The 58,662-nt window shown below is 42.6% G+C and overlaps 1 protein-coding gene across 1 annotated transcript; it reads right to left on the bottom strand.

Moving 5' to 3' along the window:
- Positions 1-10,858: 10,858 nt before the first annotated feature.
- On the bottom strand, positions 10,859-44,338 carry LOC109427305 (protein pygopus). Its single transcript, XM_019702823.3, has 3 exons — positions 43,384-44,338; positions 26,047-28,792; positions 10,859-11,757 (listed from the first exon to the last, which is right to left on the bottom strand). Exons 2-3 carry the CDS (start codon positions 28,320-28,322, stop codon positions 11,637-11,639), a joined length of 2,397 nt encoding a protein of 798 aa, XP_019558368.2. The 5' UTR covers positions 28,323-28,792; positions 43,384-44,338; the 3' UTR covers positions 10,859-11,636.
- Between the last annotated feature and the right edge of the window lie 14,324 nt (positions 44,339-58,662).

Raw genomic sequence — 58,662 nt, 5'->3', positions numbered from 1 at the left:
CAACATCCGATAGATTGATTAAAATTTATTGGTTATATTAAAAAATAACAAATAATGCTCACTAAAAATCTATATGTACAGGAAAATTAAACACATTAAGATTATAAGAATTAACTAAAAATCATTTTTCTCTTACAACGTAGCATTCGTTAATGGTTGGACACCCATTCCCCGGTGTGTCCTCACTCTTGAATTTCTCTTCGGATTTCCGCGGCTCAACCATCTTGCACCTGTGAATAGTAGGTTCTAGCTGTTTCATTAGTTTTGTCAATTTTATGAAAAAGAAAAAAAAATCGTTCAGAATTCAATGTTCTCCTGATGTTCAACGCCACTGGGTTTCAATTTCAACAGCTCGTTTCCCTTTCATTTTTTTGTTTTCGTTTCGAGAGATGCTTCAATTAATTGGCGCGCTAGGCTAGGCTGTTGCGAACACAAATCGAAAAAAAAATCCTAAATTATACAACACTAACTACCTAACTAAATCGAAGAGGACGAGGAGCAAAAGTAAAGTAACGCGGAAGGCAATAAGCGTGTCGCTTGCTTGTATTAGTTGAATAATCTCTTTTTTCTTGCATGGTTGTTGTAACGCTTTCTATACTTGTGTTTTTTTGTGGTTTGTTTGTGTTGATGCTCTTTTACATCGTGACGAGCCGCGCATTACGAATTACTTGGTGTAAACTAGGTATGTATATTCGACTCAACTCAACTTAACGGTGAACTCAAGTCTCTCTAAGCGTTGCGTTGTGGTGGTGAGCGCCAAGTTGTGGGGCTTTTTAGTCGTGATTTGTGGTTGTGTGTGTGTTTTGTGTCCTTTGGCGCGGACACGGAACATCATCCTGACTATGTAACATGCTTGTGACTTTTTTGTTTTGTTTTGTAGGAATCGCACCAATAACAAATTTCGCAATAAACCATTCTGCAGTTGCAAATATCTACCTACTCGGAGTTCAGCACTTTTTTGTCAATATAAACTTTGTACTATCTTCTTCTTCTTACAAATTTTAGAAAACAATAGCGTTATACCATCTCGCGAGATTGATATCAAAAACATACAAGTTCGAGAGAAGCAAATTTCACGCCGAGAGTCTGGGATCAAATCCGCACTTCCGACTAACTCCAAAAATGAAAAATTCCGGACATATCATCTATTAATGGAATTCAAACATGATCTTCCGACGAAACTAAATAAGCTGATTACAGAAATGGTAGATATTTCGAAATCAAAGGTACAGATTACGTGTTTCTGCTAACACCAGCTTTAAAGGATTGTTTTCCTGCATTGTCACAACATGTCCAGCCCATCGTATCCTTCCAGCTTTTGCCACCTTCCGGATGGCAGGTTTATTGTAGAGTGTAACGACCTCGTGGTTCATTCATCGCTGCCACTCATCGTTTTCCTGCAAATCGTCAAAGTCGGATCCCAAGATCTCCATGCTCGAACACTTCAAGAGCTTGCATGTCCTCCTCGAGCATAGTCCAGGTCTCGTGCCCGTAGAGAACCATACCGGACTTATCAACGTTTTGTACATTTAGTTCGAGGATGGAACTTTTTCGACCGCAGGTTCTGGTGGAGCCCATAGTAGGCCCGACTTTCACAGATGATGCGCCCTCGCATTTTACAGCTAACGTTATTAATTGCCGTTAATGAGAATCCGAGGTAGATAAAGTCTTCCACCACTTCGAAATTGTGCCCTTCTATCGTTACACTGCTGCCTAGGCTTGCCCTATCGTTCGTGGTTCCACCTTCCAGTAAGTACTTCGTTTTTTACGCGTTCACCATCAGTCCGACCTTAGCTGCTTCAGACTGCTGCGCTTCAGATGTGTATACAGTTCCTCTACCTTCTCGCATACAGGGCGATGTTGAACAGCAGGCATGAGAGTCCAAGCACTCGACCTTTTCGTAGTCCCCGACGAAATTCTAACGAACTAGACAGATCGCTCGAAACCCTTACGGAGTTTTTTTTCCACCGCTCATCGTCGCTTTAATCAGTGTAAACTTCGCAGAGAATCCGTTTTTGTCCATGACTTTCCATAGCTCTGGGCAGTCGATAAACAGGTGGTACGTTGGGACCTGGTATTCACGGCATTTATGGAGGATTCGCCGCACGGTGAAAATCTGGCCCGTTGTCGAGCGACCGTCGACGAAGCCGGCTGAGTTCAGCTGCGATTATATATTCACTAGCTGACTTACTGCTCTTGAGCTTAGCGTAGTGAATTTCTCCATAAGTTTCCCAAAAATTTCTCTAGGAGTTACTCGGGAACTGCTCTAGAAGATTGTCGAAAATTCCTTCAGGAATTGTTTAGGAATTCCTTTACGGGTTACTCGGCCATTCTTCCAGGAGCTCCTTGCGAATGCTTACAGGAGTTCTATGGAAATTCCTCAAGGAGTTCCTCAAGAATTCCTTCACGAGTTCCTCGAGATTTCTTCCAGGGGATTTGCGAGTATGCCTAAAGGAGATCCTTAGAAATTTATCTAGGAGCTGCTTGGTAATTTCTCCAGGAGATCACCGAGAATCCCTCTAGCATTTTCTCGGAAGGAATCTTTCAGGAGTTTATCAGAAGTTCAACTGGATGTTCCTATGGACACCTTCAGGAACTCCTTGAGAAATTCCTGAGGAACACCTGGATGAATTTATGGGAAATTTATGGAGGAATTCCTTAGAAATTTGTGATGGAGTTCTCGAGGAATTTCTGAGGAACTCCTGGAAAAACTCCCGACGATCTTCAGGAGGAATTCCCAAGGATCTTCTGGAGGAAATGCCGAGGAGTTTCTGAAGGAATTCTCGATAAACTCCTGGAGGAATTCCCGATAAACCCCAGGATCTTCTGGAGGAATTTACGGATACCTTTGTGAAGCTTGTGAAAATAAATGCGAGGAAGTTCTTTAGGAATTTTCGGGAAAAACCATGAAAAATATTAGGGAAAACCTGGAGAGACAATGCACTATTGCTGGAGGAGTTCTTGGTGAACTTTTGAAGTAAACTTCATGGAAGTTTTGGATGGAATTTCTCGGAAAATCCCTGGAAAAAATTTCGAGGACTTGTGGAGAAATTTCCTGGTTGCTCCAAGATAAACTCTCGGTGTCTTCTATAGAAATTGCCTGGAAACTCCTGCTGGAATTTCTGAAGAAGTGATGGAGGAATTTCCGAGGATCTCTTAGAGGAATTCTCAAGGGTCCCAGAGGAATTCCCGAGCAACTCCAGGAGGAATTTCCGTGGATCTCCTGGAGGATTTTTCGAAGAACTCATGTATTCCCTGATGGAATTCCCGAAGAACTTCTAAAGGAATGTCCGAGGAGCTCCTGTAGGAATTCCTGAGGATATTTTGGAGGAATTCCTAAGAACTCCTGGAGGAATTGTCGAGGAACTGCTAGAGAAATCTCCGAGGATCTCCTGTAGGAATTCCCGAAGAACTTCTGAAAGAATTCCCGAGGATCTCCTGGAGAATTCCCGAGATACTTCTGGAGGAATTCTTGAGGAACTTCTGGAAGAATTCTCGATGAACTCTTTGAGGTTGCTTTGAGGAGTTTCCAGGATGAATTCCCGATGGTCTTCTGGAGGAATTCCCGGATTTTTTGTGGAACTGAAATAAATCCGATGAACCTTGCATGTGAAGCAACAAGACAAATACGGGCAAGGTAACCTTCAAACTTGATTCTGGTGTGAATGACCATATGGTTAACCGTGGTCAAAACGTGTTCTCGGCCTTAAAGAGGTTTTCCATGGATGATCCGAAAAAGTTTTAGATGCCGGCCAGAGTGGACGGATAACGCCGCGCGACGCGGAAATATGCACGCAAAGGAATCACAATCAACAATAGGGAGCTGTCAAATCGTATGGGAAAACCGCGTCGCGTCGCGTGACGCGTCCATTCAGGCCGTACCCTTAGAGAATATGCTACAAATGCGGAAAGCGTGGACATTTCAAACGAGATTGCAGGTCGAAGCGAGACAACGAAGCAAACAGCGAACGAAGAACGCGGTAGTTTTCATGGCAGATCGGCCAAGCAAGAGGGCCTTCGAGAGACTGAGGCAATCGGTTCTTATCGATGTGATTAAGGACCGAAAAACGTTGGAAACGAAGATTTCCGGAACAATCACCGGATGTACCAACCGAGGTGTTACGCATAGTCGCGTATCTTAAATTTTAAGATTACATTAATAACCCTTGAGAACCCCTGTGGTTGAATGCTATACAGCTAGACGAAAAAGAATACTTTCTAAATAGGGATTCTCAGTATAGCGAGGAGGTGTTCCCGTGACAGGTCACCGAAATTGTAAGATAATTATAAGGTAAATGTATTTATTTAGTATAATAAACTTTTTTTTTTAGCTTTTTAGCTAACTGAGACGTTACATGCCGTGTTTGCTGTAAGAGTCGGTTTAGTCCCAAGAAACACCTCCCGCAACACGAGGAATACCACTTCGCATGGTCATGGGCATTTTTATTAACGTCACTTTGATTATTAAGTTCATTCGTGACGGCAGAAAGTGTGAACCACCTGATGAGAGACAGCTTATCCCTTAATCGGCAAATCGTTTTGACGTCACATTGCACTAGAGGTCCTCCTACCTCTAGTCTCTTTCACTCGTTCATTTGATTTCTTAAATACCTCAGGCTGGTGTTCTTCACTTCCGAGAACTAGAGTTATGTGCGAGTCATTTCCTCTCGTTGAACTTTCCGCTCATGATGACGAACACCATCGTCATTTTTTTCAGGCTCAACTTCAATGCTTAGAGAGCCAACCTCTAAGTCGTGGTATTGTCTTACCCAGTACTTTATTGAAGTACGATATCTCGCGTATCGTAGCTAACGACAATCCCTCTTAACCCGTTTCGGTCCTAGTTGGGATTTTAATTTTAAAAAATCACTATGACTTCATTTTCCAACCGATTTTTACGAAATTTTGTACGAAGATCGCGCTACATCTCTAGTTGTATGGAAAAAATTTAAATTGGTATTTTGGTCCTTGGGGTCTGAGTTATTGTAGGGGTTATATGGGTCAAATCAGGTCAAAAATGGACCAACTTCCTTTTAATCACTGATTACTTGTAAAAAACACATGCAATATGATTGCAAACATGTTCAATTATCTTTTTATTATTACAGACGCATAGTTTGAGTAAATAGGGATTGTCTGGTTTTGGTTCCGGATGTTCCGGGTCGCGTTTGGGGTGCGTTCGGAGGACACTTCTCAAACGTTCCCTACACATGACATTTTTTCTTGCATAATTCTAAAAACAGGCTTGTCCTGATTCATTCTTCATAATTTTGTATACTAAGTATATTGAAGGAATATTTAAAGGTTTTTTTGACATATTGCCCGCCATCCCGGATGTTCCGGGAACCTGGGACCATCCGGGGAAGTGACTATTTTCCAAACAGTTATGAAACATAGCTTGCGACATATCAATCTTCATGTTTTTGCCAAACAAGTTTGTTAAAGTAGAATGCAGAGGTTTTAAGACATAGTGGCCGCTATCCCGGATGTTCCGGGAACCTGGAACCACCCAGGAAGTGGCCATTTTCCAAAATGTTATAAAACATGGATTGCGACATATCAATCTTCATAATTTTGCAAAACAAGTGTGATAGAGTAGAATTCAGAGGTTTTTGGAGATATTGGCTACCATCCCGGATGTTCCGGGAACCTGGGACCACCTGGGGAAGTGGCCATTATCCAAACAATTATGAAACATGGCTTGCGATATATCAATCTTCATGATTTTGCAAATTAAGTATGTTAGAGGAGAATTCAGAGGTTTTTGGACATATTGGTCACAATTCCGGATGTTCCGGGAACCTGGAGCCACCCGGGAAAGTGGCCATTTCCCAAACAGTTATGAAACATGGCTTGCGACATATCAATCTTCATGTTTTTGCCAAACAAGATTGTTAAAGTAGAATGCAGAGGTTTTTAGACATAGTGGCCGCTATCCCGGATGTTCCGGGAACCTGGAACCACCCAGGAAGTGGCCATTTTCCAAATTGTTATGAAACATCGCTTGCGACATATCAATCTTCATTATTTTTCAAAACAAGTATGTTAGAGGAGAATTCAGAGGTTTTTGGACATATTGGCCACAATTCCGGATGTTCCGGGCACCTGGAACCACCCGGCGTGGCCATTTTCCAAACAATTATGAAACATGGCCTGCGATATATCAATCTTCATGATTTTGCAAAACAAGTAAGTTGGAGTAGATCTCAGAGATTGTTGAACATATTGGCCGCCATTCTGGATGTTCCGGGAACCTGGAACCACCCGGGGAAGTGGCCATTTTCCAAATTGTTATGAAACATGGCTTGCGACATATCAATCTTCATGATTTTGCAAATGAAGTATGTTAGAGTAGAATTCAGCGGGTTTTGGACATATTGGCTACCATCTTGAATATTCTGGTAACCGGGGACCACCCGGGAAAGTGACCATACCCCAATAAATTATGCAACATGGCTTGCGACATATCAATCTTCATGATTTAACAAATTAGGTAGAGCGTGACGACTCATACGAAAAATTATAAGGTCCAATACAAAAAGTGTGACATAGGTGGGGAGGGGGGGGGGGGTTGAAAATGGTGAATTTTTGCGTGACATAATTTGTGTATCACCCCATATTGGATAATACTCCGGATGATCTGGGAACTTGCAGCTATCCAAGGAAGTGGCCATTTTCCCGGAACATCCAGATATGGTTGCCAATATGTCCAAAAACCTCTGAACTCCACTCTTACATACTTGTTTTGCAAAATCATGAAGATTGATATGTTGCAAGCCATGTATTATAATTGTTTGGAAAATGGCCACTTCCCCAGGTGGTTCCAGGTTCCCGGAACATCCGAAATTGTGGCCAATATGTCCAAAAATCTTCGAATTCTAATCTAATATACTTGTTCTGTAAAATCATGAAGACTGATATGTCGCAAGCCGTGTTGCATAACTGTTTGGGGAAATGGCCACTTCCCTGGGTAGTTCCAGATTCCCGGAACATCCAAGATGGTGGCCAATATGCCCAAAACCCTCTGAATTCTAATCCAACATATTTGTTTTGCAAAATCATGAAGATTGATATGTCGCAAGCCTTGTTTCATAACTGTTTGAGCAATGGCCACTTCCTCGGGTGGTTCAAGGTTCCCGTAACATACGGAATTGTGGCCAATATGTCCAAAAACCTCTAAATTCTCCTCTAACATACTTAATTTGCAAAATCATGAAGATTGATATGTCGCAAGCCATGTTTTCATAACTGTTTGGAAAATGGCCGCTTCCCCGGGTGGTTCCACGTTCCCGGAACATCCGGAATTGTGACCAATATGACCAAGAACCTCTAAATTCTCCTCTAACATACTTAATTTGCAAAATCATGAAGATTGATATGTCGCAAGCCATGTTTTCATAACTGTTTGGAAAATGGCCACTTCCCCGGGTGGTTCCAGGATCCCGGAACATCCGGAATTGTGACCAATATGACCAAGAACCTCTGAATTCTCCTCTAACATACTTGTTTTGCAAAATCATGAAGATTGATGTGTCACAAGCCATGTTTCATAATTGTTTGGAAAATGGCCACTTCCCCGGGTGGTTCCAGGTTCCCGGAACATCCGTGATGGTGGCCAATATCTCCAAAAACCTCTGAATTCTACTCTATCCCACTTGTTTTGCAAAATTATGAAGATTGATATGTCGCAATCCATGTTTCATAACAATTTGGAAAATGGCCACTTCCCGGGTGGTTCCAGGTTCCCGGAACATACGGAATGGTGGCCAATATGTCCAAAAACCTCTAAATTCTCCTCTAACATACTTCATTTGCAAAATCATGAAGATTGATATGTCGCAAGCCATGTTTCATAACTGTTTGGAAAATGGCCACTTTCCCGGATGGTCCCAGGTTCCCGGAACATCCGGGATGGCGGCCAATATGTAAAAAAAACCTTTGAATATTCCTTCAATATACTTAGTATACAAAATTATGAAGAATGAATCATGACAAGCCTGTTTTTAGAATTATGCGAGAAAAAATGTCATGTGTAGGGATCGTTTGAGAAGTGTCCTCCGAACGCACCCCAAACGCGACCCGGAACATCCGGAACCAAAACCAGACAATCCCTATTTACTCAAACTATGCGTCTGTAATAATAAAAAGATAATTGAACATGTTTGCAATCATATTGCATGTGTTTTTTACAAGTTATCAGTGGTTAAAAGGAAGTTGGTCCATTTTTGACCTGATTTGACCCATATAACCCCTTCAATAACTCAGACCCCAAGGACCAAAATACCAATTTAAAATTTTTCCATACAACTAGAGATGTAGCGCGATCTTCGTACAAAATTTCGTAAAAATCGGTTGGAATATGAAGTCACAGTGATTTATTGAAATTAAATTCCCAGCTAGGACCGAAACGGGTTAAACACGCCCTCCAACTCTCATCTTTATCTCTAGCGTCATAGAGCACCAGAGCCCTAATACACTAGATGGCGTCACAACGTTACAGTCATCCGCCAATACTTCGTATTGAACCGCTTACACCGCGATCCACCTTCGATTCTTCACGTGCTGAATACTACTAGTATATGCGTTACGTCTAATATTAGTCCGCATTGCCACCGAAACTTGACCCATGAGTGAACCGAGTGTGTCCGATTCTCAGCCGAGTCAGAATCTTCTAATCAATCTTGAGAAATAGACACATCTTTCCACACTTGCGTATCGTTCTTAATCCTTCGGAGGAACGCATGCCAGGTCGAGTTCCACGTTTCACTCGAGGTCCGCCTGATCTAGCGGGTTACGTCACAGAGGGACACCGAAGTAACCTCCTGCGGAGCATGACGACCATGGTTTGCTAGAACATCAGCCAGCAGCCTCATTGCCTGGGATACCTACGTGTCCAGGCACCCAAAGGTTATGTTCGTGTACTTTTGCACCTCAATCAGCTACGGATGTCCGTCTTTCCCATATTCTAGGGCGAGAAGACAACTCGTGGAGGCAGCGAAAACAGCAGCCTTAGTCCCGTTTGCATGCCTGCTTGCATTTGTGCATAGGCCTCAGTTGAGAAGATACCACAGAGACCGGGTAGCCTAAAACCTTGGACAGACTTGGGGTGTACGTACCATGGTACAATTATCTTGAAATGAGTTTCATACTAATTATTGTCTTCAATCAAGATAGGCGTGAAATAATTTTCTTGACAACTTGTACCATGGTACGAATACCACCAGTCTGTCCCTGATATAAGCTACCGTTCAGACATTTTTTCAGATTCAGACATCCCATCGAGAGACGACCGTGAGCAGTGGTTACGAGCTGTGGAGGAGGAATTGTGCGATGCATCCTCCTGGAGTCCGGTGCTTGAAATCTCAGTGGGTGTTTCGAATCAAAGAGGACGAAAACCGGAGGGACTTCGCGGATTAATAAGGCCGCTCAAGGATTTAAATAATTAACACTAAAGCGGTTCGAATTTGCGGTGTATTCTGGTTTTCTGCTTCACTGCACGTACCTTCTTTGGCTCCTGGAAACCTGCGAGCGCTCGCGACGGGGCTGCTGTTCCAGCGATGGCTAACAAGGCTCGTTGTAGTCCACCGGCAAGGTGGCGGAGCAGCTATCTTTGACCTACGAAGTCTTGAGCTTGCAGTGGCGCTTGGAAATGGTCTGTAATGGCGGTTTGTGGAGATGGTTCTGGACTACAGGCGCTTTTTTCAAACGTAGTCGGCCAACGACGACAAGGCCACCCTCTGTTGAGCCGAGAAGGGAATCTCTCCTTGTGTTTGGGCCTTTGCCCGAGAGCTGTGTCTTCCTTTACGTTTATGGCCCGAAGTCAGAGGAACAGTGGCGATCCTTGGCGTGCACTGGCGGTCCTTCGACGCGCCATTTAGATGCCTAAGTAAAAAAAAAAGTCTTGAATTCGGGATAACCTTGGCACACCTCACTATTGGCCTTTTAACTGGCTATCTTCACTCCACTACTTAACTTTGCACGTCTGATCCACACACTCGCCTGTTTTAAAGTGCACGATGGCCGCCCACCGAAAGTCCTTTGAACCCTTCAGCCATCTCCTAGTTCCGTGACGTCATAATCTTGTGACTATTCACGCCATGTTTAGCTGTAGATCATGATTGCAGTCCAGTGGTTTTCTAATCGCTGAAGTATGTGAATCTACCAAAAATCCTCGACTATCATGGCGCATATTAAAAATAAAACATATTTGAATCCTGTAACAACGGTTACAACTTCCAGATTATCGGTCGAAATTCCACCTCCTGACTAACCTGAGTGTTTAACCAATATCCAAGTCCAATCAAAAATTGGCGTTACCATTTGTTTCAGTGTAGGTATTTTATTTGAAATACTCGTATTCTCTGTGCTGAAGTCAACTCCGATTGCATTCTTGCCAGTAGCCTTGCTGTTTTTGAATTCGACATACTACTGTTATAACTACAGTCATGTAGAAACATGAATAAAAACATACAACTTTTGAAAAATGAGCAATTATACTTGTAATATTTTTCCAATTAATACTCTATTGAATTCTAAGATGATGCTGTCAACCGCTGAATCATTTAACGCGAAATTTGTCAATTGAAATGTGCGAACTAGAATGGCTGTATGGAGGAGAACTGTATGGTTTCTGCTAGGGAACAACAGACAAGCACTCTGTTTTTTTTCCTAAAAAAAGGAAGGAACCCCAAAAATAAACAAGAATTCATCTTACACGGTTCCACTTTCGCGCTCATCGGGAATTAGCGTTTAAATAATTTAAATATTTCACTTACTTATCAGTTACTTTTTTTCTGCTTTTTCATCGTTTTTTTTTAATAATAATTAAACCATACTTTATGTGTATATATTTGAGAAGGCCATTTTTGATTTCATTTTCTTAACGCGCTAAAACTTAAACTTTATCGTTTTCTTGTTTATCTTTCTTGCTCTCTCTCGTTCGCTCGCTCGCTCTTTTGCTATTTTCGCATCTTTCGCACTTTCATAGAAAACATTGCTCGCTGTTTTTTTAATACACATTGTTTGTCTCTCTCGCTATATCTCTCTTTCTGTATTTGTTTTTCTGTATATGCTGTTTGTATGTGTGTGCACTTGAAAGCTAAATAAGAAAAACTATGGCGCTGTGCTTCTTTTTCCTTTATATATTTGCTTGTTTCACTGTGTCTCTTGCTTCTTTTTTTACTAACTACTGCATTTGCTTCTATTTCCTCTTGTTTAGAACACTAGAATGTCGCTGTCTTCTTTTTTACCTTTTCATTTAACACGTTTTTTCGTCTGTTTTCAATTCTTACCGAGAATTTAGCTATTTCACATGATTTTTTTGTTGTTGTCAAAACGTGGTCAATAAAGCACAACTCGATCACACACGTCCATTCGCTCCATTTTTACACCTACTCACCTTCCTCCATATTTACACCCCCACATGCACACATACACTCAGGACACACACACACTCGCACAATGACCGAAAAACATTAATTCAGAGTCACAAACACAAACAATGGTTAGCGCTTTGCTGCTCCTAGCTGCACTCAATGCTGATTACGGTTGTTGCGGGTTTGCTGTCGTTGTCACCTCGTCGCCTTCGTAGTCGTCGTCATGATGATTTGGCCAACCAGGTTGCCCCCCATGGTCGACTACGGTTTGTACTTGATCAACGGTATGTTCTTGGAGGTCAGACACTTGTCACAGCACCATTCGGCGTACACCTCCGCCTGGATGATGTTGAACGCTGCATCCGTTAGTCCGCTGCATGTTCTGTTTGGGTGGGAATGAATGTAGAAAGGGTGGAATTAGATCATTGAAACTATACCGGGTGGCTGATCAACGAAAGTTTAAGGATCATTGAGGGTTTCTCTCTCATCAGAATGGCAATAGGTTAATGGCCCAGTCTTGCCCGAAGAAACATAACTCTACCATTTCTGGGAAATCTTGGAATTTAGAAAACGATACAAAAAATCTTTAGGAGAATATGAAACCAGAGACATCGTTGAATTCCGGAAAATTTATTCGGAATTATGGAAGGAAAATTGTTATCAAATTCAATATTGTACTGATCGAATGCCACAAACTCATAAAATGTGAGTTCTTCCTTCGATAGGGAAGTGAAGCGTGGGTCCCGAGATGAACTAGCCTAGGGCTAAAAATCTCGTTAATACAGAAAAAAAATATACATATGCAAACGCAAAGGCAGATTCAGCAGCTGCCTCTACAACTGATTTGCAATTGGAAAGCTTCCTGATTCGAATTCGAGCAGCTTAATAGAGGTAGTAGCTGATAGTCCAATTAACCCGATTAGACGACTTGTTGAAAGAATCTCTAGAGTAGGTTTTGAATGCAGCAGCGCTCTGATATGCAGAGCAAGCTCGATGATCTTGCCGATCGCTACTCGGCGGGGTTTGGTACGTTTGACATAAGGTCGTTTAGCACAAGGACATTTGACATAGAGGAGTTTGGAATAAAGAAGATATCTCGCGTTTAGTATCATACAGGCGTATCTACAATGATCGATTTCTCTTCGTCGATTTTCTCTTCGGATTATTCCGGAAAATACGACCAATATTCGGATGATCTCTCTGTATATTCCGGTGAAGGACGACTAGGACTAGCATCTAAAACAACAAAAACAACCAAAAATGATTTGCAGGCCAAGTTATTTGCCAAAGAGAAAATCGATGAAGAGAAATCGATCATTGTAGATACGCCCGTATGATACTGAGCGCGAGATATGTGAAATATATTAGGGTAACATCACTAGACTTCGCCATTGCTCTAGTCTTCGCCCCCTCCATACAAACTCCATTTTTTATGTATGAAATGGCGAAGATTAGAGCAGAACTTTAGGGGACGAAGTCTAGTGTTTTTACCCTAATTAAAGAACAGCCTTCAATGGAAAGAACCCAAACTTGTTAGTGGTACTTTATTTAGGATCCCTTATTTTCAAAATAACCTTTTGCATCCATGAATATTATCTCCTTAGCGCCCAATGAAAACACCACCCCCGGCGAAGACTGGTGAGGGAGCCTAGCTATTTAGCACTGTAGTTGGAGGAAATGCCAATGCAGAACCCGTAGCTTCCGGGAAGGTAAGCTCAGCTCCCTGGGTTAGTGGATTGGTGTCAGGCCCTGCGAGCGAAGCATGCGAACCGATACCAATGGCGACGACCACAGCGACCAAAAGGGACTTGCGATTGGAAGCTCGGTACCGTCAAACGGGGTGACTTGCAACACTTTTCAGATGTTTCTCCACATAAGAAGATACACAAAAGGGTTTCATGTTATTTCTCTTCGTCATAGTTTTAATAGGCATTAGTACGGTGGTATCACATTTCCCGGAATGCCATTTCCCGGAGTGACATTTCCCGGAATGACATTTCTCGGAATGACACATTTCCCGGAACGATAATTTTCCCGGAATGCCACTTCCCGGAATGATCATTTTCCCGGAAAGCCATTTCCCGGAATGCCATTTGCCGGAGTGGCATTTCCCAGAATTACTAATTTCGAGAAATGAAGTATCAAGTCATTAGGGAGCTAGCGTGCTAGGTTATTGAATTGAATGGCTTAATGGCTTCTAAGGACGGACATTGGGCAGCCTAGTCGAATAGTTTGATTTTGATATGTGCTCGAGGTATGTGCACCTTGAAAGAACAGCCTATTTTCAAAAGAAGGAAAAATATCTGATGGGAGAGATTGTGATGTGGTCAATATTACAGTATCATTGCATCCTAATTAAATGAATTGCTAATGTTTTTTTTTTTTTTTTTGCTAGGTTTCTAGCTGCACTCTGAATAGAGTTGAAACCTCTACACTAGACCCGAAGATAGAAAAGAGTACGTAATCTTTCAGAAACAGTTTGCCAGCCGTACGCGGAAAATGATATCCATTAAGACACTGTTGCAACTGACTCAGAAAGTTACGGTAGAAGATTGGAAAGTTTTCAATTGGTCAGTCAGTCAGGATTTGCCTATGTAGTGTTATGGTCACACGGTTTGTGTTTGTTTCCTTGTTTGATTTTGTGGTATGGTTAAATATGTATTTCTCCTCGTTAAGTCAGTTGTTGTATGTTTCTTTTCATCGAATCAATCGAACCCTGTATGTTAAAATATAGTCGATCTTGTGTCAAATTGTTTTCTTGATTTCGCTAATCGTTTTCTACTTGTGTTCATCTCTTGTGTCCTTAAATTGTCATCAAAATCCACAGAAACATGTAACTGAACTTCTGAACATCTAAGAGATAATTAAAAATAATTCGTTCAATTGTCCTATCCGTCCTACCTAGATGAACCATGTCATTTTCTCAAGCGTAGCCTAGAAATGTCAACCTAGTCATACACAAGTAACGTTGTTCAGTTAATATGAAGCAGTCAGTTTTTGTCCAACATGTCACGTCGAACGCATTGACGTCAACAATGCGTTTATGTGTTCGCACGTTAGCTTCGAATCTATCAGCACAATTAAGTGCTGCAAATCTCCTTTCCACTATTGATTCTTCGGTCGATTTCAATTGCTTTTTTTAAAGAAAATATGATCAACCAGCATTGTAAAAATTCGAAAAAGCGACTATGACATTAATAAATTACTAATCAAAATCAACCGAGAAACGTGGGAAATAGAGCCCAAACAACATTTTGAAGTCTGCTGGTTGTAAAAGGTTCCAAAACCTGTCACAAATCCTATAATACTTTTATTAGGATTTGTAACGATCATCAAAACCTTCTCAAATCCAACCGGCTTGGAACTATTGCTTGGGAATAGACTCTACTGAGCCCCGGCGGTTCCTCCTGTTTATCGAGCATGTCTGATGCATATGATCAGCCATACTCCATCTGCAGCAGCCGGTTCGTGATGAACCGTTGGAGGCGCATTAAAGTGTTAAAAAGGTGATATGTTTCACTAAAGAACACTACATTACAATAATCAAAATGAAACTCCTTCACTTTAATACCGTCAACCCCTGCGAACTTGGCCAGGGAATTAAATGAATTGCTAATGTTGTATACATATACCGTCAGTGTACCAGTGGCCGCTCATGACCCAATAGCCGCTCACTGTTGCAAAAATCAAGTTTGCACGCATAAATACACTTTTTTCGGTGCTGATATTCTTGGACAATATAAATTAGACGAGAGCAAAGCCATTTTATGCAACATTTACCGGATAACATAAATTTTAAAAACAAAACAATGAAATTTTTTGAGCGGCTATTGGGCCCAAAAAAGCTGTAGCTAATTTCATGTGTTCCAATAACCGCTCACGCAAAAAAAATACGTCAAAATAGTAAAATCTGCCGATTTTAGTACACAGTGTGTTTAATCCCTATTATACACTCCTACGGGACAGGAAAAAATAATTGTAAAAACATAGAGTTGCAAAAATAATGCACTTTTCCGCAAAAGTCTATTTAAAAGATGGCATAAATTTGTTCGTGAGCGGAATTAGGACCACTTTGGTCTCACACCAAATGTAATAAAATCATACTATTATGAAAAGTTTTACATAAGTCTTGATTTGTATCTGATTGCACTTAGATTGAACTAACATAAAATGGAAAAACCTTACAAATTGGCTTAACAGTCATTCAAAAGATGATGTTTTTCTGCGAAACTGGCCTTAGATGAGCGGAATCTGGTACCGTGATTTCGGGTGAAATTGATCAATGGGGTGAAATTGATCGACGTGAGGGCAATTTTTATTTGTCAAAAATGAAGCTTTAAACTTAAAATACTTTGTAGAAAATGACCATCATCTGGCTCAAGGGTTATTGAATGATGAGCTTACATGTTTTACAGCTAATTAGTCACATATTTCTGTATCAAATTTATTATTTTCCGAAATTGCGTGTTCGGTAAATTTTAAAGACCCTTTCAAACTTTTGTTATCGTAGCTGTATCGTATATGAAATAAATATTCGAATGAATGTTTACAGCTGCCACGTGTTCGCTAAACCCGATTTCGTCATCAAAAGTTCTATAAATATTGATATTTATACAAAAAATTGTACTTTTGCTCAAGTAATGACTTGTTTAGTATGAAAATTGCATACTTTTAGGCGTTTTCTTTAGATTTATTAAACTTTAAACATAAGTAATTAAGAATTTACTAAACATTTTAAAAAGCATTTCGCACTCTGGGGTGGTTAATTCAGCTGGAAAATTTATTTTCAGCACTTACAAAGATATTTCACTAACTGATCAATTTCACCCCGAAACTAAAATTTCTGATTTTTTATTTTAAGTGTTGTTTATTGCAATAAAATGATTTGCAATAAAAATTTCAACCTCGTTCACTGATGAAATCTGTGGCCGTACTTGTTTTAAAGCATTAAGTTTGACCATATCGATAACTATTCAAAAATTAGAAGCCAAAAACTGTGAAAAGTGATCAATTTCACCCGAAATCACGGTACCCTGATGGTACTTCGAAAGAACAGCCTATTTTTAAAAGAAGGAAAAATCTCTGATGAGAGAGTTAGTAGTATATATATGCATTTATGATAATCAAGCCATTCAACTCGGCTGCTATACTGTACTATTGACGCCACTCTACTAACTTTCCCATCAGAGATTTTTCCTTCTTTTAAAAATAGGCTGTTCTTTCGAGGTGTATGCTGCCTATAATCGCATAACTGTCATACGAATAGGAAACCCAGCAAATATGGGACTGATATGCGATCATAGGCAGTATGTGTTTCATAATAATACCATTCCATTAGACTGCCCAGTGGCCGTCCTTTTGAAGCAGTGGTAGTTTACTTTAAAATGAAGTACAGGCTGATAGGTTGGTTGCATTTGTTGTTTTTTTGGTATGTACTTTGCTATGTTGGATGAGAAGGTCTAAGGGCTTTCGACTAAAACATCATCGATTTATCAAAGACAACCGGCTGGTTGGTCCGATGAGAGCACGACATACGAAGTCCTTCACGGACAACCGAATGGTTGGTCCGATGAGAATATGCCAATCAAGTTCCCTCACGGACAACCATGAGGGCACGATAAAATCAAATTCCATCATTTTATATATTAAAGGCTTGATAAAAAGCTCTTCCAATTATAAAGAAAAGGAGATGTGGTATTTTTGTGCTAATTAAAGCTGAGGATTATGATTGAATTCACTACCAGTTCAACTGCCAAGAAGATAACACGCAATCCACCAAAAAGTCATCCGACCTGTAATATCCTATTCGGCCTATTGACACTTTCGTTCTGAAGTAACATAGTTCAGCCTCAATGATCCAGCATCATTCCGGGAAATGTCACTCCGGGAAATGGCATTCCGCGAAATGTGTCATTCCGGGAAATGACATTCCGGATAATGTGTCATTCCGGGAAATGTCACTCCGGGAAATGGCATTCCGGGAAATGTGTCATTCCGGGAAATGTCACTCCGGGAAATGGCATTCCGGGAGATGGCATTCCGGGAAATGTGATACCACCATTAGTACTCTTAAATACATGTATAGGGTGGGGCGGGGCAAGATGGGTCGCGGGGCAAGATGGGTCAGTGCCATTTTCGGGCGCATTACTCATGTTTTGATTATGTTAATAATTTTGTTAGATGACCAGCATGAATATACAAAAGTTTGGGGCATTGATTGAAAAATTATTCACTTTCATTGGAAATAAAAAATAAAATGGTTTTTAGCCATTTTTCTTATGCGATACATCCCATATAATCACCATATAAACGGCCGCGGGGCAAGATGGGTCACCTTCAATTTTGAACGTATTTTTGGAGCATTCAAAAGTTATTTATTTTTTATTACAAGACTATCTCATAACTGACTTCAATCAAGAGGAATGAACGCTTAAAATTATAACATAAAATTATGATATTTTTTTAGCGAAAACATCGATTTTCAAGTCGCCTGAGGACCACTCGAATAGTTAATTTTTTTATATTCCAAATAAATTTATAAAATGTTTACTAGTAGCTCTTGTTTACTCAGTATGGATATGGAGCATACCGTCAGTGTACCAGTAGCCGCTCATGACCCAATAGCCGCTCACTGTTGCAAAAATCAAGTTTTCACGCATAAATACCCCCTTTTCGTCGCTGATATTCTTGGCCAATACAAATTAAATGAGAGTAAAGCCATTTTATGCAATATTTACCAAATAACATAAATTTTAAAAACAAAACAGTAGAATTTTTTGAGCGGTTATTGGACCCAAAAAAGCTGTAGGAAATTTTATGCGTTCCAATAACCGCTCACGCAAAAAAATACGTGAAAATTGTAAAAACTGCCGGTTTTAGTACACAGTGTATTCAATCACCATTATACACTCCCGCTGAACCGGAAAAAATAATTGTAAAAACATGAGAGTTGCAAAAATAATTCACTTTTCCGCAAAAGTCTATTTAAAAGATGGCATACATTTGTCCGTGAGCGGAATTAGGACCACTTTGGTCTCACACAAATTGTAATAAAATCATACTTTTATGAAAAGTTCTACATAAGTCTTGTTTTGTATCTGATTGTACTTAGATTAAACTAACTTAAAATGCAAAAACATTACAAATTGGCTTACCAGTCATTTAACAGATGATGTTTTTCTGCAAAACTGGCCTTAGATGAGCGGAATCTGGTATCCTGATGGTATATGAATGCGGAACAAATCTTATATATTGACGTTTTTCGTTAAGAAAATGTGAATTTCCTAAAAGGTGACCCATCTTGCCCCGCCCTTTTTTCACGGCGCAAAATCGATCACTTTTTAAAACTGCTTGTTTAACATCATATTTTGTATTTAATGATCTTTTTATCGACTTTTAGCATAGCTAACTAGTGTATTGAAGAGTAGCGGAAGAATACAAACCAATACGATTTGTATTTACAAAGTTATGGTGATGCATCCTTAGGTGACCCATCTTGCCCCGCCCCACCCTACACAAAAATATTGCTTTTCTTATTTTTCTGGGAAATATGAAAATGAGGGGTGTTGCAAGCCACCCCACCTGCGGGGTGACTTGCAACATGAATGCAATCAGTCTTAAAATCAGTCTTAAAACAATTTAATCATCTTGATTCTCGGTTTTTCGTTATCCTTGGATGGTCCCGCAGTAGGAAGAGAAGGAAATGATTGATCCTTGGCCTATTTCCGGTTTACTGGTAGTCCATCCCTTGGGCCATTCTTATTCTTCTTTGTGGGCTTTGCTGGTGTCGACGATGAAGTCTTCTCTCTTATATCTTCGGCCGTCACCGAATGTCCGGGTTCAGTGTGGATTCGTTTTTTGCGGGTCTGTCCTACTTCCGGAGATTTCCCAAATCGCGCTTCCTTCAAGACGTGAACAAAAGCATTAGACCAAGTTTTTTCGGATTCTGCTTCCGCGTTCCTTTTGTTCCCAGGAAGTTTCCTGAGAACCTGTTGTGGATTGAAAGGGTATATTCCGGTTGTACGGAATCCAGCACGCAGACTGGTAGCAGCACTATCGAGTTTCTCAATTGCCTTTCTGAGAAGCCCTGGAAACAAATGTTTCGGGACAGTTCCAGAAAACTTAGCTTTATACTCTAACAGAACATTCCTCCATTTAATTTTCAACGGGCGGAAGAACGCAACATCGAGTGGTTGGCATAGATGCGTACTATTGGGTGGAAGGAGTACAAACCGGATGTTGTGCTCCTGGCACGTTTGTATAACTCGCATGGACAAATGACTTGCAAGATTATCACCGATTAGGATTTTCGGAGCTTGACCACTAGCATCATGTTTTCAAGTGCGGGAGTGCCACCTTAAAAAACCATTGCTCAAACAAGTCACTGTCGAACCAACCACTTTTGGAACAGCCGTATACAGTGTGCTTGGGCCCTCCTGATGTCCATGTGTCATACAGAAAACGTACACAACATGTGGGGGAAGCAATGTTCCCGACGCTGTACCAGCAAACATCACGGAGGTGCTGGTTTTAGTTGAGTCGAGAATGCGCTCTGCATGTTTTGCGCCACGTCGTACAATGACCTTCGTGCGTCAAGGATCATCCGTAAGGTTGGTTTCATCATAGTTAATGATGAGATCGGGCTTTACATCTTTGACGGACTCCTTCAAGTTATCGAAATAGGTAGAAATAGTTTCATTCGAAACAGCTGCTCGACATCTCTTGATGTTTTCAGACAATCTGTTGGACAGAATTGTGTGGCGCTTCAAGAAAGACGTGCACCAGTCGTTTCCAGGACAGTTGTCTTTAAAACGGTTTTCTTTCCTTGCTTGGTTATTCAAGATGTCTTTTACGAGCAACTTTAGATCGCATCTCTGGAACGGCATTCCCCACTCCGCTGCTAGTAGTAAACCTTCCTCAAGCTTTTGCTCCTCTTGACATGACAGCACCGTTTCTCCTCCGTAAACACGCTTCTCGGCCTCTTCCTTTTTCAGGTACCGCGAGACCGTCGATGGGCACAAGTTGTACTGTTGGGCTGCATCTCGGATAGATTTGTTGTTCTTTTTAACTTCTAGCACTGCTTTTTCCAAAGTTTCCTTTGAAAAATTGGCATATGTGCGACCTCCGAGGAACTTTTTGTATGTCCTTGGCATCCTTCCGGTAGAAAAGAGCCCTGTGACAAAGAACAGTTGATAAAATTATGTTAGAAAGTAAATTAATAGCTTTTTGATGCATTAAACAATTTCACAATAACTGTTGCAAGTCACCCCGCAGAGGCAGTTATATCACAAAAGTTGATATTTTCAAATTTAAATGATTCGTTATTAGATGTACAAACTTCGAGGAGGACCCATTAGGTTGAATTTATTATCAGTTTTTCATGATCACTTACGATTTTTGATGATGAAATTGCAGCTTAAACGACCAAGTGTATTACCGGTGATAGAAAACCAATAAACATTCGAAATTTCACTTGACCAATGACCAAACACAATCATTCGGGTGTAAACAATAACCTCTTGGCGATAAATATTGACATTTATGTTTGTTTATATAGTAAACACCCAAAACGTGCGTATTCACACTAGTGTTGCAAGTCACGCCGCCGTTGCAAGTCATCCCGTTTGACGGTACGTGGAACTGCAGATCTCTCAACTTCATCGGGAGCACCCGCGGGTTCTGCAAGGAGGTGTGTTGGGCAGGATCTATGATGCGAACGCTTAGAGGTAATCATACCATCTACCAGAGTTGCGGCAACACACGTGAGCTGGGAGCAGCTTTTATGGGAACGTTCAAAAATTACGTCCAACATTTGGGGGAGGGGGGGGGGGGGGTCCAGAAAAGTGTGACAGTACGTGTATTGAGTATAGGAAAATTGTGTGACAGAGGGGGGAGGGGGGGTCTAGAAATCCCGAAAAACGATGGACGTAATATTTGAATCTTCCCTATAGTGATGGGCGACATGCAGAGGCGCGTGATCGGTTGGTGGTCGATCGACGAAAGAATGTGCAGGTTGCGGATCAAGGATCGATTCTTCAACATCAGCACTGAAGCAATGATGATGAAAAAGACCCATTTTACGCGCAGCTCCAAAGCGAGTACGACCGCTTCCCAAACCACGACGTCAAGATCATCATAGATAGGAGAACCAAACGCTCAGGTAGGCCAGGAGGAGGAATTCAGACCGACGATTGGAAAGTTCAGCGCCCACCAGCTGACGACCGAAAATGGCCTACGCCTCATCGATTTCGCCGCCTCCAAGAACATGGTCATTCGTAGCACCTTCTTCCAGCACAGCCTCCCGTATCCTTACACCTGGGGCCTGTAGCATAATGAAAATTTTACTAATAATATTAGTCTTGTAGCTTGTAACTTATAATTTTCTGTTGCATAAAAATACTACAAGTACAAGTTACAAGTCCAATACTACAAGTCAGATGGACTAATATTATTAGTAGAATTTACAAGTGTATGTTGCATAAACAAACTAGAAGTATAAAATATTAGCTATGACTTGTACTTTTGATTACAAGTCTCAAAGGTCTTGTAAAATAATTAACAAGTTAGATTTAAAGTATTGCAGAAGTCATATTTAGTTTTGAATATATCGATTTACCATTTTGATGAACTCAAAAAATATTATTTATCTAACATGTCAACCTTAATTCCAGTTTTCGACGATTAAATTTGGCAGTATGTATTCGAAACTCATTGAAGAGAAAATTGCGTTGATGTACACTTTGTATCCAAAATATAATTTCTGCTGAGTCTCTCAAGTTCTCCAAAGTTTCTACAATACTCATCTTTGATTGGAGGTTCTTGGTAAAGTTATGGTTATTATGGTCACTGCATAAGCACAGGTAAAGTTGCAGATGCGAAATAAATTTGAATCAATTGCTTGTATTGCGCATCATTAAGTTAATCAAGAGCTACAAAGTAGATAAAAGCTCAATTTTTGCATCCCAGATCACTTGGGATTTCAACAAGAAGCATAATACATGTTGCTAAATCTTTATACATTATTTTTCAACCATTACTATTAAATCTTTGGGACATTTTACTAAAAATCTAGGTACTTGTAGTGCCATACTTTGTAAAAAAATATTTCGTCAGAGCGGCCGAAAATTATCCAAACAGCATATGCTTTTCTTCATCTATCGTATAAAGAATGCAAAACTTCCGGATGTTACGCGGAAAATGCAGAATATAAACAAACATCAACTGCCATTTCAAATTAATAGTGAACTGTCGGATGAATTTTGACAGGTAAATGAACCAAAACAACTTGTATTTTCATGGTCACTAATATTACAAGTGCTAATAATATTAGTGGAAAATTGAGCCTTTATGCACAAATTATTAGCACTTGTAATATTAGTACTTGTAACTTGTAACTTGTAGCTAATATTATTAGCCCGATTATGCTACAGGGCCCTGGAGATCACCACAATAAACACGGCACTTCTCCGACATTATCGACGTCAGGACCTGTCGTGGCGCAAATGTTGACTCTGATCACTACCTGGTGATGGTTAAACTGCGTCCAAAACTCTCCGTTATTAACCCCCGGTACGATCCAGAGCGAATGTAGCAACCGGATGTCGCCACCGCATACGCGCGGAATCTCGAGACAGCGTTGCCAGACGAGGGTGTGCTCGATTGGCTCCTCTAGAGGACTGCTGGAGTACAATCAAAGCAGTCATCAACAACGCAGCCGAGAGCACCATCGGGTACGTACAATGGAATCGACGAAACGTTTGGTTCGACGAGGAGAACAGAGTTTGGTTCTGGAGGAGAAGGACGCAGCACGGGCGGTAAGGCTGCAGCATGGAACCCGACAGAATGTGGAGCGATACAGACAGAAGCGGAAGCAGTAGACCAGTCTCTTCCGGGAGAAAAAGCGCCGCCTGGAAGAAGGAGAGTGCGATGAAATGGAACAACTGTGCCGTTCACAAGAAACACGTAAGTTCTACCAGAAGCTCAACACATCCCGCAAAGGATTCGTGCCGCAAGCCGAAATCTGCAGAGATAAGGACGGGAGCCTCCTGACGGACATACGTGAAGTGATCGAAAGGTGGAAGCAGCACTTCGACGAGCACCTGAATGGCGAAGAGAATGATGGCACGGGGGATCAAGGCAGCGGGAAAATTACTATCCCAAGCAGCACACAAGTCACAAAAGAGTGTCGACAGCTTAGGTTTTTGGTTGGACACGAATCATTTTCAAGTTATTCTGCTTTTGAGTTAGAATTACATGAGTGTAGCTCTTGTACAACCGAAAACCTGCTCTGTCGACACTTCTTTGTGACTTGTGTGCTGCTTGGGATGTTGGTGCAGCAGGAGACGGGAACGAACCAACTCCCACGCTGAGGGAAGTTAAGGATGCCATCCACCAGCTCAAAAACAACAAAGCGGCAGTTAAGGATGGTATCTCAGCAGAGCTCATCAAGATGGGTCCGGAAAAGTTAGCCATCTGTTTGCACCGGTGAGTAGTCAAGATTTGGGAAACCGAACAGCTACCGGAGGAGTGAAAGGAAGGGATAGTTTGTCCCATTCACAAGAAAGACGACAAGTTAATGTGTGAGAACTTTAGAGCGATCACCATTTTGAATGCTGCCTACAAAGTGCTATCCTTGATAATCTTCCGTCGTCTGTCACCGAAAACGAATGAGTTCGTGGGAAGTTACCAAGCTTCATCGACGGCCGGTCGACAACGGACCAGATCTTCACCGTACAGCAAATCCTCCAGAAATGCCGTGAATACCAGGTCCCAGTGCATCACCTGTTCATCGACTTCAAAGCGGCATACGACAGTATCGACCGCACAGAGCTATATGAAATCTTTCCCGGGAAGTTCACCAGACTCATAAGAGCAACGATGGACGGTGTGCACAACAGCGTAACCCAGGTGGCACGGACATTATTGCTAGAACATTTGGAACGGAGGCAGAACAGTACACACGCCTGAAACGTGAAGCAGCAAAGGTCGGACTGGTGGTGAATACGGCTAAGACAAAGTAGATGCTGGTAGGTGGGATTGAGCGAGACAGGACAAGCCTTGGCAGCAATGTTAACCCTTTCCTTCCCACGACTTTGAACGACTATATCTATGCCAAAAAAAATGTTTCCGAAAAAAGTGGTAAAACAAAAGTTATTGCAAATTGGCTAAATTTTTCGAAATCAATGATAAAAAATTTGGTTGTAAATCAATAGGTTTTTGATTGTTTATCAATAGTTCAACTATTGAAACAAGTAGTTAGTAGTTGGGTTAACCTTATTAGGTTGTAATAATATTCTAAAAATTATTGCATCATATTCATCTAATTCCGTTTGTCCGGAATTCATGGTGCTCTAGAGCAACCATGGGAAGTAGAGGGTTAAGATAGACGGGAATGCCTTCGAGGTGGTGGAGGAAAACGGCTACCTCGGATCCTCACTGACGGCTGACAACAACGTGGGTCGTGAAATTCGAAGGCACATCAGCGGAAGTCGGGCCTACAACGGGCTCCAGAAGATGCTGCGGTCTAAAAAGTTTCGCTCACGCACCAAATGCACTATGTACAAAACGCTAATAAGACCGGTGGTCCTCTGCGGACACGAGACATGGACCATGTTCGAGGAGGGCCTGCAAGCACTTGAAGTTTTCGAGCGACGCGGAACGATCAAGGACGATCTTCGGCGGTGTGCAGGAGAAAGGAGTGTGACGGAGAAGGATGAACCACGAGCTCGCTAAATGTGATGTTGAGCAAATAAATGTGTTCGTTGTACGTATTTTGATAACTGCAAGCTGCGAAACGGTGAGTCGATAAGGAGCGTTAAACATAACTCTGGTCTTCACAAGTTCCTGCCTCATGCTTTCACGGGTCAATCGATCACGATACGATCAACGATCAAATCTGACTATACATGTCAATGGTTGCTCCTCCGTGATTGATCTGAGCTGGTACCAATTGCACTGAGATCCAAATGAATAAGGGCTGGAACACTCCACTTATTCTCAAAGTGCAATTTAAGCAGCTCATACATTTTGGATCAATAACGGCGCTGGCCACGTCCTTATAGTCAGTTGGGGAGGGAAAGGAATGTTAGAGTGTGCTGGTTGTTGCTACTAAAGATCGAGATCACCTCTGCATCCCCACAACTAGCACGGACTGGGGTATTTGTTAGACGGAAAGGATGGGAGTTCTAGGAGTCACCGTTGGGTCGGTGATGCGATCCATGGATAGGGGTTATTTATAGTAATTGCTCAGGCGCAAGAGAATATATAACATAATGATATGCGGAGGTTTTACAAAACTGTCAATGGCATGCGGAAAAAAACAGCGTCTTCTCTTCTCCCGTATGTGCAAGGACCGCGATGGAAACTGGCTGACAGACCAAACAATGGTGACTGCTGGGTGGATAGAGCTGTTTCTGTTGAACGGTGGAAATGGAATAGCGACGAACAGAATCATATCGACGACAACCTACAGGCTATTGACGATCGCCAATGGAACTTCCAACACTTCCAACAAATTTTATTAAAAAATGTATTCAAAACGATTTAGAAAGAAAGAGAAGGTATAAAAAATACACGTCCTTCCGTATCAACCTAAGATTTCTAAACACGTATGAAATGATTACAAGTAAAGGAATAAAAAAAACAAGTAATGTAAAACTCGAAAAGTACTCACCTATGAAACCAAAAGTTGCAGCCCTGCTCACACAAAATTGCTTGATCGTTGTCATGTACTTCTTTGTGGCATCCGCCGCAGGGATAGATTGGCGGTGCGTTCGGGTTCTGCGGATTGAACACTTTCGACTGGTCCGGCGGATACAGCTTACCGGACGTCACAGGCATCGGCTTGGGGCCGAACATTCCCATATGGTGATGATGATTCGGCGGAGGTCCATTTCCGGGTGGACCTAGTCCACCCATTGGTCCTCCTGGGCCTCCCATTGGGCCACCGGGTCCACCAGGTCCCATCGGGCCGCCCATCATGTGGGGAGACTGCAGTGGGCTTCCACCCATACCGCCGCCCATTCCTCCCATATGCCCCATTGGACCACCCATCGGTCCTCCCATGCCCATACCGCCAGGTCCTCCAGGACCCATCGGTCCACCAGGTCCCATCGGTGGCCTATGTCCAGCATGGCCGCCAGGTGGCATATTTCCATGTGGTGGCATTCCCATGTGATGATGCATACCTCCCGGTACGGGTCCTCCTCCACCACCACCTAACGACGGTGGCATGTGTTGATTCTGCTGGTGATTACCGGGATGACCTCCGGGGTGGTGTGGTGGATGATGATTCATACCACCACCCATTGAATTCGGTGGCATCCCACCCATTCCTCCGGGACCCATTCCAGCTGGGTTCATTCCTCCTAAACTATTGCCACCCGGACCTGGTCCCATACCACCAGGGTTTGGCCCTCCTGGTCCCATTGGCCCCGTTGGACCCGCACCTCCCACCGATCCTGGACCACTGTTAGGTCCGCCAGGCCCTCCTTGCGTGTGTTGTGCATGAGGAGATTGTTGAGGAAGCGGAGAAGCGTGAGGTTGCTGCGGAAGCGGCGGATGAGGCGGAAGTGGCTGGGATTGAGCGGCAGGAGATTGATTCGGTGGCTGAGGTTGGTTGGACCCCATCGAAGGCGACGGGTTAGGTTGACTCACTTGTAACTGTTGTTGCTGGTTGTTTGCCTGTGTCTGTTGCGATTGTCCGGGACCCTGCTGACTACTATTCGATGATTGCTGTTGGGGACCCAGCTGATGAGGTAATTGATTAAGGTTCCCTGATTGCTGATTTGTCATTGCACCATTGGGTAAGTTCATCCTATTATTACTATTAACTCCGGCTAAGTTGGGTGACGTTTGACCGCCGACGGTTGGACCCGCCGAGGACACCGGTTGACTATGGCCGGCCGAGTTGGGACCTAGGGGAACGTGATTCGGGGGACCATTTCCGAGGGGACTATTCATTGGGGGACCCATTGGACCATTGTTTATGTGACCCCCACTCGTGTTCATTGGACTTCCTATCATTTGTCCATGTCCACCGTGAGGAGATCCCATTCCGGGCATCGAATTCATAGGACTTCCAATGTTACCTCCACTCATTGGGCTTCCTACGGATTTGTTGTTCATTTGTTGCTGACTCATTGGGGACATGCCACCCATAGGGCCCATTGGAGACAGAGTTTGATTCATGCCACCCATTGGACTTAGCCCGCCCATTTGAGCACCCGGAATGGTTCCCATGGGACTCATTCCCCCTCGTTGTATGGGTCCGTGGGGTCCCATGGCACCCATTTGTCCCATTCCGGAGTTCATATGCATTGGATGTCCCATAGGGCTACCCATTCCCATTGGACTCATTCCTCGCATTGGTGGACCTTGAGGTCCTCCGGGTCCCATGGGTCCATGAGGTCCCAATCCGTGATGAGGCGATCCATGTCCTGGTCCATGTCCCATTCCATGAGGTGGCATTCCATGCATTGGTCCTCCGTGGGGTCCACCATGCGGTCCTCCGTGCGGAGGACCGTGATGTCCCATTGGACCGCCCATGTGGTGAGGATGCATTCCCATGGGTCCCATCCCCAACGGACCGCCATGTCCCATACCTCCACCTCCCATATGGCCCATCATTCCGGGTCCTCCGTGATGCATATGGCTTATGTGAGGTGAAGGTGTATGCGGTGGCGTGTCGTCAAAGGGATTAGACGCCACTATCGTGTCCCCGTATCCGGTGGGAACCGGCGGCGCTAGATCCTGCGGCGAATGCGTTGGCTGTGGTTGCGAGGCTATCGAGTTCGCGCTGTTGGCGTTGGAGGTTTTCCTTCGCTTCTTCGGCTGACTTGGGGCGGAGATGGGCAGCTGGGGCGATTCGGAGGGCGACTTGAAATCCGGCGGACAACCGAGTCCGGGACCTGGCATACGGTATGAAGACATTCCCAGATTATGTGTCATAACTCTGCTACCACCACTATCTGGTACCAGGGACAGAGCAGTAGGAACCTTGCCTTGCTAGGATTGCACGAACGAAGAGGATCCTGGTTTGGTAAAATAACTGATGGCAGTAGTTTCTACTAGCACGTAAACTTTATGTGTATTCACTATGTACTACACAATCCTATGTCACAACTCTGTACACAATACTACTGCTTTTTTACTACGTGCGTGATAAAACTTACAAAGTGTTATTGCTCTTTTAGTTATTACTTTCACGGTTTTGCTTCACTGTTTTTTTATACAAGGATTTAGTGCTTAAGCAATGTTTTTTTTTTTTTAACAAATATGACAATTTAGTATACGCGGTCTTGAGGGCACGGTATCTTCAGATGAATGGTAACAGCACTGTCCGCGACTCAGGCCGTTTCACTGGGTCGAATGATGCTGTGCGGTCCATTGTAGGTTTGTTTTGTCGTTGCCGGTGGGATCTAGAAAGATACAAAGAGAAAATGTTAAGATATAGATGATTGAGACTTTCCTGGATAGATAATAAATCAAATACAAGCCTGTTACAAAATTTTAAAAATGACATTCGCGAAATTCACGACCTCTCGTGCAAAATCCGCGACTACCAAAAACACGATCAATTCTGACTATATAGGGAACCAGCAGCCGAACGAAAACGGCCTACGACTCATTGATTTCGCCGCCTCCAAAAATATGGCCATACGTAGCACCTTTTTCCAACACAGCCTCCCTTATCGTTACACCTGGAGATCACCACAGCAGACGGAATCTCAAATCGACCACGTTCTGATTGACGGACGGCACTTCTCCGATATTATCGACGTCAGGAGCTATCGTGGCGCCAACATCGACTCCGACCACTATCTGGTGATGGCCAAACTGCGCCCAAAACTCTCCGTCATCAACAATGTACGATACCGGCGACCGCCACGGTACAACCTAGAGCGACTGAAACAACCGGATATCGCCTCAGCATACGCGCAGAATCTCGAAGCCGCGTTGCCAGACGAGGGCGAGTTCGATGAGGCCTCTCTAGAGGACTGCTGGACTACCGTAATTCTGCAAAGTGACTTAAGCGCCATTCAAAATGTCGATATTTTTTGGTATATTATGTTTAACATCTGGTGTAAAAATATCACTGTGGTATATCTGCTGTATTAGAATGAAAGATCTAGTCGTAATCTATCATCTATGGGAAGAAACTTAGACGATTAACGAAAGATTTCTGTATAATAACCAAAAAATGAGCAAAAACTATCAATGTCGCTTACGTCACTTTGCAGAATTACGGCAGTGGAGTACAGTGAAAGCAGCCATCAACGACGCAGCCGAGAGCACCATCGGGTACGTGGAACGGAATCGACGGAACGAATGGTTCGACGAAGAGTGCAGAACGGTTTTGAAGGAGAAGAACGCAGCGAGGGCGGTAATGCTGCAGCAAGGGACCCGACAGAACGTGGAACGTTACAAACAGAAGCGGAAGCAGCAGACCCGTCTCTTCCGGGAGAAAAAGCGCCGCCTGGAAGAAGCGGAGTGTGAAGAAATGGAACTGCTGTGTCGTTCCCAAGAAACACGGAAGTTCTATCTGAAGCTCAACGCATCCCGCAACGGCTTCGTGCCGCAAGCCGAAATATGCAGGGATAAAGACGGAGGCCTCTTGACGGTCGGACGTGAGGTGATCGAAAGGTGGAAGCAGCACTTCGATCAGCATCTGAACGGCGTGGAGAATGAAGGCACGGGAGCCTACGGCAACGAAGGAAACGACGACGCCAGTGGACGGAGGAAAGAAACGAACCAACTCCCACGCTGAGGGAAGTTAAGGATGCCATTCACCAGCTCAAAACCAACAAAGCAGCTGGTAAGGATGGTATCGCAGCTGAACTCATCAAGATGGGCCCAGAAAAGTTGGCCACCTGTCTGCATCGGCTGATAGTCAGGATCTGGGAAACCGAACAGCTACCGGAGGAGTGGAAGGAAGGGGTAATCTGCCCCATTCACAAGAAAGGCGACCATTTGGAATGTAAGAACTTCAGGGCGATCACTATTTTGAATGCTGCCTACAAAGTGCTATCCCAGATCATCTTCCGTCGTCTGTCACCTAAAACAAACGAGTTCGTGGAAAGTTATCAAGCCTTCATCGACGGCCGGTCGACAACGGACTAGATCTTTACCGTACGGCAAATCCTCCAGAAATGCCGTGAATACCAGGTCCCAACGCATCACCTGTTCATCGACTTCAAGGCGGCATACGACAGTATCGACCGCGCAGAGCTATGGAGAATCATGGACGAAAACGGCTTTCCTGGGAAGCTGACTAGACTGATTAAAGCAACGATGGACGGTGTGCAAAACTGCCTAAGGGTTTCGGGTGAACTATCCAGTTCATTCGAATCTCGCCAGGGACTGCGACAAGGTGATGGACTCTCATGCCTACTCTTCAACATCGCTCTGGAAGGTGTGATGCGACGAGCCGGGCTCAACAGCCGGGGAACGATTTTCACAAAATCCGGACAATTTGTGTGCTTTGCGGACGACATGGACATTATTGCCAGAACATTTGGAACGGTGGCAGAGCTGTACAGTGTACACCCGCCTGAAACGCGAAGCAGCAAAGGTCGGACTGGTGGTGAATGTCTCAAAAACAAAGTACATGCTGGTAGGCGGAACCGAAAACGACCGGATCCGTCTGGGTAGTAATGTTACGATAGACGGGGATACTTTCGAGGTGGTGGAGGAATTCGTCTACCTCGGATCCTTACTGACGGCTGACAACAACGTGAGTCGTGAAATTCGGAGGCGCATCATCAGCGGAAGTCGGGCCTACTACGGGCTCCAGAAGAAACTGCGGACAAAAAAGATTCACCCACGCACCAAATGCACCATGTACAAAACGATGATAAGACCGGTGATCCTCTACGGGCACGAGACATGGACCATGCTCGAGGAGGACCTGCAAGCACTCGGAGCTTTCGAGCGACGCGTGCTAAGAACGATCTTCGGCGGTGTGCAGGAGAACGGTGTGTGGCGGAGAAGAATGAACCACGAGCTCGCTGCACTTTACGGCGAACCCAGCATCCAGAAGGTGGCCAAAGCCGGAAGGATACGGTGGGCAGGGCATGTTGCAAGAATGCCGGACAACAACCCTGCAAAGCTGGTGTTTGCAACTGATCCGGTTGGCACAAGAAGGCGTGGAGCGCAGAGAACACGATGGGCGGACCAGGTGGAGCGTGACTTGGCGAGCATCGGGCGCGACCGAGGATGGAGAGCGGCAGTCACGAACCGTGTATTATGGAGAAATATTGTTGATTCAGTTTTATCTTGAATTTGATGTAATACTAAATAAATGAAATGAAATAGGGTGAGGCGGGGTAAGATGGGTCGCGGGGCAAGATGGGTCAGTGCCATTTTCGGGCGGATTACTCATGTTAATAATTTTGTTAGGTCAAAGTGACCATTTCATTTCATTTTCATTTTCATTTTGCAGCGTTTGGTGGGGCAATAAGAGCGCAAGTCAATCCAAAGCCGAAGATCAAGGAGGGGTAATGGCCGTAATAGTCCGTGCGGACCACATGAACACCATCGGATGGGTAATGGTATGGGTTGGGGAAAGGGGTTGGATTAGACTTGGCACAATAATGCAAATAATACTACGAAATTTTAAAAATTTTGTTGATCATCATTGTTGATTATTATTGTATCCAAATAAAAAATAATGGTAATTATCAAAGACGAAAAGTATGTGATACACTTCTTGATTTAAAATGCAATTAATTCATAGAATAATAAATAAGATCAACTATTCTGAATTAAAAAAGCGAAAATTATATTTTAAATTATATTTCAATACTAAAATTTGAGTTATAGACCATAGAAAAGTTATAGGAATTTTCATTGAAGTTCAATTAAGTATGATGTAATCCTAATCATGTCGTTATCAAAAAGAAGCGTCTAACAAAATTTCTTTTATCTTTCTGTCATGCTTTAATATTACCTAGAGATCAACAAAAATTTGTATATTCGGTCAGATGAGTAATACTCATTGAGTATGATGTTTTTTATGAGTTTTCAGTTCAGCTAGTAAGAAATGATAAATGTTTGTCCAAAGTATCAGATAGAACTCATTGACGTCAATAATGTATTTTAAGAATTGAGTATTGATCACACGTTGGCTTTGTAAAGATATCTACTTTGTCGTTATAAATTAAGTTGTCCATCTTACTAAATAAGTGATCAGTTTTTGTCATGTCAAGCTGCGTTGGTATCAAAAACTTCTTCCTAACATTGAATCTGTGGAATTTAGGAGTAGGCATTGCAACCTCAAGGATTAGGAAAGGTGGGAGATTAACTTTGTATTGAGCTGTGAAAGAATGTGTTGTTAATTATATGGTCAACGTAATTTACCTTTGAAAAATGGTATCAATAATGCAGTAAGAATTTTGGACATACAGTGTCAGACAAAGCAAAACTACCGGCAATCCATTTTCATACAAAATGGTAACGATGCTTGATTTTCAGTGAGCAGATTAGGTTAGTTTCTTGTGTTTCTTGTTCTTGTGTCTTCAGTACTAAGAAGTTTAGTTAATAATTATAACAAAGTGGAGGAAAATTTTGTATCGACTTCCTTCCTGCAAATAGAAATAAAATATATCAAAAACAACTAAAAAGGACCCCAGAGCTTCTTTGTCTGATCATGGAAAGTATCGATTCTTGGTGGCACCACGAGTGTGCATCTTTCTCTGTAGAGTAAAGATGCATTTAAGCCCCGAGACCTGACAGCAATCAAGCTGATCACAAGGTTGTGCCTTTGCCCAGGGAATTTTGTTAGGTCAAAGTGACCAGCATGAATATACAATAGTTTAGGGTATAGATTGAAAAATTATCCACTCTCATTGGAAATAAAAAATAAAATGGTTTATAGCCATTTTTCTTATGCGGTACATTCCATGTATGCTCCATATAAACCACCGCGGGGCAAGATGGGTCACCTTTAATTTTGAGCGTATTCTTGGATCATTTAAAAGTTATTTATTTTTTATTACAAGACTATCTCATAACTAACTTCAATCAAGCGGAATGAACGCCAAAAATTACAACATAAAATTATGATAATTTTTTAGTGAAAACATCGATTTTCAAGTCGTCCCAGGACCACTCAAATCGTGAAGTGTTTTATTTTCTAAATAAATTTATAAAATGTTTACTAGTAGCTCTTGTTTACTCAGTATAGATATGAAGCATATATGAATACGGAACAAGTCTTATATAGGTATTGTCGTTTTTTGTTGAGACAATGTAAATTATTTAAAAGGTGACCCATCTTGCCCCACACTTTTTTCACAGCGCAAAATCGGTCACTTTTTGAAACTGCTTGTTTAACATCATATTTTGTATTTAATGAACTTTTTATCGACTTTTAGCATTGCTAACTAGTGTATTGAAGAGAAGAGGACGAATACAAACCAATACGATTTGTATTTACAAAGTTATGATGATCCGTCCTTAGGTGACCCATCTTGCCCTGCCCCACCCTATGTCAATGGTTGCCCCTCTGTGATTGATCTGAGCTGGTACCAATTGGGTTGTTTAATGGATGAAATATTGCTATTTTCTATAGCCTAATCGAAAGAGCTCATTTTTCTGAGTATAATGTGATTTTATTGGATTCCAATACCTTTTTTTGATGGTTAAATTAACAAAACAGTTTTAATTTTTGTGAATAGAATGACAGTTCAATCGATAAAATGACAGTTCGACCCGAACAAAAAAATTTCCCCATACGAACTTTGAATGCAGTTCAAAAATACTTCCCGGACTCCAAAAATTATGAAATTTTCGATTTCGACTTATTTTTGGGCGGAGAATCCGATTATGAAATAATCCGGATACTCCTAAAGAACCCAATTGTAAGATCCAACTGAATAAGGGGCTGGGACACTCCACTTATTCTCAAAGTACAATTTAAGCAGCTCATACATTATTGATCAATCACGACGTCGGCCAAGTCCTTATAGTCAGCTGGGAAGGGAAAGGAATGTTAGAGTGTACTGGTCGTTACTACTAGAGACCGAGAGCACTCTGCGTCCACACAACCCGCACGGACTGGGGTATTTGTTGGACGGAAAGGATGGCAGATCTGGAAGTTACCGCTGGGTCCTTAATGTGATCTATTGTTAGGGGTTATTGATAGTGTTCGTAAGGTGATAGATTGTGTGGTGAAAACTATGAAGGTCAAGCGGTACAGTTCGCTTTGGTTGCATAACTTGTAGGCGTTATATACACTATACTGTGGAAGTTGGAAGGAAGGGTAACGACTTTTTTCCAAATCGTTTCTGGTTCTAGCCATGGCTATGAACATATAAATATTGAATATACATGAGTTTTTTTTGCTAGGTTTCTAGCTGCACTCTGAATAGAGTTGAAACCTCTACACTAGACCCGAAGATAGAAAAGAGTACGTAATCTTTCAGAAGCAGTTTGCCAGCCGTACGCGGAAAATGATATCCATTAAGACACTGTTGCAAACTGACTCGAAAAGTTACGGTAGAAGATTGGATAGTTTTCAATTGGTCAGTCAGGATTTGCCTATGTAGTGTTATGGTCACACGGATTGTATTTGCCTTCTTGTTTGGTTTTATGGTATGGTTTAATATGTTTTTCTCCTCGTTAAATCAATTGTCGTATGTTTGTTTTTTTTTCATCGAATCAGTCGATCCCCATATGTTAAAATATAGTCAATCCTGCGTCAAATTGTTTTCCTAATTGATTTCGCTAATCGTTTCCTACTTCTCTGTGTTCATCTCTTGTGTCCTTAAATTGTCATCGGTCTAAAACCCACAAAAACATGTAACTGAACTTATGATATTTTTCTGTTAGTGACATGATACCATCTAAGAGATAAACAAAAATACGGCAAGTTGGTCAGTTGATTGCTATGAAATTTTAAATAATAAAGATTGCTTGTCAACTATTATGTATTCATCCACCTACAACTACTAAGAAAAATATTCAAATTCGTTCAATTGTCGTATCGGTCCTACCTCGATAAACCATGTCATTTTCTCAAGCGTGGCCTAGAATGCCAACCTAGTCATACACAAGTAACGTTGTTCAGTTAATAAAAAGTCAGTTTTTGTCCAAAATGTCACGTCGAACGCATTGACGTCAACAATGCATTTAAGTGTTCGCACGTTAGCTTCGAATCTATCAGCACAATTAAGTGCTGCAAATCTCCTTCCCACTATTAATTCTTCGGTCGATTTTAATTGCTTTATTTAAAGAAAATATGACCAACTAACATTGTAAAAATTCGAAAAAGCGACTATGACATCAATAAATTACTAATCAAAATCAACCGAGAAACGTGGGAAATAGAGCCCAAACAACAATTTGAAGTCAGCTGGCTGTAAAAGGTTCCAAAACCTGTCACAAATCCTATAATGCTTTTATTAGAATTTGTAACGCTCATCAAAACCTTCTCAAAACCAACCGACTTGGAACTATTGCTTGGGAATAGACTCTACTGAGCCCCGGCGGTTCCTCCTGTTTATCGAGCATGTCTGATGCATATGATCAGCCATACTCCATCTGCAGCAGCCGGTTCGTGATGAACCGTTGGAGGCGCATTAAAGTGTTAAAAAGGTGATATGTTTCACTAAAGAACACTACATTACAATAATCAAAATGAAACTCCTTCACTTTAATACCGTCAACCCCTGCGAACTTGGCCAGGGTAGTCCCAGTACGCATCTCAGGGTATTTAACATTTTATTCGTCACTGTTTGCAAACCAAGCGAAGACAAGGTAGCAGGCAACACGGTTTTAGTATCTAAATCTAGCATTACAGATCAAGATCAATCTTCTCAACATTTTTGGGTTCCTTCAAATATTACGTAACGCAATAGGGGGAAGGTGGTCTAGCGATGTGTTACGCTTCATACAAATCAGTGGCGATTCCCTAACCTCAAATCTACCTGTTCAACAAGTGTAAATTCTTGAATTTTCGCATCAAATTAGCTTGTAATTAACGGAAAATGGCAAGATTAGCTATGTTGGCCAATTTTCAATTCGATTCTGATTCTGTATTCTCCGCAATTGAATTTTTTTGAGTCGTTGAACAGGTAAAAAGTGAGGTTACGAGACGCCACTGATACAAATTTTCAAAATGTTCCATACAAAGGTTGTTACGTGCGGGAGGGAGGGAGTTTTAAATTTGCCTATAGAAGAATTCGAATGACCCCCAATTGTAGAGGCGCTAGGTGAGATGAGGAAAAAATCGTTTGTTTACATCAAAAATTCAATTTTTCATCTTCAAAATTAACTAATATTTTGCCTTGGTACCTAGTTGCTATTTTCCATTGATAATAGCTTCCATTATCATCATTCTTGATGCCCACGCCGACAGACACCGGATTGGCCCGCTAACAAAAAATCCGGAAGACCACCCGTCGGAGGCATAGCCAAAGCTCCTCAAATTTATCACATAAAATGTTCGTAAGTACCTACCGGATCTAAGCGCATCTGAAAGAGAATTAAATTCTGTTCTTTCCAAAAGTGCTCGTTTGTTTCTCTACGATGTGGAATTGGATATGAAAAAGTGAAAAAAGTGCACTTTGTTTTTCATAGAGTTCTCATTCCTGCCACCAGATGCGGAGGGATCGTTAGCTTCCGTTAGATGTGCCTATAGGCAAATTATTTCACCAAGCGCCTCTACACTTAGGGGTAATCTGAATTAGCCTATATCGAGATGTCCACTCTTCCCAGGAAGATAATTTTGTTGAAAATGTCCTATATGGAAAATTACAAGCAATTGTAAGATCACTTGGAGCAAGGACAACTTTGTCCAAATTCACCAAAAAAGGAAACAACGAGGTGTGTGTTGAGCTGCGGAGTTTCCTCTAGTAAACCAAATACCCATAGGTGGTAAGTGCAAGAAAGTGCTCCTTGTATGAGATGAATGTGTAGTTGGGCTACGTCAAAGAGAACTTCGAGCGCTGCCGTGGGAGTTGAAGAGAACGCTCCAGAAATCGCCATCAAGCACATCCTTTGGAGATGGCCTAATTTTGATTGGACCGTTCTCACTTCGCCCTTTTGCCACCACACAACACATCCATAAGCCAATATTGGACGAACAACAGTTGTGTAAATCCACTTGATATACTTGAGTTTAAGACCCCAAGTTGTACCAAAGGTTCGCTGGCATTGCCCGAAGGCCATACAAGCTTTCTTGATTCTGAACTCAACATGAGGTGTCCAGGAAAGCTTGGAATCAAGAATGACTCCAACGTACCTACTTTACCTGATCAGTCACATTGATTTCAGAATCAAAGAGACGTAAAGGTCGAACACCATTACGGTTTCGCTTTTCCGTGAAAAGAACAATAGATGTTTTACTCGGATTTACCGAAAGGCCATATTGGCGACATCCCCCCTCAACTACCTGAAGGGCGCTTTGCATCAGGTCGAAAAGGGTGCTGATGCACATGCCAACTAACAATGTTAGGTAGTCGTCGGCAAAACCATAAGTAGGAAAACCGCTATTATTGAGTTGCCTCAATAGCGTATCTGCTACGAGATTCCACAAAAGCGGTGATAAGACTCCCCCTTGAGGGCATCCACAAACACTCAATTTCCTAATCCCTGCTAGACGCAATGTCGAGAAGAGATATCGGTTTTTGAGCATTTGGCGAATCCTATTGGAAATCATTGGAGATATACCATGACTCCGTGCGGCTTCCAATATGGCATCGAAAGGCACGTTGTCAAAGGCACCCTCGATATCTAAGAAAACACCCAAACAGGATTGCTTTTGAGCGAATGCTTTCTCGATATCGTAAACAACCTTGTGTAAAAGAGTCATGTTGGTTCACATGAAGAGGCACGTTGGCCAGATGAACATCACGGATGTGATGATCCACAATGCGTTCTAAGCATTTCAGAAGAAAAGAGATCAAACTGATAGGTCTGAAACTCTTTGCTTCTTCATACGACGCACGACCCACTTTCGGAATAAACTTTACAGTAATATCCCGCCAGGATTTGGGAATATACCCTGTAGCAAAACTGCAAACAAGTAGTTTTTTCAAAACATGTTTGAAATAATCAAATCCCTTCTGAAGCAAAATAGGATAAATCCCATCTGCCCCTGGAAATTTGAAAGGAGCAAAGCTATTAAGTGCCCACTCAATCGATTCTATAGTTACAATACTCCGAGCCAAAGCTTAAGAATCATAACTACAAGAAAAGGCATCAGGTTCATCCCAAAATGTAATATCCACACATCCAGGGAAGTGTGTGCTGAATAAGCATTCCAGAACTTCCTCATCAGAGGAAGTCAGATCGCCATTTGGCAAACGAAGTTCAATCACTCAGAAATCCTAAGATTTCGCAAGGATTTTATTTAATCGACTGACTTCACTCAAACTGGAAACATTTGTACAATGTTTTTTTTTCAGCCGGATCGTTCAGCAGACCGGAGAGCTTTCTGGTAGGCCTTACGAGCCGACCTGAAAGCCTCCGAACCAGCCGAACGTCGTCTGTTCCAACTCTTTCTACATTGTTTCCTGAGTTTCGCCAGATCAGAGTTCCACCAAGGGGTTCTTCTTGTGATCTTCACAGACCGTAGAGGGCATGCTTCTTCAAAAGCTTCCATGATGAAGGTCGTTGTAGTATCAACGGCATCATCTAAATCACTTGGAGTGTCAATTGATGGTGAGTATCCATGAAATTTGGCCGCAACCAAATCAGTAAAAAGATCCCAGTTGGTTGACCGGGGGTTCCTGAAACGCAATGTTTGCGAAGTAACATTTAAATGTTCAAAAAAGATATAGCGATGGTCAGATAAAGATCTGACACATGCCAATTGGTCAGCTCGTGACTAATTCTGCTAGAGCAAAGCGTTATATCTAACACTTCCTCTCTAGCAGATACCATGAAGGTTGGGCGGTTGCCTATGTTAAGTAATGCAAGATCTGTACTACTTAAGTACTCCATAAAACTGGAGCCTCTCAAGTTAATGTCTGAGCTGCCCCAGATGATATGGTGAGCATTAGCATCAATCAGCGGAAGGCCTTTTGAAGTACAGTATGCGATGACTTGTTTGAAAGCATTCGTAGGGGATTATTCATCATGCGGTAAATAAATCGAACAATATACGTATTTCCTGTTGAGGTTTCCAACAGATACATCAATTGTGATAGCACATACATCTCTGGTGGTTAGTTCAGAGATGAGTGTAGCAACTATTGCGTTGTTGACAAGCACACAGGCTCGAGGCATGACACGCGAGTTTGAAAGTAGCAAAAACCGGGTTCACAAGGTTTCCTAGATAGAAATTTCCCTTACGAAAGTAAGGTTCTTGTACCTATCCTAACCGTAGCCACTACCCAAACTAGGTAAGATTAAACTCTTCGCAACAACAGAACAACAAATAACAGCAACAGTAAAACCAAATCGGTATCGATTGGAAAACGCCAAAGGCGAGGATACACAGAATACACTATGTAAATCGCATAATGCGAAACCATATAGGTGCAAATTCAAACTAATTAACAACATCTTCATAATCCCGCCCTTATTTAGCCTCAAGTGAGACTAAAGAAGGGCAGCTGATTGTCTCGGAGAAACACAAGGTCCACTGTACCATTGCTCCGGTTAGCGCAGTAAGGGCTACATACTGTGGAGGGCGCCCTGGTACTCCACAGGCTCCGTTAGCGGTTAGGTTTTTATGAGACCCCCCTAGCCATTCATTCCCAGGCACGGTAAGCATAAAGATGCGGCTAGGGGTCACCTGTTGGTGGGTTCTTACCACCGGAACAGGCGGTCCGTACTGTTATTCTTAGCCAATTGAGACAATCGCTACCGACACTACACAGCTATCTAGGCTGATCGAGAAAAGAAGTTAATATTGATGATCAACTTCATACGGACTCGAACAAGCCGTCCAAATTTGCTCTGTCCTGGTATCCAGAAGTGGGGTGTCTGTATGGCGACAGCATTTATTTCTCAGGATTTCATTTTTGGAAACATTTCGATTCATAATCGTATTGCTATGGGCAATCCGTGATCGTTTATTGTCTGTTCGGAAAAAAATTAGAAAATCTGCTTCGGTGAACGACACGTCTACCTTCTTCCGAAGTTCATAGTATGTCACTAACATGTGGTCGGGACGAAAAATTATGAAATTAATCATGTTTCGTAATAATACATAATAGCATCAAATAACCACTCGTTAATATTAAAAAATCATTTTCCTTTGTCATGTAATATTGTAAGACGCGTCACTAAATTTCTTGATGCAATTTGCACAGTTATCAAGAAATAAAAGTCCAATTTTATGTAATACACGTGTCTCTCTGATCAGACAACCTTAGACCACTGGTCCAACTAGGGTTTATTTACTTTTCTCAGCACCGGCTCCAACCGGCTCGAGTCGTTTCAAGATTAGAAGAAGGTTTGATTCGAAATTGAGCAGCGCTTCTCAGAAACTTCTTGTAGGTTTGATTCCTTTAATTCCGTACAAGCTGAACCCGAGGCTGAACCGATAGTCGTTTTTTGTCACGGATTTCCCGTTTCCTGGGCATCAGGCAACAACAATAGTGGCCATACAAACCGTGTTCGGATTCGCCTGCGGTTGTCACACTCTTCGGAAGATCACATAGCATTCTTTTTATGATGCTGTAGGTGGTTTATGATTCCTATAGCCATGTTTATGCAATGCGAATGAAGAAATCACCTAAACCACACAGAAAACCTCACAAATTCAAATGAAATGTCCTAGAAATTGCAGTCGGCGCTTGAGAATAACAATGTTTTGGTTTTTTTTTACTAAGGGCACAGGTGGCAGTGACCTGCAGTGACAACTCGAATGACAAGTAGTTTGACAGTTGGTTACTTCGGAAGAAAAGTTCGGTTCGGAAGTCCAACCACCGAATTCTAAGTTAGTGCTTCGCCGACAATAACTCAATGGAAAATAACCGCTCCTGATGCAGTTCACCTTTCAGATGCACTAGGCTAGTTGTCGCCTAACTCAACGAATACAATTCGCCCTTGAGGCAGTTTACCTTTCAGTAAACTTGGATGTTTCATCGCCTAACTCAACGGATAGAATCCGTTCCTGAGGCAGTTTACCTTTTGGATAAACTTGAAAGTTCTATCACCTAAGGGGCTGTCCATAAACCACGTGGTCATTAGGGGGGGGGGGTTTCGGCCAATGACCATTTTGTATGGACAATATGGACCAATGACCACGCGGGGGGGGGGGGGGGGGGTTGAAAAGTCCCAAAAAAATGACCACGTTGTTTATGGACAGCCCCTAACTCAACGGGAGGGATTCCTGAGACAGTTCACTTTGCACGTGAACTTGGAAATGTAGTCGCCTAACTAAACGGATAGAATCCGTTTCTGAGGTAGTACCTTGTGAAGGAACTTGAATAGTTTTTCACCTAACTCAACGGATAAAATCCGTTCCTGAGGCAGTCCCTTGCGAAGGAATATGATTTTCTTGTCGCTCAATACTGGAAGCCGAAGTTTGTTGCCTGAACAACCACTTGTTCGGCTAGACTTTTTTCACCAGCAATGTCTCAACCTTTGTGAACAAGGTTGTTGGATTCTACTTACTGAATATATTTCATGACGCTGCAGGTTCTTGTCGTCGCCATTTGTGGAGTTTAGGTTAATATTCACTTATCACTTGTATAAAATGGTAGTAACCTCCATGTAGATATTAGAATAACCAGCCACAGTAATCCAATGTCCACTGTCCAATGTCTAATGCTCGTGTGGCTAACATCTAGTTTGCCTCGCCCTTACAGCGTCAGTAGCGGTACTATAAGTGTAAAATAAATTTTGTTTACCAAAACAAAAGGTCCTCTACAAGATGGGCACTTAAACGTAATCAACACCGATGCTCTAATACTTCCTCTCATGACAGCTCTGGTGCTCCAAGTGACCTCCAACATCAATACCTACTATGATTACCGCAGGATATTACCACACAACCAAATAAATGTTATTTGTAATATGATATTATTTGATTTGATTAACTGATTACTGATTAACTGATTTGATTAACTTATCCGCTGTTGTTGTTTTTTTGTATCTCTTCCTTCGCCTAACTGCAACTAACAGATTCACGTTCAATAAATTACAATTACAAATTAATTATACAATTACACAATACAATTATTAATTTCCGCCATCAAAGAGAAAACAATTCGTTAGCATGGTTTAACACTAATCTACTATCTACTTATCTTGACGGAAACCAAAGTATATAAATATGTACCAAGGTAAGAGATTCCCGTAAATGTCAAAAATGAGACTCACCAACACATCTGCGTTAGTTATGAAAAGTTGGTGTTTTTACACTAAAATGTCATTATTTCAGCAAAGTTTGTGAAGTTTCGTTAGTTTGGATGTTTCTAAATGCTAAAAAAATATGTTTAGAATCAATTAAATAAAATTTGTTACCGATTTTCAAATGGCGATATTTTCTGTTTTATTGCATGGAGGTCACATTTAATCCAGTCAGATGCAATTAAATAATAGCTTCTAAGATGGGAGTGCTTAATTTCTTAAGAAAGTTTGCTAAATAGTGATGTGCCCATACAAATCAGCGCAAACTTCATAACTATTTTTTGCTTTTTTCCTTTTCTCACTAATCCGTGAATATTAGCGGGAATCTCTTACCTTGGTATTTAGATACTTTGGACGGAAACTACTTCCTTGACATTGCCCTAAAACATAACGCTTAGGTTTAAACAACAAATTTTTGCCGGGAGTGGGGATATTAAATGGATGCTTTGTATATAGTATTCAACCTGAGCTTAATACAAAATTCAAATGTTTATACTATTTTTTTTAAGGAATATTTTAGTAAATACCTATCAGAAGCAACTCTACATTCCAAAACAATCTGGCAGCACTGATACGAAGCTAACCTAAAATTTGGCCAATGTTCGAAAATAAAGACCAATCAACCAATGATAAAAAAAAATGATTATTGCCCTACTTGAATGGAGCAATTGAAATCTCCCGAAAATTCAACCATACTCACCGATGCATTTCAGGCGGTTTTTGCATTCCGAGCGCTGCCGGTTCACCTTCCCGTCCACATCCCGGAAGCGTTTTTTAGCAGTTCCTTTGGTTGTTGAATCCCCGGACAAAAGTCCTGAATGCTGCTACCTATGGTGCCGTCTCGTTTGCACTCACTTTCGAACACTCTCAACTGGATCGCAAGTCAAAGCTCAGACGACGGAACAGTCAGCGAGCCAGCCAGCCAGCGTAGTAGGTTTCTTCTTCCCCCTTTCGTTCGTCGACCGATGAATCCCGAGAGATGCCTCGATCAAAACATCACCGCAGGAGGAATCCTTCCAAAAGACCGCCACCTCCGGAAGCACGAAGCGGCCGCCTCCACGGGTGTACGTTTTCCCGTCACTTTCTTCACAGGCAGTTTGTCCCCGGGGGCTTCCTCGGCAATCCGGAACAAAACAAGACAATATTATTATTCTTTTTCCCACTGCTTTTTTCGGGTATTCTCCTTTGCGAGGTGCTTTCGGGTAGCAGGCCCGCGTGTAATGGTATTGTGAACAACTGCTTCTTTTCCTGCACACCCCAATACACACACGGCGCGGAACGACGTCTGATGGCTGGGTTCTCCGCGATGGAGACGACAGAGGACGACACTAGGTACACTGCTACACACAGAGTAGAGAGAGAGACACGCACCGCGCGAATGAACCAAGGAACCAAAATTTTACACCGACGGAAAACCTGCCCGGTGCGGCGCGTTTCCAAGCCCGGCGACCGGAAAAACGTTCCCCCGACACTGGCCTTGCGCTTCGCAATTATTTCGCCCGGCTAGACTCGCCAATTCCACGGGAAAAAGCACTTTCTAACGCGCGGAGCACTCGCTTGCGGACACAACACACAAAATAATCGTCGTAAACTCGAGTCTTTTTTTCGAACTAGAGTCTTTTTCAGCCGTTTTCGGTGTTCGCCGACGGCGGCCGAGCGATCGTTCGTCGACGAATCGAGCAAGAATAGGCAAAAAATAGCGTTTTCAGTTCAGTGGAGTGTGCGAGGGTTTGCGACTTCGATAAACGGTTTGACGTTTGACGAGGGGCGTACCGATCGATTTATTTAGATTGTTTAGATTATTAAATAAAAAAATAATAAATTATTGAAATGACAATATGCAAGTATACTTGCACTTTATGGTCATAAATCGCTTGGTTGCGATGCAATCTAGCGTCTAAAGTGTAAAAAAGTTCGATTAAATTTGCATCTTGTCACTTTAATTTGCAGAAGAGAGAGTCGATGAAGAGAACTCTCTCATGTTACTTTCGCCCTTATTTAAACTCAATCTAGAAATTTGGTTAGCTTCATGCGTGAATACAAAGCGATACCCGGATAAAAAATTACCATTCATTACATGGTAAATATTATTAACATGTGACTGGTTTTATTGTTCACAATAAAACACACAGTACATAGAATCTGATGTATTGTTACTTTTTACAATAGAAATCAAGCCCGAACAGTTCGTATTATGCTTTTGGTCGAAATACGAAGTGACCGAACGTGCGAAAATTGATTTTTAACTGCTTCCTCAACAGGGTCTGACTGGACACGGAGCGTTTGGCAAATGTGTCTTCTAAGGCCTTCCACATCGCCCAGGCTGTTTCTTTCTCACGAACCACCTCGAGGCATTCATCCGCAACAAAACTCACCAATAGCGACTTGGCCTTCCTGTCCGTTTGTTCCCACTTCAGATTACCTGCTGCGCTTCCTGCCGGAACAACTTCCTTCAATACCGACGAGACTTCTGCCGCATTCAGAAACAGTTTGACTCGAAAACGCCAGTTTTCATAATTGGGTCCGGTCAGCTGCGGAATCCCTTCCTTTCCAGTGGAGCCCAAAACCTATTGGAAGTTCGGGGACTGCACAGTGGGAAAAATCGACCCAAAAAACGGATCTTTTAACGCCGCTGGTTTCGACACGTGAAGTTGACCATTTCTGACGTAAAAAATTACGAGAAATCGATTGGTGCTAAATTCATTCACCGCACGGCACGGGAAGTGGTCCATTTTGCCCCATTTTGCCCTTTTTTCATACAAAAAGAGAATTAAAATGTACTTTCAAACAACTAACACGACTGTAGATCGTTGAAAATAGCTGCAGGTGTAATTAGAGGTCCATAGAAATCATAAACATACATAGAATATCATTTTTAAAGCTTATTTTGCCCCATATGCCCCAACAACTTGTGGATATTCACATTTTTTCCTGATTATGAATGGATTTTAAATGTTATTCATTTGAAGTGATTTGTTTGGCATAAACAAAAAGCGCCAGATCTATTTTCACTAGAATCATCTTCGGGAGTTGTCCGATTTGCCCCATTTTGCCCTATTTTCATGAAAAAAATAGATTTCAAATGTAGTTATGAAAAACAAATACTGCTATAACACGTTGAAATTAGCTTTAGGTGAAATTGGATGCTAACAGTTATCATGCGTATATACGAAAGATATTTTCCCTATTTTACCCTACATTCCCCTAAAACTGCTGGATAATAACATATTTTGTATGGTTTTGTTGGATGCAAAACATGAAGTCCTGGATCATTTTTGATATGTACAAATGCGGGTTATCGATTGATACTAGGATCTTTCTTGGAATGGTATGAATAGCTGTCCATCTCACCCCAATTCGCCCTGATTTTTTATGTAATGAATAAATTAATTTGCCCTGATTTTTTGTCATGCAATGAATAAATTAATTTCCCTTATTAGCATTGGCACTGTTATCAAAATAGATATATATGACTTTTTCTATAATTTCAGCTTTTAATGGGGAATTAAGGGCATAATAAGCATTTTATAAAATATGTCAAATATGCGCTAAACTGATTAAATGTAGCGTGTTTTAATGCACCAATTTATATATATACTTAAGATGCCAAATTTAATTAGTTGTGTGCATATTTGCCACCAATTTAGATTAAGATCAATGCTTATTATACCCTGAATTGCCCACCAAAGTCATATTCTTAACTGTCCTTTTGATAACATTGGTTTCAGTACCAAAAGTCCATCAATTCGGACATAAGCAAATGTGGGAAATTGAAGGAAAACACGTGTGGTTGCAACGGAATGACAAACTAGAATGATTTATTAAACTTAAATAATTCAAGGGTTACTATGACCAACATCCCCCCTTAACCCTGAATTTAAGAAACCCCAAGTGATTTTCTTGCTTCTCGGAGTTTCGGATACGGAATCGGCTTCGTCAGGACATCCGCCAGTTGACCTTCGGATGGAACGTGTTGAAGGGCAATAGTTTTCTGCTCCAACTGCTCCTTGACGAAATGATGACGCAGATCGATGTGTTTCGTCCGCGCCGAGTAACCGACTTCTTTTTCGGCTAAACACATTGCACTTCTGTTGTCGCAACGCATTTCAACTGTGGTAGTGAGGCCACTGAGCTCTGCTCGGAATGCGCGCCACCATAGAGCTTCCTGGCCCGCGGCTGCGATCGCCATGTACTCTGCTTCCGTCGTGGAGAGAGCAACGGTGGGTTGTCTTCTGCAGCTCCATGCAACTGCACCGCCCGAGTGCTTGAAAACGTAGCCTGTCACGGACCGTCTGGTCTCTGGATCGTTTCCCCAGTCTGCATCCGAATACCCGTGGAACGATTCTTCACTTTCGCTACTGTAGATTAACTTCATATCCTTCGTTCCTTTCAGGTACCGCAGAATGCGTTTGGCTGCCGTCCAGTGAGCTTCTCCCGGGTTGCTGTTGAAACTGCTGACTGCATTGACCGCGAATGCTATATCCGGTCTGGTGCACTGAGCCACGAACTGCAATCCACCGACGAGTTCGCGGAAAGGTACATTTGCCATCCTCTCGACGTCATCGGGCGATTTCGGGCTCATTTCCTTGCTCAGTTTCTGGCTTGCATCGAACGGCGTGGAAACGGGATTGCAGTCATTCATTCCAAACCGCTCGAGCAGTTGCTCGATGTACTTTTCCTGGTCCAATGTGATCCTCCCGTCAACTTGTGTGACCCGCATTCCGAGGATCTGCTCCGCGTATCCAAGATCTTTCATCTGGAACCGGATCATTAGCTGCTGTTTCAACGCGTCGACTATTTCATCATCGTTGGCGAACACCAACATATCGTCCACATACACGGCCACGATGAGAATCTTGTCGCCGTCGATCAGGAAATACACGCACGAGTCCATCTTCGATTGCTGCAGACCGATTTCCCTGAGTACATTATCGAGCTTCTTGTTCCATACGCGACTCGCTTGCTTGAGTCCGTAGAGCGCTTTCTTCAAACGACACACCTGGCCGCCAGGGATTGCGAAGCCTTCTGGTTGCTCCACGTAGATCTCCTCATCCGTCAAGTCGCCTTGAAGAAAGGCCGTCACTGCGTCGAGTTGATGGATCTTCAATCCTAACCTCGCTGCTACTGCCATCAGGTAACGGACCGTGGAGTATCGGACCACTGGAGAGTAGGTTTCTCCATAGTCGACTCCTTTGATTTGCGAGTAGCCCTTCGTCACAAATCGCGCTTTGTACCGCTCGATCGAGCCGTCCGCTTTCGTCTTCAGCTTGAACACCCATTTCGATTTTAGGGCTTTCCGCCCCGCCGGTAGGGCACAGAGCTCCCAGGTCCCATTGTCGCTGTGGGATTTCATCTCTGCCTCCATGGCTTCATGCCACCGGTTGCTGTCGTCACGCTGCATTGCTTCCGCAAACGTTTGCGGCTCATCGAGAAATACCTGAGATGGAGAAATGCTTTGAGGGACGGCACTGAAGCTCAACTGAAAATCATTGTACTTGCCTGGGAATCATTGTACTTGCCTGGGGGTCCTCTGGTTGTGGAGGGAGCGCAATTTGTGATGGGTCCGACAGCACTTCGCCGCCAGTTTCATTCGCTGGTAATGGTTCTGCTACGGTAGCTTCTCCGCCTTGCTCGGATTCCGGATCGGTGTCCACTGATGCCATCCGAAACTGTAGCATCTCTGGTTCGGGAGCTTCGCTGCTGCCTTCGTTCAGGAACACAACGTCCCGACTCACATACACCTTCCTAGATTTCGGATTGTAGACTCGATAGCCTTTCGTTCCCGCTGCGTATCCGACAAAGATGCCTTGCTCCGATTTCGGATCCCATTTCTTCCTTCTTACCTTCGGTATGTGCGTCATCACTCTCGTACCGAAAACGTGCAGATTGGATAGGTCCGGCTTCTTTCCGCTGAACTTTTCTTCCGGAGTCACTTGAAGATCTTTCGTTGGTGAACGTTTCACGAGGTAGCACGCTGTTCCAACCGCTTCGGCCCAAAACGATTTGTCCAATCCTGCATCAAATAGTAGGCAACGAGCACGTTCCACGAGGGTCCGGTTCATCCGTTCTGCCAGACCATTTTGCTCCGGATTATGCGGCACACTGGTTTCGTGTCGGATTCCACATTGCCGCAAATATCGCTTCATGTCATGATTCACATACTCCGTCCCGTTGTCACTTCTCAATCGCTTCACTCGCCTACCTGTTTGGGTCTCTGCATACGCTTGAAAATCTTTGAAGCATTCCAGCACTTCCGTCTTCGATCGAATGAAGTAGATAAAGCACTTCCTGCTGCAATCGTCGACGAAGGTAAGGAAGTACTTGCTGCCTCCTACGGAAGTCGTTTCCATGGGACCACACAGATCACTGTGGACGAGATCCAACACCTCTGCTGCTCTGGCCCCTTTGAATTTGAACGGTTGACGTTGATGCTTCCCTTCCAAGCACGGAATGCACGCCGGCATATCGGATTCGTCGAATTGCACACCACAGACCATACTGCGAAGTTGCTTCAAACTGTGTGCATTCAAGTGCCCCATGCGGCGATGCCATAATCCGATGTCCTCCTTGGGCGTCGCGATGCACGATACATTTCTTCCGGTTTGGCGGAGACGATATAGTCCGTCTTGCTGATCACCAACAGCCACAATCCGACCGGTCTGGTCGAAAACTTCACACACGTCCTTGGAAAACACCACCTGATGACCACGACTGCAGATCTTGTGCACGGATAAAAGATTCATCGCCAGTTCCGGAATGCACAGCACTTCCGAAACATCGAGCACTTCGGTTGCATCACCCAAGTCGGCTTTGATTACCACGTTGCCCTTAGCAACGACTGGTGTCTCCATGTTGTTTGCAACTATGACACTATCACTCACCTCTTCTGCTTCTTTCAGGATTGCTTTTTCGCGACACATGTGGGACGACGTGCCGGAATCGAAAATCCACTCACCCGGATTTCCACGACGATGTTGGACCATGAACGCCGAGTGTCTGTCGAACTTCTTCGGTGCTTGTTGCCCGCCGCTGCGGTGTCCTCGTGGTTCCATTTTGCCTTCTCGCTGGCACTCTGAGGCGTAATGACCCGGCTGGTTACAACGGAAACACTTCACGTTGCTCTTGTTCGGTTTCGTTGACTTTGGCTTCGCTCCGGGTTGGCCATAGAACGCCCGTCCAGACTCGCTTCCAGAGTCGTCAGGCCACTTTACATCCTGCAGTATCTTCGCACGTATCGTATCTGCTCGCATCTGGATTCCGGACGCTTCCAGGCCCATGATCATGGGCTCATACTGTTTCGGCAAGCCCATCAGCAGAATGCTGGACATCCACCGATCGTTCACCTCGAAGCCAATCTGCGCCAGTTTGTGCCTGGTGGACATCAGCAGGTTGACGTAGTCCTCCACCGTAGCACAATCCACTAATTTTACTCCGGTCAGTTGCCGAAGTAGTCCGAATTCCCGGATGTATCCGCTGTCCTGGAATGCAGCCTTCAAACTGTCCCATGCTTCCTTGGCCGTTGCAGCGTTCTGGACAAGGCTGTAGTTCGTCGGATCGATGCTCAAACAAATGGTTGCAAGCGCACGCTCCGAAAGCTCTTCCGTCGGGTTGTCCGTCTTGATGGCCGCCCACGTACCTTCTCGGATCATCACCATTTTGATTGCGAAGGACCAGGAGCTGTAGTTTTCCTGTCCTCGTAACCGCTCCGCCAATGGCAACGATAGGCTTCCTCCCGCTGGTAGGATTCTTGAATTCGTCGCCACCGGTGCTCCTCCAACGGAATCCGCTTGCTGGCTTCCTGCTCCTGCTGTTCCGGCCGGACCTCCGGCGCCTGGAAGTGCTTCTGAGCTGCTACCGTTCATGCTTCGTGTTGGAGTTCTCTGGAGCGACATCAATTTTCTTCTTGTATAAAAATCTTGAAATTTTCAATTCTTCACATCGGCGAAAAATTTTTCTTCAATTGTTTGTCCGTTGCTATGGTGCCACAGGCCCATAACCTGAAGGAAAACACGTGTGGTTGCAACGGAATGACAAACTAGAATGATTTATTAAACTTAAATAATTCAAGGGTTACTATGACCAACAGAAATCAATTCATTCATGAGGCGACAACATATCAGGGCAAATTAGGGTAAAATGGACAGCTATTTGTACTCTCCCGTGAATGATTCTAAAGCTAATCGATAAAACGCATTTGTATACATAAAAAATTATCCAGGACTTCATATATTGCAACCAGTGACATCACAAAACAATACAAAAAATGTTATCATCCAGCAGTTTTAGGGGAATGTAGGGTAAAATAGGGAAAATATATATAATATATGCGCATGATAATTGTTAGCTTCCAATTGCAACTAGAACTAATGTCAACTTTCCATAGCAGTATATGTTGCTTATAAATACATTTTAAATCTCATTTTTCTATGATAATAGGGCAAAATGGGGCAAATTGGACAACTACTGAAGATTATTCTAGTGATAATAAATCTAGCGCTTTTTGTTTATGCGAAAAAAAAACAAATTCAAATCAGTAACATTAAATATCCATGCATATTTATGCAAAATTCACGATTTCCAGCAGTTGTTGGGGCATATAGGGCAAAATAAGCATTTAAAAGGATCTTTCATGTATGTTTATGATTTCTATTGACCTCTAATTACACCTGCAGCTATTTTCAACGATCTACAGTCGTGTTAGTTGTTTGAAAGGACATTTTGATTCTCTTTTTGTATGAAAAAAGGGCAAAATGGGGCAAAATGGACCACTTCCCGTGCCGTGCGGTGAATGAATTTAGCACCAATCGATTTCCCGTAGTTTTTTGCGTCGTAGTCACGTGCCGAAACCAGCGGCGTTAAAAGATCCGTTTTTTGGGTCGATTTTTCCCACTGTGGACTGGGTTGACAGTGAGAACTCGGTATTAACGAAAACAACACAGATAGTTTTATTAAAACGACTGCTTCGCAGGAGAGCTTGTTTGGGAATGACTTATTTTTCTACAACGATCGTACACGTCAAGTTATCGCCGCCTACTACTTCAACATATTTTTTCCGCAATAAATGTTTTGAATGTTCTCAGTCGGGATAATCCAACTTTGAACTGAATACACAATAATTGTCGAAAAAATGGTGTTGTAACAATGGATCACTAAAATAATTAAAACGACCGCTATGAAATGAGCAGATAGCGCCACCGTAGCCTTGTGTGTTTGACGTAACTCGACTGCTGTCACTGTGTTACCGTTCACATACGGTGGCGCTTTTGTTTTCATGCGGTGAGTAGTGGAAAAGTCGACTTCAATGATCCATTAAATTTATCGTATTTTTATGATATTTTTCATCAGGGAAATCATCGGCAAGCCTCGTTGGATAAATTGTTGGAGAAAAATAGTGACAGCCCCCTGGTAACGACGACGATCGTGGATGTGTGACAGGTCCCCGGTCGATGATGACAGTAATGACGACGACTTGTGTTGAGTTTGTGTGTATTGTGTAAGGAAAACCGAACGAAGCATAATTGCTGATGTATTGTGCACTATATTGTTTGTTATGATTTATTCCGTACTAGTCCGTTGCGAAGTAAAGTTGTTTGTTGACAAACGTATTCCGCGTACTTAATCTTTCTTCGTATCACGCGAACCCCGGGACGGGTATTGTCCGGTCGAACGGTAGTATAACCGTATCCACTGTGCCTGGGTTTCCATCAGGTTATGGGCCCAGCACGCTTCCACTGCGCGAAGAAAGTAGAATGAAAAAGTGTGTGGATTGAGAGACACTTTGTAGTGCGTTCTATATGAACGATCTGTGTAATTGTTGTTATACCCCGGAGGCTGCAACGGTTTGGTTGCCGACGAAGAAAGTGTGGGAAGTGTCGTCGGCGAGATAATAGAGCTGATCGCGAGAAGAACTAGCTACGGACAATTGTTGTGAGTTTTGTTTGAGGAGGAGCAGAATTGGCTAATGCGCCGAAAGTTGTTCGGAATCATTCTGCAACGGACCCATTTTGTTGTGCGATTCGTTTTGTTATGGACGTTAAGGAGACGTAGCTCAGTGTGGCGTTGAAACGAGTGAATGAAATAGTGTTGAGTCTGTAGTGGTTGAGTTGGAAAATAAAACGGTTCACAGTGGTCCATAAAGAAGATTTTGTGAATCAAAAATGGATTATTGACTCTGGTAGTTCAAGGCACATGACGAATACAACAGCGTGCTTGAGTTGGTGGAATCCCTGTGTGGAAAATATAGCGCTTGCAGACGGAAGAACATTAACGGCCAGAGGAAGCGGACAGGGAAGAATCGTCGGACGCGGACTAGAAGCAGAATCCGTTGAAATCAAACTGAAGGAGTTGCTGTTTGTTCCTGGGTTGTCTGTTAATGTGCTATCGGTGAGCCGAATGACTGATGCGGGCTACTATGTGCAGTTTGGACCTAAGGATTGTCACATTATGAATGCTGAAACTGTGATTGCTGTTGGTGTTAAAAAGGAAGGCCTGTACTATCTTGTGTAGAAAATGTAACTTTGTTGGTCTCGGTATTGATCCAGGAGGAGTTCGAGAAGGATCAGTGGGCTGCACTAAGGAGGAGTGTTGGAGAAAAATAGTGACAGCCCCCTGGTAACGACGACGATCGTGGATGTGTGACAGGTCCCCGGTCGATGATGACAGTAATGACGACGACTTGTGTTGAGTTTGTGTGTATTGTGTAAGGAAAACCGAACGAAGCATAATTGCTGATGTATTGTGCACTATATTGTTTGTTATGATTTATTCCGTACTAGTCCGTTGCGAAGTAAAGTTGTTTGTTGACAAACGTATTCCGCGTACTTAATCTTTCTTCGTATCACGCGAACCCCGGGACGGGTATTGTCCGGTCGAACGGTAGTATAACCGTATCCACTGTGCCTGGGTTTCCATCATAAATATGGCGCCCAAAACAGAAAGGCTGCATGCGCGTAACTACAGCGCATTTGGCCCCTCAGCTTCAATGTCGTGCTCGCTTGTCATGCACCAGAACCAGCGTGCTTAACATTGGAGCTGAGGGGCCAAATGCGCTGTAGTTACGCGCATGAAAGGCTGCTCCAAAAATGTTGTAAATAAACCGACCGCCGCGACGTGCACACGTACTTTGTGTTGTCTCCGAGGTTCTCCGCCGTTACGCTAACCGAAAGTTCCCCCGCGGTAATTTGTCTGTGCCCCTGGGTAGTGGTCCTTTGAGGACAGTGTTGGCCTCAGTGATTAATCCAACAAAAATCATTCAGGAATTCCTCCAGGACTTTATCCAAGAATTCCTCAAAGAATCCTTCCAGGTATAGGAACTTCTGCCAGTAATTCCTCCAAGAATCTATCTTGCGCATAACTTGCGAACGGAAGGTCCGATTTTGGTCATCTTAGTTTTATTCTGTTAGTTTTCACCCAAGGAAGGTTTATGAGGCGAAAAACATGGAAAAAATGGGAGTTTCTGAAAATTGATCTTCCATACATTTTGACCGGGGATTTGATCTTGCCTAGAAACTTGAAACGTCAAAAAACGCAGTAGGCAAGACAAAGTTTGCCGGGTACAGCTAGTTTTTCAATAAATTCTTCGAAAATTCTTCCAGGAGTTCCTCCAAGAATTCTTCTAGCAATTTCTCTAAGAATCTGTCTAGAATTTTTCCCAGAAATCCCTTTTGGAATTTCTCCAGAAACCTGCAGAAATTCTTCCAAAAATTGCTCCATGGATTTATCCCATATTACTTTCACACATTTCTCCAGAAAATGCTCCGGAAATTCGTGAAGAATTTTTTCAAGGAATTCCTACAGAAATTACTTCAGGAAATCCTCCGGGGATTTCTTCAAGAAAACCTCGAGGAATTCTTCCTACAAAAAATCCACCACCTCTAGGATCCTTCAGGAAACCTTTAGGAATTTCTCAAGAAATTTCTTAGAAGTTCCTCCACAAAAATCTTAAAGAATTACGCCAAAATTTCCTCCAGAAATTACTCCGGAAATTTCTTCAGGAAATCCTCCAGGAATTCATCCAAGAATTCCTCTTACAACATCTTCAGAAAAACCCCCAAAAATTCCACCAAGAATTCCTCAAGGAATTCTTCCAAGAATTTATCCAGGAAATCCTCCAAGACATCTGCCTAGAATTTTTCCAAGAATCCCTCCAGAAATTCCTCCAAAAAATCCTACTGGACCTTCCCTAAGGTTTCTTTTGTCAGAAATACCTCCTGTGATTTTTTCAAGAAAATACTTCCAGTATTCATCCAGAAAATCCTTCAGAAATTCCTTCATGAATACCTCCACGATTTTTCAGGGAACCTTCAGAAACCTTCAGGGAAGTTCCTGAGGTATTCCTAAATGAATTTTTAAGCAGTTTTTTTTTAATTTTATTTTCTTGGTCGTATTGGGTTTATTTTCTTGGAAATTCCAATAATCATTCCTTGAGGAATTCACGTGAGGAATTCCTAAAGTATTTCACGGAACAATTCCTGGAGGAATTCCTGAAGGAATTTCTGGAGTATTTGCATTAGGAATTCCTGGAAAAGTTTCTGGAAAAGTGCCTGTAGTAACCCAAGTAAAAGAACTAGCTGAATAACAGTTTTTTTAAGCTAAAATTTGCTTAATAATGGTTTACTCCACTCTTGTTCAGCAAAAATGTTTGTTGGGTAATTCCTGCAGTTATTGTTGGAGGTATTCCTGAATTTTTAAAGTTATTTTTATAATTTTTATATTTATGAATCTTAAGAGTAATTCCTGGAGGAATTCCTAATATAATTTTAGGAGGAACTCACGCGAATATTTCTTAATGTATTTCCCGGAACATTTCCTTGAGGGAGGGTTTCCTGGAATAATGCTTGGAGGAATTTCTGGACTTATTCCTGGAGGAGTTTCTGAAGTATTTCGTAGAGGAATTCCTGGAATATTTCTTGTTGGAATTCCTGCAGTATTTCCCGGAACAACTCCTAGAGGAATTCCTTTAGTACTTCTTGGAGAAATTCCTGCAGGAGTTTCTGGAGTAATTCCTGGAGGAATTCCTGGAATATTTGCTGGAGGAATTTCTGGAATATACCATCTACCCCCGTTGGTTTGAACGACACCTCATGCAAACCAACGGGGTTTATTTTCCAATTTGAACTTCTAGTAACCAGTTGAGCATCGAAAAACACACTCATGGTAACCGTTTTTGCTGTTTTGTTTTGATTCTGCATTTTGTTTCACCCCGTTCCATGAGCAGAATGTTGTTCGAACCATTTTTAGTTTGAACGATGTGCAGATTAGAGGGGGTCAAATTAAAAAGTGTTCAGATTAGATCAGGTCAAACCAACGGGGGTAGACGGTATTCTGAATATATCCTAAAGAAGTTCCTTGAGGAATGATCAATGGAATTCCTGGAAGAACACCAGTTGGAATTGCTGGAGGAATTCCGGGATGAATTTGAAAAGGAACTCCTGGAGGAACCCCTGGAAGAATTTCTGGAGGACACCATGGAGCAATCCCTGAAGAAATCCCTCAAGGAATCCCTGGAAAAAATTCTAGAGGAATCGCTGGGGGAGTCCCTGGAGGAATCCATGGAAAACTTCCTGCAGGAATCCCAGGAGATATTTCTGGAGGAACTCTTGGGAAAAGTATCTGGAGGAGTTTTCAGGAAACTCCTGGAGAAATCCTTGGGAGACTTCCAAGGGATCCTTGGGGAACTCCCGTGAAATCCTCGGGGAACTACCGGAGGAATTCTCAAGGAACTCTTGCAGGATTTTTCGTTTTTTTTTTTTGAAGAAATTCCTGGGGAACTCCTGGAGGAATTACAGCATAGCTCCTACACAGATTTCCGAGAAACTGCCGGGAAACTAGTAAATCACGGGAAGTCCTGGAGGGATTAACTAGGCACTCGTAGAGGTGTTCTTGGAGAAAATCACGATGAATTTCCAAGGGACTCCTGGAGGAATTTCCGAGGAACGCCTTGAGGAATTACATTGATAGAGTACATTGATAGAGTAAAGAGATTGAAGGTCTTAGTACCAGAATAGTTCAGATGACCTAGATCATCAAGTGAATGTTGCTAAGATATCAGAATTGCATACTGAGGCTCTAGAAGTAGCGTATGTTAGATTCCGCGAGCATTCGCTAAAAATATCCCAAGTTTTACAGATAATGCAACCATTACTTCAAAATACATTTGGTCCACTGGTATACAAGTGGACACCCAAATAGCAACAAATAGAGATACTCGTAAAACTATGAGGTTCAACAGACACAATCGTGAAAGAGTTATACCGATAGAGTGAGGAGAAACAAGAGTAAAGCCTGCAGACCTTGAAGGTCGTAATTTCAAAATAGTTTGGAAAGCCTGGAAAATCCCATGAATGGACCAAAAGCATTATAGTTATGCACTGAGGCTCCGTCAGCAGTATAGACTACATTCCACGAATCTGTTTTACAATTAAAGTAAGTAGATACTGTAACCCAAACTTCAAAGTGTATTGGAGGCCATTTATATTTCAAGGAATGTCTATCTACCACAATATCCAATTCCGGGATGAACCTGCCTACGGCAGAAAATCCGCGAATAAAGAGATAAACAAAATGCTCGTGGCATTGCGAGGTCTAATGGACATTAAAGTGATTAAATTTCTCTAAACAGAGTGAACACAAATGATCGTAGATGTTGTAGATCTTAAGGAAATTATTTCCAGAATAGTTTGGATGATCTAGATCACCCAATTCATTATCCATGACTATTCTATGGGTACTTTGAGGCTTTGTGAGTACCGTAGACTACATTCTATGATCATTCTGTTGGAGCAATCACACAGCGGAACACACAACAGCGGGACGAGTAGCGAAGCTTTCCGGACCGGAGCAAAAGTAAAAACACTTGTTTACAGTGTGACGATCACGAACGAATGAATTTATTCTATATTTACATTCACGACTATAAACAATAACACTATCTGACAATACACAACATGACTATGGTGTATCCATTAACATAAAAGTAGTCTCGATAACGAGGGGTGCTCGAGTGCACAAATTACATATTTCCAACACCCCCTCTCAAGTCGACAACCCGAGAAATTCTTCGAAAATATCACAGATACTATCTTCAATAGTCCAAATCATAACAAAACGTACAGAAAACTTCAGTAATGTTCATCTTTTCAAGGTCAGATCGCCAGCTTTTGGCTCCAATTAAACAAAATCATCAAACTAACAACAACAGTTCTGTTTCACACAACAATAAACGTCCAAAACAGTCTAAAACTTCTCAAACATCAATCGTCACAAAACAAGGTCAAACACTTAAAAACAGTTTTGTCTTACTAGGCAACCCCGTTACCTATACACACTATATCGTCCACAACGATACTTTCTTAATGTTACTTCTTCTTCTTGTTCGCTTTCCTAACTTGCTCTGCACTTCATTGTCTTTTGACTTCATCGCATTCTTCCCATTCAGCATCGTCTTCGGGGTCTCCGTATCCTTCACGCTCACTATGGCCGCATCCGTATCACGTCGCCTGCGTTCACACCAAACATCCAACTCGTACAGCTTTCCTGAATGGTGCCCGACAGCCACTACTTCTTCTCTCTTTACAATTTTCACTCTGTCGCCGGCAAAGTGGACCTGCAACCCGGATCTCGCCACACGATTCACCGAAAACAAATTGCTTCGTAATCCGGGGAGGTACAACACTTCTTTCGCTTCACATCTCTTCATCTTTCCGCCGACGTCAGCAAGCAACACTACATCACCACAGAATTCCGCCATCATCTTCTCACCGTTTGCCACAAGCACTGGCACCGGCTGCTCCAATCGTCGCATCACTTTAAACAAACTGGGATCGTTCACCATGTGGTCCGTCGCACCAGAGTCTAGGAACCACTGCATTTTCACCAGCTCTTCTTTTTCTTCCTGCGACGCCATGAAGCAAACGTCCGCACGTTCCGAGGTACGTTTTTCTTCAACCACCATGTCTGATTTACTGTTTCGACGTTTCAC

The sequence above is a fragment of the Aedes albopictus genome, chromosome 3, assembly GCF_035046485.1.
Source record: "Aedes albopictus strain Foshan chromosome 3, AalbF5, whole genome shotgun sequence".
In the NCBI taxonomy this organism is placed as follows: Eukaryota; Metazoa; Arthropoda; class Insecta; order Diptera; family Culicidae; genus Aedes; species Aedes albopictus.
The sequence above is the reverse complement of the archived record's forward strand: the minus strand, read 5'-3'. Positions and strand labels throughout refer to the sequence as shown.

Bases quoted from the DNA above. Each gene is read 5' to 3' on its own strand.
- LOC109427305 (XM_019702823.3), bottom strand. From the start codon at position 28,322: ATGACACATAATCTGGGAATGTCTTCATACCGTATGCCAGGTCCCGGA. The intron at 11,758-26,046 runs GTGAGTACTTTT...CCACCCAAACAG, and splicing joins TGCAACTTTTGGTTTCATAG to AACATGCAGCGGACTAACGG.